Source organism: Poecilia reticulata, chromosome 6, assembly GCF_904066995.2.
Source record: "Poecilia reticulata chromosome 6, P_reticulata-male-v2, whole genome shotgun sequence".
NCBI classification, from domain to species: domain Eukaryota; kingdom Metazoa; phylum Chordata; class Actinopteri; order Cyprinodontiformes; family Poeciliidae; genus Poecilia; species Poecilia reticulata.
Window position 1 is genome coordinate 3,373,319 of NC_088835.1, and position 72,089 is coordinate 3,445,407.

Here is a 72,089-nt window from a genome sequence, read left to right on the forward strand (position 1 = left end):
GCTTTATTGTGGAAACCTTCAGAACACTTAAGACACACACTTTCACACTTGAAATTAGAAACTAGTTTACATCTTTTGGACACCGATGCTTTCAAATCTGAGTCATGCTTGTTCACAAATATGTCATGGTTTACAATACCAAACATATATCACAAGAATGCTTCTTTTAAAGTCCTGTACATGTCTGAGGTCAAGGCTTTTTGGAGTCCGTTAAAGAAAAAAGCAAAACACAGCAGACAGTACACTTCCAGTTTCATTAAGGTCTTTTTATCCAGGCAGAAACACTCGCTACAAATTCAGTAGCATGTAAAGATTATCAAATGGCATTAGAGGTAAAATGTTTCTCAGTGGAATATCCATGTACATTGAAAGCTTTTTATTTTTTTCCTCAAAGCTTGCCGTTACCAAAAGGCTGTCCACCTTCCTGATGCACCAGATATAACAACATTTTCTGTTGTACAACAGGATCCAAATTCTTTCTGTTTAGAAGAACATTCAGAGTCAGGATTTCCTGGAAAGCAACAAAATGAGTCTTTGTCTTTTTGTCTTTGCCGAGCTTCGGCCAGCACTCATTGTCAGTCAGTCTGACAGTGATGGACCTCTCTCCGATTGGGGATTCCAAAGTCCAGTTCCTGAAGGCACCACAGGCGGCCATGACGTCACTGCAGGCGTGGCCAGTACTGAGACAATTCTGCTTCACTTCCAGGAACTTGGACTGGAACTGAGATGCCAGGAGAAATCAAACCTAAAAAAAGAATAAACATTATTATGGAAAAAATGGCAAACGGTGGATTGTGATCTAATGCAACTTTCAAAAATAATCTTATAGAAATATTCATAATAGGCTCTTAAATTTAATGCAACAGAGAAAAAAAATTTAAAAAGTTCAATATTTTTGGTCACTCATTTCAAAAAGTGGAACTCATACATTAAAGCAGTGGTGTCAAGCTGCAGTCCTCGAGGACCCGCTTCTGTTAGATGGAGAAACTGTCAGTCGAGCTCTTCAGAGCTCTGCTAGTGAGCCTGGCATGCTGAAGAGGAGAGACATGTAAAGGCTGCAGGACATCAGCCCAGGAGGACCAGGGTTTGAGAACACTGCTTTAAATAGATTCATGACACAAAGTGAAATATTTCAAGACTTTATTGCTTTGTTGATTGTGGTTGAAATACTACAAACCCAAAATTCTGCCTCAAAAAATTTAAATATCACCTAAAATCAATATAAAAAGCATATTTTAAACAGTATCAGACTTCTAAGAAGTACGTTTGTTTCTAGTCACCCAGTATCAGGTCTGGGCTCCTTTTCCATGAATTACTGCATCGGTGCAGCCTGCCATGGAGGCGATCAGCCTGTGGTTCTACGGCGGTGGAATGGAAACCCAGATTTCTTTGATAGCAGCCTGGGCCATCTGTATTGGTAACTTATCCTGGATTTCATAATCCCACTTTTGTGAACCATCCCTCTGATGTAAAGCATTATTTTCACAGATGTAGAGGTGTGAACGTGAAGCTCACCTTGTAGAGTTGCCATTCTAGATGTTCTGAGTTTGAGAATAGCTCTTTCTACTATCACAGCTTTTATGTGAGTCAATCTTGGCTAAAACAGTTTTACATTTATGCTTCTAATCAACAATTAAAACATATTAACAGGTTTATTTTTAGACCAAGTATGTACCAATTTTAGCCTGGATGTATACAAATCTTTTATGCATTGATTGCATGTATGTTTAGCAAAATAATGTTCACTGGGAGTCCTTGTAACTTCACTCTGATGATTAGGTTGTTGTTCTAATAAATAAATAAAATCTCATAAAAAATGAAAACCATACAATTTATTTTCCTTTCAGTAGTACGTATGCTTACTGTGACTTCAAGACAGGTGATGAAGAGGAGGTAATAATTATATTTACTTCAGGCAGACCTAAGACCTGTGGTGGTTCCTACCTGTTGAAGATGTTGTTGACGTCACTGACTGGCTGCTGATGTGTGGCTGCATATGTGGAGGAGTATACGTCTGATAACTGCGACCGTTTACAGGGGGACTGTTGGGCAACATGCAGGAATAAGAGGTCTGGTTTGAAGCCTGGAAACAGAACATTCTGCATTAACCTGAATGTCAACATGATGTGCTTAAACATACTTAATACTCTATTGCTGGGTTGTTTTTTTACAGAAAATCTGAGATTTGGCACACAACCCTATATTCTTGGATTAGATTTGCCATTCAACACTTTCCTGTGCAGATCCGTTTGCAGGTTTTCTGCAGTTTAAGCACTTTAGACTGAACTGTGATCATCTCCAAACACTAAAAAGAGATTTAAAAGTGGAGGTCCAGCATATCAGATTGAATTTACTTCAGCTTGGTGATATTTGCTAGTAAATCCTTAAAAATGAAATATTATCAATTCATCCACTACTTTTATCAACTTTAATATCTGATATCTAACAAAACACAAAACAGCAATGGCCGTAAGAAAAGTGAGGGCCCAATGAACAACGGTTTTCACTGAACAATGTTTCCTTTTCAGTGATGTTCTGGTGCCCTCTCTGCCACAGGATCACTTTCACCCACATGGCAAAATCAAAGATTTATGATGATGGTGCACAAAAGCAAAACATAGTCCACTGATTATCATCACACATACATGGTGCCCTTCTGCTATGACATATAAGGTAATCTTACTTGCATGGGCAGGCTGGCAGCCATGCTGAAGCTTGGCATTGTTAGGCCATAGGTATTGGACAGAACCGGATCCGATCTTCCTATTATGGACCCTGAAGAAAAGGACACTAAACAGAAACAAAAAAAGGGATTGAATGACAAGTCTGGATAAGAGGACAAGCAAAAATAATCTAGCTCCAAAATTAGAACGAATCAGCATAAAATTAATGGAAGGAGAGGAAAAACTTTAGTTGCTTTGAATTAGAATTAAAGACGCAGGTAGAAGTGAAAATGATGATTAATAGTGTGATAGCAGCTCAAACAGTCCAAGTACTGGCAGCACGGCAGAGTGGAAACAATGACTCAGCACCGGTAGAAACGGGATAAAGACTGTGACGAGAGCTGAGCCGACACAGGACTTTACAGTTCTACTGTGTCGACTAGACTAATGACAATGCGGAGGAACAACTGACTTATGACTGACACTCACAATGACAACAGGTGGCCTTAAATACACACGGTAATCAAGGGACCGAGACACACCTGGGAACAATCAGGGGCTGACAGGACAACACAGAGACTCACAGGAAACAGAAGCCAAAATAAACACGGTGAAAACCCAAATCCTCACAACTTTCCTGTCTTACCCTAACCCAGGGGTGCCAAAGTCAGTCCTCGAGGGCCGACATCCTACATGTTTTAGTTCTCTCCCTGGTTTTACACACCTGCATCAAATGATGGCTCATCAGAAGGCCTAAGCAGAACATTGACTTGATGAGGAGGTTGTTACGACCACCAGGGAGAGAACTAAAACATGCAGGATGCAGGATGCAGGCCCTCAGGGACTGACTTTGGACACCCCTGCCCTAACCTAAACATTCAATATGGCAGCCAAGCAATTTAAGGAGTAGCAATAAATATATTTGAATTGTATGCTGGAAGCAAGATTCTGAAAACTGGATTTGTATTGTACAAACCAGATTGTGAAGAAGATGCATAAAATGCTGTGCTGATTATAATGGGGTGGCTGCATCTGGAAGGAACTATCAGTTGGTAGCATCTTCCACTCATCATTAGAGATATTCTCAATGCAGAAAGACACCTACAACCTTCAAGATAACCCAAACCTACCCATAGATCCACACTCATGGACTGAACTCTATTCTCCAGAATTTGAGTGGAGAGGATTTAGTGGTCTGTCTGCAGACCCCTGTTTACTAGACTGCCTTCCTCTTTATCAGAGATTACATTGTTAAAGAGTTTTCAAAAGTAGATCTCTCCTCATAACCTCAACTCAATATAAAAAGCCCACAAATTTCACCTTTAAATTGAGTTAATTTCCTGGGCTTAAGTAAAGCAAAACAGCATGAAGCAGACAATGTTTTTAGTAATTGTTGTCACTAAATAGTTTTAACTAGCAGTGCTTCCTTCACTGGCAGGTCAACTGTTCTTCAGACAAGAACTGAGTAACTAAATTCAGTTGGACAAACCAGAAATGAAGCACTTTGCTCTTGTTGTGGTTGGTGTCGGTAACAGTAGAGAGTTTGCTGTGACACACCGTTTCATTTGGTACCTGGTGCTGAAGGCTGAGCTGGAGATGAGTAAGCACTGCTGCTAAAGCTGCTATTGATGGGAATATGGCTGGAGGAGTTCAACACCTGCCGGCGTTGATTCCTTAACTTCTCCTCTCTTCTCCACTTTGCACGTCTGTTTGAAAACCAAACCTGCACATAGCACAAAAAAACTGGAATTAAACAAGGATTAGACAGGGGAAGGACTAGTTCACCATGACTAACATCCAATCCCATTTATACAAGACTCTGAAGTCAGGAGAGACCCTCTGCTTGTATCTGTTTGCTTTGAAATGAAAAAACATAGAATAAGAACCTAGAGTTGATCTTATTCCGTTATGTCTGGGAGTCTATGAGGGGAGAAGTCAGTAAACCAGTGCAAATGGAACAATAGTTCACTTTACAGAGTCTGGAGAAAATGATTCAGAATGAAAGTGAATTGTGCTTACAGACAGACAAAAATCTGATTTGCTCTCAAATTTTAGTTAACTTTCTATGGTGCAAATTTTGATGCCACTAAGAAAAAATATCTGTATTAAAATGGACTAAATGAACTGATCAAAAATAAATTTCACAAGTTGTTTTTCTAATCTACATTTGCTTGTTTGCTCATTTTCAACAAGTACCCCCACAAGTTTCTAATTTTCAATTAGGAAATGTCTTTCTGTCAAAGGTTTACTCACAAAATAAAGTAACGTTTTTTTTTTCCAGTCAGAAAAGCACCAGGAAAAAAGTCTTCAGATTAGTTTGGAAGAGCAAAAAGTTGTTTCCTTTGAAAAAGTTTCCCAAAAATCCTTTGAAGTTAGATTCCTGGGTCTCTTTGTTTTCCCTGCTTCAGGGTTGTTATTGTCCCTGGGTTGTCCAATGCAGGGCAACATAGAGCAGGGTGCAAGATTATCTTACATGATGACAACTCCATGCATTAGGCTTGATGTAAGATAGGTTGACAGCTCCTTTCTCACTGTACCTTCTCTGAGAGAAAAGAACAGTTTAACTATGCTTTGTTTTGTTGCAGTTTGTTGTAAAAGCTCTGAATCAGCCATCCATCTGGTGTCAGAGAACCTCAGGTTTTACATCTGAAATCAGAGCAATGAGAACGTCGTCTACCTTAAAATTCAATAAAGATTTGACAAATACTACAAGGTCCACGCTTTTGAATCTTATTATTCATCATTTTTATACAGTCAAACTGTTTCTTAGATGACTTCTCTACTTGTCGGTGTGAACATGCTTGTTGACGAAGAGTCGAAAGGAAATTAAAGGAAGCTCCAACTTCTGCAGCTTACCTGAATTCTTGCCTCAGGAAGATCGATTTTGTTGGCAAGTCGTTCACGTGCAAAAACATCTGGATAGTGAGTCCTTTCAAATTCTACAACCAAAAAATAAAATTATATATTTAAAAAAAGAACATATTTCAAAAGAAACTATGGAGATTAATTTTAAATCTCAAACTATATGGTATAAAACGAGAACACCTTCTGACAACTTCAGGGTCTAATCATAAAAACAATCTGCTCTGAGATTCTGAAATTAATAAAATGTAAACTTAGATACACAAAACCAAACAAAGTCCCAAACATTTTTAACTATTTATAGGATTTTAATGAAAATAAAGATTTAGTTGAGATTTTTGGAAATGAAGTTATTATTGGCAAGATCGCTATCAGTGTGAGCATATTACTAATCTAGCTATGGTCGATGTTATAGATGATTAGAAATAAATGGGTCTGTTCTGTTCTGCTGGCTGAGACAGCCGCCTGTACCGATCCTCTTCATCAGCTGATTGGAGACATGAATGGCAAAGGACTGTCTTTCATGCTGCTGCACAACTTTATGATTATGAAACATAAATTAACTATCTAAATGTATTTTTTGAAAGACTTTTAAATAATAAATTAATTTAGTTTTTTCAAGCAACCCAAAAATGTGTCTTAAGCACTTAAGCTGCGGCTAAACACACTGTTGAAGAAAGTTGATTTAGGTGAGGCTTCAAATGATCTGATCTCACTTACAGTCAGTTGAGTCAGTTTCCCATCATCGGCATGATGGCATATGGGAAAAGAAATACCACTTTCCAATATGGTATTGGAGTAAGCACTACAGGGTGGGCCGTAAGTTTCCATACATAGGAGAATGTAAAATGTAAATTTCTTTTATATTTCAGATACCCAAGAAAGATGCGTTTGACAAAAGAGCAAAGAACTGAAATTATACTGATGGTTGGATCGGTAAGCAGTCGTATGGTTGCACAAAATTTTGACAGAAAACTTCACACATGACACTGCGGTAAAACTTATTTGCAAGTTTAAAAAAACTGGAAATGTTGCAGATCAATCACGAAGTGGTCCAAGATGTGCAGCGGTTACGCAGAGTGCCACAAAAATAAAAACAGTTGTCCAATATAAACAGTTTATTTTGTCTATGTATGGAGACTTATGGCCCACCCTGTATTTTTTCAACTTTGTTTACATGTGAATGAGAAACAACAGCGCAAACCCAGTGATATTTCAGACTTTAGGTCATTTCTGCAGGATGCGTTAAAGAAATGTAGCTTTTGGTTAGCATCCCCCAAGTACCTTTCTCTAGTGCTTCTATCTGGTCCTGTGTAAATGATGTTCTGTTTCTCTGCAACTTTCTTTTCAGCTGAAGCCTCATCTGAGTCTCATCTGAGTCGTCACCGTTGGAACTGATTGAAATGTTGTTTTCCGCTGCGTCTGTCTGAGGGCAGTCTGCACCGAAAAGGCAGGGAGGAAAGAATGGAAGAAGACAGATAAAAATTGGGCTTATGGCTGGATAATCAATCAGTAAAACAGAAAAAAATGTGAGATAAGCTGTACTCTAGTCAGATCTGGTAAGATACAGGATACTTCACTTTAAACTAAAACGTAAAATATAGCTCGTTTTAAAAATGAATTAAGTAAAACATGTTCAGTTTTGCCAAAAAAAGGAAGTTCCCCCTGCTTTACTTTTTAGAAACAAAGATGTTCAATAAGATTTGATATGTTACAAAGATGATCTAAAATGCATTAACTTGCATATTTAATCAATCTCATGTCAAATAAATAATTGTTATCACACATGCCACATATTTAGATGACATAATAGCATATATACAACATTTCTTGAAAGTCAATTCAAGTTTATTTGTATGACACACCACGTTTAGTTGTGTCTTCTATCTTCTACTCCAATAAATAAATAATCTAATAAATTTAGCGAGTTTTAGATTTTCAACCTAAATGTGTGCCTTTGTGAAAGATAAACTTAGAGTATGTTGCGTTAACTTTTTATTAATTTTGTCAAACCTCCAAGAGTTTAATTTAGAGTTTTTAACTCTAAATTAAAAGTTAAAAAAAGACAGGAGTGGGAACTATTTCCCAGAGTGCATAGTGGCATGTTTCTGTGTCCTGTGTTGCACCATGAGTGAGATGGAAGTGTGGTACATTGATGTGACTCTTGTGTCAATAAGGTAAATGTTTATTTTAATGCATCTGACATTTTGCAAAGTTTGAAGATAATGTCTGGTTCATACTAAATGTTTTTGAGCAGAAATTGTGATATTTAATAAAATTTTTTATCACATCAGAAATTTTAATCACACAATTTGAACAAAAATTTAAATTATTTTTAAATTTAAAACTTACATTTTAGAAAAACTCTAATGTGTTGCCATTGCTTACCATGTATGTTTGTCTTAAGAGGGACTCATATCTCATTGAGAGCTGATGATCTTTGGGTCATTTTTTCTCTTTATCCATTTTTTTATCCACTCATCTGCTTGTAAGGCGTATGGGTCATATAATGAGTCACTAATGTCAATTTGGTAGCATAACTTATCACGCTGTGTTAAACAGTTGTATTACATGGACTGACAACATGCTTCAATTAGAGCCTAGCCCAACAGAGCGCCTGTAGTCGAACACGAAATCTATGCATCATTATACTGTTCTGTTAATATAGCAGAAAATCTCAGAGGAATGTTTCCAACATATTGTTCGATCTATGGCTCAAATAACTAAGCTAGTGGCTGGTGAGTTCATAAGAAAACACTACCCTGTTTATTACTCAAACCCAGAAATATGGATTAGCATTAACATAAATCCACCCCAGAGTAGAAATCCCAACATGGAACTTCTGAGCAGACAAGCTTGACTGCAGCTCCCTCCAGGACTCATGTTTTTTGTATTGCTAGCCTAATAATTCATTATCCCAACAGACAGGAGCTGCAAAACAGAATAAAGCTATTGCCAAGTGCCATAATCAGTGATGCAGAAGGAGATAATGAAGCAGATGCCCGTCTCCTGGACACACACCCATACCTAAACACACACACACGTGCACAAACATGTTGTTGGCTGATTGGGGAGGTAGCGTAGCTTTGTTTCACTCTTAACTCCCTGGGTGATGGAGGAGGAGCAGAAGCATATGAGCCTACTTCACATAGCAAATGGAGCCATCAGGCAAATGATCTGACAGAAATCTACAACAAATTTATTTAAACTCATGCATGACTAGACTGAATATTTGTCATTGCAAATTCAACAACACGCCCTGTGACAGACTGGCGACCTGTCCAGGGTGACCCCGCCTCTCGCCCAGAACGTTAGCTGGAGATGGGCACCAGCACCTCCTGACCCACTGAGGGACAAGGTTGTTAAGAAAATGGATGGAAATTCAACACCATTTGTTACTCTGCTCTCAGCGGAAGTTGAGTTGTAATGAACGTACTCTGTTCATGAGGTTCTAAAGACCTGCTGTCATCTGAACAAACACACCAGTAGAAGCCAGGAGGAGGGTCTTAGTGCTGTCAATTAGCCTCATACGAGTCGTTCACTCCAGCCCCCTTGCTCTCATTTGTACTTCCTGACAACAACCCTGCCATGAATGCTAATGCTAGTTAGCATAGCCACCGATGACAGCAGATAAACAGTTTTCCTGGAAAGTTGTTTCTCTGTCATTAGCATAACAAACACCACAAACAGGATTGACATGAGTAGCTTTAACATTTGGAGATGATACAAAGTGTCACCTAATTTGCAAACATTCACAGCTAAACACTTAGTGAGCACAGATCTTCCTGTCATGAGATGTGGTTGGTGGTGGTGAGAATGAATGCAGGAGACCCAGATGAAGATGACAAATGTTGCTCAAAAACAGTCCAGTCAGGCAGCACGGCAGGAACAATAGCACATAGCTAATAACCGGTAGCAACTGACAACAAGGTGACTGAATACGGGAGCAAAGGCTAACCAGGACTTTAAAACAGTGCAACTGGAGAGCTTGACGGTAGACGTACGATGTTAGACGAGGATCTGACACAGACAGAGAGAGACAACAGGTGGACTTAAATAAACTGGGAATCAATCAACAGAGGAAGACGCAGAGACTCACAGGACAGAAACTAAACACAGAAAAACCTTAAATACATAAACACTGATCATGACACTTCCTGAATGGAAAAAAGAAAGAAAGAGGAGGGCCTCATTCCTTGTTGATCTAAAATGATTAGAACATTTCCGAATTGAAAGCATAATTTGCTATATTGCAACAGGTGATGCAATATAACAAAGGAATAATTCAAACTTATTCACCCTATAAGATAGGAAATTGTGTTCATTATATCTTCACTAGAGTTTAATGCTAATATTATAATAAATAAATTATTCCAAAAATTCCCAAATGGGATTTTCTTATCGTCACAGTCAAAGTTAAGTTGTGGCTATTTTTTTTATTTTTGGGGGGCAGCGTATTAACAAATGCCTTACCTGTGTTCAGGATTGTGGTCCCAGCGTACCACCCTGAGCGTCCTCCCCAGGAGCCCTGTGCATTAAGCATCTTCAGTTTGTCAAACATTCCCTCAGTGGCCCCTGAGCCCATTGGATGCTTGTCAGTGGCCAAGTTCCTGAGCACTCGATTTATTGATGAAACCTGGGAATAAACATAAAGTCATATGAAAAAAAAATTACCGCAGTTTTTTTTCTTGAAAAAATGTGAGGTTGGTGGTAAAACTGCAGTATGTGACTTTTCTAAAAAATTATTTTACATATTGTCAAAACTCACTGTAGTGACAGTGCGGTATGAGACAGTTTGTGAAAAGTCAAACTCCTTTGCCTCCTCCCAGTGCTAACTAAAATCAACCAATCAGAGTGAGGAGGCATGTCTTAGCACTTGTCAATCATAATCACTGCTTGATGTGTTTTAGGTATTTCCCTGTTGCCACACACTGGAATTCTATATCCGGGCGATTAACAACCTTCTACAGCATTTGATGGCTGCAGAAGATTCTATGCAATCAGTTGAAACAGCAGTACTGAAACACAGACACATCTAAGACAAGCAGGGAAACGGCCTCTGAGGACCAGAGTAGACAAACAATGTCTTAGACTGAAAACTTTTTAACCTGTATGAATAATTAACTGAACTTGATGCACTGTTTGATAATAAGGATCAAATGAAATGTGTGTGTTTTCTTTTGTAAAGTGCCTCGAAATAACGTGTTGAACTGTACCAGTGTTCTAACATCAGGCCAGTTGACAGACTAAGCTCTCATTGACATAACTGATCTTACACTGGGTATATTGTCATTGGTGCAGACTCCCTCTGCCAGTAGTCGGTCTCTAATCTCCCAGGCAAAAATGGATGGACACTCTCTTTTGTACTGAGCGATCTTTCCCACCACCTCTGGAGTCGCCACCCTGGGTTTACTCCCACCTATGGCCCGAGGACGGATTGAGCCTGTCTCATAATACCGGCCCAGGATCTTACTCACACAGCCATTAGACACCTGGACAAACAGAAAGAAAACATCTTTGATCAAACAGTTGCTCTTTGCATTGGGTAAAGAAAGCAACCCTGGTGAGATATTCTCTGTTTCTACAACATGGAATAGTTTTTAGGCTGCTTCTTTATGTAGAACAGAGAGTCCCACTTTACATTTCCACAAAGCTGCTAAAGGGATCCATGAGTTTGCCTCACAGGTAATTGAGACAAAGTGCCTATCCAGGATAAAATTATACATTCATCTCTTTGTTGTTCCTTTGTGACTGTCTGTTCCAGGAGTTAGTTCCAACTCCAGATTGATTCTAGATTTTGAAAGACATATCCCAGACAACAATGTAAAGGTGGCTTTTGCCATTCAATAAATTAGTAAGTGGAGATTTCCTGGAAAGGCAAGATTTGCATTTGTCAGTTCACATCTTTGTAAAACAAACTTTTATGAAGTAGAAAGAAAAACCGTCAGAGCAGAGCTGTCAGTTAGATGTTCTACTTTACAGTAGAAATCCATCTTTTCACTGTTTCGTTCAGATTTAGAAGTTATTTGAGTAAGACAATAGTTTCACATTACATTCTCGAGCAACAATTTTGTTACAGTGAGAAACCACTTTATTAGTATACATGTACCCAAAGAGAAGCCATGGCTTGAACAGAGGCACAGCTGGTTGGATTTCTGGGATTTTTCTGCATGAAGTTTGCAGGTTCTCCCCTTAAATGTGTGGGTTCTCTCCAGGTACTCTGTCTTCTTCCCACTGTCCAAAAAACATATCTGTTAGATTACTTGGTCTCTTTAAACATTAGATGTGAGTGTGTTGTTTCTCCTGTGGTTCTCTGAGTTGTCCTGGGATGGACTGTGGCTGGTCCAGAGTGTACCTGCCTGTCACAATGGAGATAGACAAAAGCTTTCCTGCAGCCTGGATGGATGGATTCCCGCAGCACAATGTTGTTACCACTGTGTTTCACCATAGTGGTGACATGTTCAGTGTGATGAGCAGCATTATTTTTCTTTTTGGAAGTTTGGATGAAGGCAATAAAGTTCATTTTTAATGTTGTCTGAATAAGAATATCTTCTTGTCGAGCCCAAAAGAATTGCAGCTGTATCAACAGCAAAATGTGATTGTACAAAACACATTTTGATTCATCAGAGAATCTTAATTGTGTAAAAGTTTTATAGATTAATGAGTAAACTATGGTGTCCTTTTACATGACAACTGAGTAACGGTTCTAGTGGGTGATGTCGTCATATAGCGAGCAGCCCCACAGTCTGAAGACCAGCATAGCATAATCTGTACACAACACAAACACATCAGTGGAGACATGGATGTCATGTTGAACAGTCTGCTCAGTCTGGGATGTTTTTTTTTTATCCAACTCAAAAAAATCTGAAAACCTGAAAGAGATCCAGGCAGAGAAGTACAGGAGAGTGAGAGAGTCACTCTTTTGACAAAACCAGTGACTTCAGCCCCTTAGCCAATCAGTGACCAACAGTCTTCTGACGTCATATTTTCAGCCCAGCTGAGCATGCCTGGACGCTTCTGTGTCCTTTTTCTGCTTGCTATCTCATCAGGTATGATGATGATGCATCATGATACAAATTTAATGTTGGTCTAGAGAGTAAAGATGAAGAGCATCTTGTTGAGACATTAAATCCTGTTAAGTCAATGTGTGTGTTTATTAGGATATTTGGTGAATATGTGAAATTTAAAATTAGAATATTACAACAAACCAGCTAAATACATTTTGAATACAGAAATGTGGACTTTCTGTATTAAACTTATATAATACATGCTTGAAGGTTATTATTTCCAAAAGGTACTTTTTCCATCTTTCTATCAGGCCTCATCTGAACAAATATTCTAATGTATTGAAAGTGACTGTATTTTGCAGTATTTGCTCTGACAACATTGCCTCTCTTTTCCACATTTATCAACTAACCCCCTTTCTTCAGATAGATGGTCTTCAATTCAATGGTCTTTGAATGGTCAAACATTTATTAGCTGCATTATTTAGAATGGAGTTCAAGCTGCTATCAGCTTGAGCCACTCCAAATATTCAGATGGTGATCAGATCTTATCCTTTAGCAGTGTTTAACTGTGCTACTGAAACTTAAGGCAGATATGCAATAATGTGATCAAAGTATTAATAACACTTTGAAAGTTTGATGTGTATGTGAATACAGATTTTGATTCTACAGAAAACCATGACAACAGCCAACTATTGGTTGTTGTCATAGCCAATCAAGGCAAACACTGGAAATTAGTTTAACTTTACATCAATGTTTTTACATGCAATCACTGGTACATATGTTGAGCATTATTGTAAATCCAATAAAACAGCCAGGTGTAGGGATCTACTTTAACGATAACTTATGAAAAATTGCATGTAAGGTGCCAATAATATTCTGAACCCCAGACCTGAAAACAAAAGCTGGCACTTAATTTTGTTCACAAGCTATGTTATCCTCTCAGCATTCTGCATACCTGTAGTATTCTGGATATGTCACATGGCCGAGCCCCACTATGAGCAAGCTCCACTATCTTCTGCCTTGTGGAATCAGGTAAAGGCCTTCCATTTACAAACACACCTCCAAGCTGGTTTACTCCACTGTGACCTTCACACACAAACACACAGAAATAAAATGAAAGGGAAAGAAATAAAGGAAAGAGGGAAATAGACCATTTTATTAACAAGAGGAAAATATAAGGGTGAATATGGAGGAAATAGCCTGGGTGCTTAGATTTTACATTTTAACATCTAGACACCCAGTTTGTAAAGAAGTTTCAGTATGCTAACCTCATGTCTATTATTTGAATCTAAATCTATTATTCAGTTACTGAAAGATACTACAGACACACTTCATTTTGTATGTATTTGAGAGACATACAGCATAGTCATTGGCACATTTTTGTTTGTTTGTTTTTAGGAAGATGTGTTCTCCATTCCCTAGTCCTTCTTAACTGTCTGTCCAAAATAAAATACCATCAACTTATTGCTTGGCAGAATTCATACCCTATAAATTTTAACTTGAGTTTACATTAGTAAGTTTCCAGTCACCTATGTTGGAAGACACGAGATAAACCTATAGCCAAAAATTGGTATATGAATGACAACAAAATCTGGTGCATCTTTTACTTCAAATTGTATTGATTTGAAAAACACTATTTCTACTATTTTATATGCTGTTGTGTGCATATAAAATATGCACACAACACAAAAAGCTCCCACACATTTAAAAAATTATATCAGGACTCCAATTAGCACAGTTCATCAACCATGTAGGAACTCATCAGGTAAAGGAAGAAAAGATCTTCATCTCAGGTTTTTGGCAGAACTGTGCTGTGCGGTGATTGGCAGCTTCTCCCTGACTCATTGTGCTGGCTTTGCAGAGCAAATAGGAAGGCAAAGTGAGCGGTAAGGAAAAGAAACTTAGCCTGAAAGACCACAGCAAACATGTATTCATGGGAATACAACTTTGCATTAGTGCTTATCTTGCATATCTCACATTAGTGCATGAGATAAAAAGTTGCCCATCTGCTGAGGATTTTGACACCTAACTGCATAGAGGGGATAACTAAGGAATAATGATATAAAGGAGTGAGAAAACTCCAGCAGTGGGGTAGGTCAAAGCTCCCACACTGATCTTCTTCTAGATACCACACCATGGAAATGGCAGGGGTCTACAATCCAACACTAAATGGTACTCAATAGAAACAGCCCAGGTCAGCAACAGATGGACAGAACAGGTCTACACTCTGTGAGGCAGTAGTCAGGGTCCAGGTTCATGGAGTGCAGATCAGAGTCAAAATCCCAGAAACTGACAGTAGAGGCAGGGAGCAGGCAGAGGTGATGATCACGTTCAAGAAAATGGAATGCTCTAAAGCTGTGCCAAGGATTACGACAGACAATCAACCACTGAGTGGTGCAGAGCAGTTATGTCGTTTAGGCCTCTTATCTGTGACTAAACTCAGCAAAATCTTTTATGTGATCATTTGATTTGTTCCTGTTCACTTGTGTTTGCTTTAAACAGCTAGAAAAAACCTTGAACACTGTGCTGATAAAGCGTAGAAGTGTTATGTCTCAGCAGGGGGACATAGTACTGTGACGCTGTAGGTTAAGTAGATTTTCACATTTTCATTGTCTGTTGCTTTTATGAGCTCAGGGAAACATATTGCAGATTGATAAACCTCTCAGCAGTGAATTACTAAATCATACAGTCAAAGTACACATACACATACACCCACCAGCACACGCACACACGACCAGATAGGACAGTCTGATTTGGATGCAGTCCAGTACACATGCAAACCAAAAAGGGATGGAAATGGTTCAGCAGGTAAGATGCTGGATCCAGAGAGCAGGAACACTACAGTTAATGAGCTCAACAGACACTGAATGTACTTAATAGATACATTACATAGTAATGCAGCATTTTATACGAGTCACAATAAGGCCAAGTTATCACACTAAAAATAACAACAACAACAACAACAACAACAATAATAATAATAATAATAATAATAATAATAATAATAATAATAATAATAATAATAATAATAATAGATTTCATTTACAATGCCCTTTATGTCTTTGGATATTAAAGGGCAAAAACAAAGCAAGCAAGTATAATGGATAAAAATAATTAAATATTAAATAAATGAATAAATAAGGAGATTAAAACCAGTGCCTAAGAAAATGAACCCAAAATCTTGCCAAAAAGAAATGTCTCAAGGCCTTTTTTAAAACAGTCAGTGGATTGTGGTTCCCTCAGCGTGTCAGGGAGGGCATCCCATAGACGTGGAGCAGCAGAAGGGCTTATCTCCCATGGGCCTTAGTTTAGTTTGGAGTTTGTGGAGAAGCTTTGAGTGGGTGGAGTGGAGTGAGTGAATGGTGTTAGGTAAGTTAAGCCGTTTTTTATTGTTTTTCTTACTTTTTGCAATCAAAATCCCCGAGGTTGTGATACTACTTTATAAATTTGCTATATTTTTTCCCATTCAATCCCTTCCAAAATATACACGTATAAGAAAATTTTTTTTTTAAAAACAGGAAGACAGACTGAACACGAACAATATTTTTATTATTTAAAGAACTTAAATATCTCAACTAAAACTTGATATGAAGTTAGACAACAGTGTAATAGAAATAAGAAATACTGCCACCTGCAGGTGGGAGTTAGCTGTCACTTAACCCAACGTTTTGGGTTAAGTGCCAGCAAATTACATTTGCAATACATTCACAAATATGCGTTAGATAGAAAAAAATGTGGGGTTCTGTGGATTTTGCGTGAATTTGTGAAATCTGGAGTCTGGAAAACCTGAAGGACTACGTAATTATCAGACCATTCCTGTTGGTTGCTTGACTCCGTCTGTGATCAAATTTTCCATTGATTATATTTTGTGAGCACTGGCCACTGACAAGAGTAACAGTGAAACTTTAGAGCCATGCCTGTCTTAATCCCCTTTACAGTCAGGGACTTTTTAATATTCTCACTTGTGATTTCAAAAATTTTCCACTTCAGTATTTTTAAAACTTTAAAATTTAAAACTTTCTGTTGTAATAATACCTTTCCATCTATGTATTAAGATGTAACCACAGTAAGACAGACTGATTGTGCATGAGTAGTTTAAATGTCGGGTTCACAAACAAAAGTAATTATTATTGTGGCACAAGTTAAAGGCTACAAAAACTATGATCTGTTGTGGAAATTAAACTTGGATGACTGAATGGGATAAATGGTTAAGCATTGAGGAATGCTTGTTGCCCACCTCCCAACACAACCATGAGTGTTCAGAGTAACGTCATGTGGGAAGACGTACATCTTTCTCCCCATCAAACACAATTGTGATGATGCACTCATATTAATTTGAGTGCATCATCCTAATTGACATGACGCCACCTGTCAATCATTATAGGGGATTTGTCAGCAATTGACCAATCGGCAGTTGCAATTTGTCCCAAAGTATACACCCTTATCTGGAGGAACTGAACCTCTGTCAACACTGCTGGGTCCGTCATTGTGAATGTGCTGCGTTCATACAGACTTTGACAGACTAGTCATGGTCAAACATTGTCATTGGGGAACATGCAATCTCGACAACCATTACCCAGAGCATTTAGAGGGTGGAATACAATTTATTACATTTTCAAAACCCAAAAGCAGTCTGGAATAATGCAAGAAATGGATCAAGGCCTACAGTTGACCTCATGCCCAGTTGAATGAAACTGTAATCAACGGCAACTATCACATGTTCACCTGCATGAAGGTAATTGGCAGTAAACATCCCAGATTTTGTCACTATGACACTTTGATTCAATACATGAAGGTAGTTATGCTTGATTTTATGTGTGTAAATTCCAGTGGTAGCTCAATGGCAGCATGAAAATGTAATGCTGTAACTGCAGTATTTGTATTTAATTACATTTTTATCCTAATGTTTATTTTGAAGCATTTTCCATAAGGCAGATTTTCAAAAGCTTTAATTATTTAAATCATTACTGACCCGCTTTTGCACATACAAAATGAGTCCGACACAACTTTCACACTCACATCCAATGAGACTTTCTGCCAGTGATTCTTCATCTGGCTGCAGCAGACTTTAACTTTGATATCTCTGTTGTTTCTCACAAATGACATTACAGGTCTGATGTAGGACTTGTTGGAGAATTTTCCTGCCTGTTGTCTTTGCCTCAGTTTTGGCTGATACAGCAAAAATTACTCAAAAAATGTATTGGGTATCGCTTTGAGTTCCTCTACCTCTGCCATTATAATACTGTTTGTTTGTCAGAAGTTTGCTCTACTTCTGCATGGGGGCGGAGCAAGCATCATGTCAATTGTGAAACATCCTGATGGCAGCACCATGCTGTGGGGATGATTACTTCAGGGGGCATAGGGAATCTGGTCAGATGGATGGAGGTAAGGTAAATACAGGGCAACATCTGGATTGCCAGGAATTTGAGTGGGTAAAGGTTTACATTTCAGCATGAAACCAACCATGAACATATGACCAGTGACAAAGCATGTCAGGTGTTAAAAAGGCCCAGTCAATGTCCAGCCCTAAATCCAACTGGCAGGCTGTGACAGTTACACTATGTTTGATGACTGCAGATTCTCTTAATCCAGTCTGATCAAAAGTAAAACAGACAATGATAGATGAGAGACAACAATCACTCTCAGCTCCTTTTAAACGCTGCTAAAAAGTAAGATTCATAATCCTGCAAACATTAGCATAGTATCTATTATGTCTTACACAAGTCAATTATAGGAACAGTTATCTTATTATGGTAGCTCCTGTGACTGCGAATATTTTCTAACTCTCTGTCAAGCTGTCTTATATCTCTTGTGTGTTGAAAGGTCAGTAGTTCAACTGTAGAAATGTTAATCATGGTGTCATTTCTGAGAAACACACTGGGGCTCTCCTCTATTGACACTAAATTAATAGAAAGGCATATGGAGTCAATTTGGCCTCAATCCTCTGTGATACACAAACACTCACACACACAAAGCAGGCGAGCCCCTGGGAAAAGCTCAGGCTTTCCCTTCAAATCAACTCATTCACACTGCACCTGACTTCAGTTAACTCCCACTGTAACAGGATTCTGTTGTTGTCAACAGACCCGACTGAAACCATGGTCCAGGTCCTCCATGGCAACGCAGACAGGTGACTGTTTTATTGACGTCAGGAAAGCTTCATTTTAGCTGTACCTTCAACCATTTTAAGTGCTGATTTATTATGGATCCAGACTGTGATAGTTCTTTGTTTGTATTAGAGAAGAAAGAAAATACTCAGAAGTTCTGTCTAGCCCTTACAGTCATTTTGATAGGTTGGTGACTAATAGAAAGATTCCCATCTGGTGATCAGCTTATTCCATTGTTAAAGTTAGTTATAGCTGCGTTTCAACCTATTTATTTTGTTCAGCTTTAGAACAAGCAAATGTGCCTATTCTCAAACCCTATGGATCCGGAATGGGATGTCTCTTAAACTCATATGTGAGTCCAGGCAGGTGAGCAAATTTTAGCAATAATATTTATGTCTGGCGCAAAATCAATGCATCTCATTATCCCAAGAACTGCATCTTCACAGTGAAATGGGGTGGTGGCAGTGTCATGCTGTGGAAATGTTTTTCAATAGCAAGGACTGGGGAACTGGCTCAGTTCTAGAGGAAGACGGATGGTGCTAAACACAACGCTTGAGCAAAACCTGTTTCGGTCAGGTTGGATTCTGTTTTGTTTTCGTTTTGGTCTGTTTTCTTTGTTTGGGGAAGCCTGCTGCTTCCACATTTCCCCACCAGATGCCGCCTGTGAGCAGAGCCCATGGAGCAGCGAGTGGGAGAACCTGGAGACACACCTGTGGCGCATCAAGAGAACTGATTCTGTGGATATTTAAGAAGCGGCGAGCTGGCGCGTCGTTGCCTGAGTGTTTGTTTTACTAGGTAATCAAACGTTCCTGTGAGAGGCCCTCTGAGTAAGCCTCCCATAGTAACCCTGTCTGTTAGTGATGGGCAAATGAAGCCTCATGAAGCAGTGAACCTTTCCAGCTCTTTGCTTTGCAAAAAGGTTCATTACTCGATGCTTCATTCATGACTCACTAGTGACATCTGCTGGTGAAACTAACAGCCTTGTCACTCAGTTGGATCATACTTCCAAAAATTACTAAATGCAATATTGTCACAAAGTTTTCATTAAACTCATGTTCAGTAACAGGAGAATCAACGAAACCATATTTAATTGTCATATGTTTTAATTATTAAAATGATTTGTAGCCAATCTAATCCTGGTTTATGTTGAACGTCAGTGGTTGTGTTGGGTTTCCTTTTATGTCAGATTTGACAATAAAGACATTTGATGTTTTAGTGTCTTGGGAGTGCAGTGCCTGCTGGGGGATTCACTTTTTCTTGAATTTCTAATTGGCTCTGATCCCTTATATTTGGCTAGTTGTTGAATTTTAGTTCTGCAACAGGATTAAATCAGTTTCTTCTGTGAAACACTGATATATCTTTGCTGATCAGACTACAAATAATAGTGGAATTTTGCAGAAGGTGAGAAATTGGAGGTGGAGGCTTAATTATTGTCTAAGAATAATTTTATTGTGAAAATAATCTCAAAGTATTCCCAGATGTCAGAGATTTTCCTCTTGCTGGCTCCATTTCAGACAATCAAATTTACTTGTGTAGCACATTTCAGCAACAATGCAGTCCAAAGAGATTTATGTCATAAAATCACAAAAATATAATTATTAAAAAACAACATAATCTACAATTGAGAAAAGCAGTAACACATTACATTTTGATGAGTGTCATCATCAATACACATCTAATATGTTGGTCAATGTTCCTTTTATTTTGGCCACTGAAGACAAATATTCTCCTCTGATGCGCGATCAAATGGACAACAACCCATGATGCAGCACGGCTCATAGCGCTTTTATTTTGAAAACCCACACGCAAAAGGAAGCAGTCACGTGACCCATGCAACGCGAAGCATCGTTTGTTGCCAGGAACGTGGTTTTCAGCAAGACGACACAAGCCTCGAAGCAGGGCTTCATCGGACACGCCCCCTTTTTACTCGGTACAAGCCTGGATTCAGATGGTCCATCAGTACTGTCTGTGTTTGTCCTCCTTGTCAGGTTTTGCCTGAGGTTCTCCAGCAGTTCTCAAGAACGGAGTTTATGCTAACTCCTGCGAAACCCCCCATCTGCTTCCCCACGACGCCATTGGTATTACCAATCGGTTGCCTTCCCCGAGAACTCCCTTCCTAGTCCTTTGTTCTCTGTGGATTCAGCAGTATATACCTGGTCGTGCCCGAAGCCGCCCAGCTTCTCATCCTCCGGACCTTTGTCAGCCGTCAGCTCGACCTCCATACAGCCATCTTACCTGTCCGTCCTCCCATGGCCCCTTGGTTCTGTTTGCTGTCTCCGGATATCTGTCTGCTCCAACAAGTACTCACTCTGCTCTAAAGTAAGCCTCCGCCATAAGATCTGTGGCTCCTTGTTTATCAGAGCCTTACCTCTACCTCTCATCTGCAGTGGCTGTTCTGGTGGTTCCGATCCTGATTCCTGCTCCACACTCACTCCCTTTCCCTTTACAATAAACCATATTGTTGTTTTGAAATGCGCGTCTCCTGATTGTGTTCTTGCATGTGGGTTCAAAGACTGGAACTAAACATGACAGAACACTCAGGCCAACAGTTAACCCCAGCAGACGCTATTAGGAGAGCTTTGTCCGAACAACAAGAACTCATACAATCACATCATGCCGCTCTGCGTGAGCTGGGATCCCGACAAGCCGAAACTAACCGTCGCTTAACTGAACTGTCTAACTTTCTTCAAGGTGCGGCTCAACAGGATCCTAATATGCCTCCCCCATCTTCAGAGGTTCAGAGTTCATCCACTGCTGCCATATTTTCTGAGGTACGCCCCCCAGCACCCGATCAATTTTTCAGAGAGGTGAAGAAATGTAAAGGATTAATTTTACAATGTGGAATGATATTTAATCACTCACCTCAAAGTTTCCGCCATGATGACGCAAAGATGCCGTATATGTTGTCCCTGTTAACCGGACGAGCCCTGGAATGGGCTGAAGCCAAGTTTTCCTCTCCCACAAACTTTGGGTGTACATTCTCTGATTTTTTTGAAAGGGTTCAAGCAGGTTTTCTGTAGATACCGACAAGACCTCAGTTTCCAGTGATTTGTGGAATCTTAAGTAGGGTCAAAAGACCGTATCAGAATTTGCTATAGATTTCAGAATAAAGGCTGCAGCCTCCAGCTGGGACACAGCCGCACTGAAGAGTGCATTTTTCCACGCATTGAATGAACCAGTGAAAGATGAGTTAGCCACCCTAGACGAACCTGAGTCTTTAGAAGACTTCATAAGTTTAACCATCAAATTAGACAACCGCATAAGGTCACGCACCAAGGAACGAACTCGCCGCAGTTTTCATTTACAGAGTCTGCCAACTGTCTCATCTGTACAACCAGTTTCAGCAGCTACCCCCGAACCGGAACCCATGCAGCTGTCAGGTTGGATTCTGTTTTGTTTTCATTTTGGTTTGCTTTCTTTGTTTTGGGAAGCCTGCTGCTTCCACATTTCCCCCACCAGATGCTGCCTGTGAGCAGAGCCCATGGAGCAGCGAGTGGGAGAACCTGGAGACACACCTGTGGCGCATCAAGAGAACTGATTCTGTGGATATTTAAGAAGCAGCGAGTCGTTGCCTGAGTGTTTGTTTTACCTGGTAATCAAACGTTCCTGTGAGAGGCCCTCTGAGTAAGCTTCCCGTAGTAATCCTGTCTGTGTTTGTCCTCGTCAGGTTTTGCCTGAGGTTCTCAAGAACGGAGTTTATACTAACTCCTGCGAACCCCCCGCCCGTCTGCTTCTCCAAGACGCCATTGGTATTACCAATTGGTTGCCTTCCCTGAGAACTCCCTTCCTGGTCCTTTGTTCTCTGTGGATTCAGCAGTACGTACTTGGTCGTGCCCGAAGCCGCCCAGCTTCTCATCCTCCGGACCTTTGTCAGCCGTCAGCTCGCCCTCCACACAGCCATCTTACCTGTCCGTCCTCCCACGGCCCCTTGGTTCTCCTCGCCGTCTTCGGATATCTGTCTACTCCAACAAGTACTCACTCTGCTCTAAAGTAAGCCTCCGCCATAAGATCTGTGACTCCTTGTTTATCAGAGCCTTACCTCTACCTCTCATCTGCAGTGGCTGTTCTGGTGGTTCCGATCCTGATTCCTGCTCCACACTCACTCCCTTTACAATAAACCATATTGTCGTTTTGAAATACTCGTCTCCTGATTGTGTTCTTGCATGTGGGTTCAAAGACTGGAACTAAACATGACAGTTTCAGTCTGTCAGTGATTTGAGACTTGGATGGCAGTTCACCTTCCAACAGGACAATGACCCAAAGCATTCTGCTAAAGCAACACTCCAAAGGTTTGGGTGCAAATGTAATGGAAGGGTCTAATCTAATCAAAGCCCAGATTTCAATTCAATGGAGAACCTGTGGTCAGACATGAAGATTACTGTTCAACAACAGGAGCAATCTAGCTTGAATGAAGTGGAATTTGCTCTGGAATGGATTAGAATTGGGTGTGCAGTAAAACGTCAGAATGGGTCAGTCTGGTAGTTTGCATAGTAAAAGGAGATGTTAGCTGCCACTTCCAATTTGAAAAAGAGAGAAAAGATGAACGAGCAGCAAACCTGCCAAAAAGAAAAAAAATGGTGGGGCTAAATACTGAGAGAGAAAAATGAGTGCAGGACACAGATATTGTTTGTAGAGAAATAAGGGACCAAGCAGCAGGACTACAGCGGCTTGACAAGCTTCATCCCAGGTTTGGCACATGTTTGCATTTTTGCATATGTTCAGATCACAACATTAAAGGCAGGCCGCCATGCAGTGACTTGCAAAAGTATTCACTGCCCTCATTACTCCTGATTAATCTGTTGAGGCAGATTCCCATTTCTTTTTTTTTTTACTTTAATTGTTTTTATTAACTTTATTTCTCTCTTTCATACTCTTTGAGATAAACAGATTTTACTGCTGTTCATAAGCCAACACCCTCCTACTGTACTAAAGTAAACCATATTTCATTCACTTATGATATTAGCAAGTGAATTGATGGGCTGGGAAGTTGAGCCTCATAGCAGCATCAAGCTGCTCTGATTTCCTTGTGCTGAGATGGACCTGATTAAATTAGAAATAATTCTGATATTCAACAGAAAGCTGAATATTACCTAGAAACACAAAGGCAATAGCAGTACATTATGGCAATGGCAATTTATGCAGTACTGCTTTAAGCAGGATGAAGACCCAGAACTCGGGGACTATCAAGAACAACCACAAAGATAATGGCTACATTTTCCTATGTATTGGATGTAGTTTAGGTTGAAACATACATGTAATCTGAACAAATAAAAGAAACTTGAGCGGGTTGGGTAATTTTCTGGCTCTAGCTCAGGGTGCCATGTCCTCCTATAAGAACAAGGCTCCCTGGGCTGAAGCTGGGCATTGATAACATCCATATAAGAAACAAAACTCAAGAATGCACTCACTGTTTTGAATCATCGAGGCAACACCAGTCTCCCAGCTGGGTTGAGTTCTGTAATCTGTACAAACAGACAAATCATATTTTACTGGGTTAAACACATTTGTGTATAATCAAGTCCACATTCAAAATACCTTAATTATGCAGAAAAGCAAAGCAACAGGAAAGAAATGTTTCAAGATTACTAATTATAGTTTTTCATTTGTTTTTAGAAAGGAAGCTTTACTGCAGGACAGAAGTCAAACAACTGTGAAAAACCTACAATATCATATTTTCTCATGCAGTGTCACTTAAGTCACAGTTTATGAGTCTATTAAGACTATCAGATGAGCAGCTTGTCCAATTATGGGGTGTTGAACAGGATGAAGAATCGTTCAAGCAGATGGAGTGAATGATGCAAGTGAGTGACTTGATCTAATCTGCTGGGGAACCTTAAATAGAAAACAATTTGAATAAGAAGCTAAATAAAATTGCATTTCTTGAGGGATAAGGGATAAGGGTGTAAAGAAAATGGATGGATGGATGGATGGATGGATGGATGGATGGATGGATGGATGGATGGATGGATGGATGGATGGATGGATGGATGGATGGATGGACGGACGGACGGACGGACGGACGGACGGACGGACGGACGGACGGACGGACGGACGGACGGACGGACGGACGGACGGACGGACGGATGGATGGATGGACCACTGAAAAATCTCAATTCTCAAATGCTTCTGCAACCATTACATTTTAGACAATTTCATTATCACAACATTATGGGAACAGTTTGGCAATTATCCCTTCATGTTCCACCAACCAGAAAAATCAAAGAAGGAATGGAAAAGTGATATTGGTATGGAAGAACTTGTCTGACCTGCTCAGAGTCCTAACCTCAACCCAACAGAATATCTTAGGGAAAAATTGGAGTACTAACTATGAGCCAGACCTTCCTATCCAACATTAATGTCTGACTTTACAAATGCACTTCTGGAAACACCCAAGTCTTCTGGAAAGCCTCTATAAGTGATGAAACTGTCATATTAAAAACCATGGATTAAGAATGGAATGTCGCTCAAAAGTCTGGCTTTCTAGGCATGCTGATGTTTTAAAAAGTTATTGTTTCAAATGTGCTACCATAAATGTTTTTGAGATGCTGTCATGGCTGGAGTTTTTCCTGGAGTACCACTGTCAGTCGCTGGATGAATGAATCACCCCCATACCTCTACAGTTCTTATCAGAAAAACTAAATCTACTGTTTGGTTGGATGACAACACAGGATGTGGAAGCCTAAACAGAACCATTATTATTATAATGCTACTTTAAAACTGTAGATTGCAGTTGTGAGCAGCATGTCTGTTAAACAGCTGACTGCAGCTTTATGACCTGACCAGACATCCTCACTAAATTAATTGGCTCTTATGAGCTTGTTAGGCTCCCAGGACTCTGTGCAGCGTAGAGTGATAACAAGGTATCATATTCTTTATTGTAAGCACCTGAAGACCACTAGGTAATTTATCAAATGATAATTTGTATCTATACATTAGTCTTTGTAAATCAAAATATTAAATGTGATAAAAAACAATATCATAACTGATTATAATCGGGGCAGCTCATTTTGAAATCCACCTGTACAAAACAAAAACATTATGTCTTATAACTGTTCCATTAATAAAACACTGGATGGTTGCAGCTCTTTTTAAAACTTAGATGAGTGGCTGATATCAAATGAGCAATTTTAGTTTCTCTTTATAGTCCTTCTTTAACAATATGTGATCATAGAACAAGTAAATTGTTAGAACTAGATCAGTAAAGTCATGTAGCAGTTTGCATAGATTTAATCCGGGTGGATTTCAGTTAATACTACTGAACAGAATTGATGTAAGTTTCACAGCTAACAGAAACTTAAACAAGTTCAATTCCAATCTATTTTTACATTGTATTTAAAGAATGCAAACAATGAAGACTATTATCTAATTGTTTAAAAGAGCAAAATGAATTTGTGTTTTACCAAATGCATTTTATTAAGATAATATGTAGCCTACATGATGTCCTGGCAAATGCAGCTAAGACATGTGACATTCACTGGCTGTAGAATCTGGGCAGGATAGCAGGTTTGACTTGAGACTGTAAATGGACCAAACCTGTGTAGTGCTTTTCACACTGAGCACTCAAAGCCACATTCACCCAGTCACACTCAAACATGCACACATTTACATACAGATCAGTAGGCAACTTGGGGTTAAGTGCTTTGCTGAGAGGCACATCACCAAGTGGCAGAGAAAAAACTGGACCCAGACCCACAACCTTCTGACTCTACTGTGACTAACAGACTAACCATCACCACTGCAGCAACACCAAAAATGACTCAACAACAAGTTGTTCATTTTCACTATGTTGATCATTTCATTAATAACTCACATGAACAGATGAGCCCCATCTGTCTCTGCTGCAACCACTAAAAAACTAGTGAGAATATCACTGGACTGAACTAAGATCTTTGGTTAAATATGAACACAACCCTCCCCCCCCCCTCCTCACTATCCCACACCCACACACACACACACACACACACACACACACACACGCGCACACGCGCACGCACACGCACACACACACACACACACACACGCACGCACACGCACACACACAAATATTTTACTTTATTTTCAATTGACCAGAAACTCATACTGTATATTGAGTTTCACCATTGCAGATTATTCCATTTCAAAACTAATACTTCTAACTAATACTTTAAATTCAAGTAAAAAAAAAAAATCCCTTTAAAATTTATTTTTACAGTGTAATTCCAATTTATGTTATTTAAAGGTGCTTTTAAAAAATAATACCTGGCCGGGAGAAAAAAGAAAGAAAATGAATCTAAATCTTTAACACTTGCATGATGGAGAGGAATACTCAAATTGATTAAAGCGCACTTTAGTTTTCGTTCATAAAGATAAAAATACATGTTTGAAAATGTGTCAAAAATAGAGTAAAAAAGGGACGGTCATGAAAATTTGATCAAATGTGACGTCCAGACTCATAATAACTTTCAATGACAGCTATTATATTGTTTTGCCACATCGCCTAAAGTGACATCAGAAGACTTTAAAATGTGATAGTTTTAAATTGTTCTTTCCTTTTGGGATTCGTCGTCAGAAAAACAGGTTGTTGTTTGGGATTCATGCTTCAGCAGAGATGATGGGAGCACATGGCACTTTTTCATTCTGCTGCCTACAACCAGAGCCTTTTCTGATTTAGGGAGAAAAAAGTTTAGGAAGAAAAGCCTCAAAGCGTCTCTTTATCTGAGGCTTCAGTCATTAACAACATAATGAAGGCGACGGAACTCCACAGAGGAGAAGGCCGGCTGCGGGGACCTTGTTCCCGCTGGAACACGGCGCTTTTCTCCCTGTGAAAGGGGGACAAAGAGGCGCAGGAGCGGACCCGCGGCTCGGCTCGGCTCGGCTCGGTCCGGCCGGCCTTTGTGCCTCGTTAGGAGCTGCGGCTCGTTTAATGAGAGAAAGTGGCACAAAACCGCAGTGGGGAGCCTAATTTCTGCAGTTCAACTGACATAAAGGAGGTCATGGAGCACACCGATGATAAGCTTCTGTGAGCCGCGATCAGTGCGCTGAAAGGACGAGAGGAAAAAGACAACACTGCTGAGTAATAATAATAATAATAATAATAATAATAATAATAATAATAATAATAATAATAATAATAATAACTTATTTTACATTTTAAAAGTCTTCTATTGGCCCAACGCAGATAGACTTGCTACAACTGATTCATCAAAGTAATTTTATGTATTTATTTGCTATTTTTATTTGGTTATTGTATTAAATTCATTTTTCTGTCCTTATAATGAAAAACAAAATGGACATCAGGTTGTTTGATGGATTCATTCAGTCTCAGGGATGAGAAGATTATGGGATAAATCCAAGGTAGCAAGTTTCAGACTTTCTTTTACGCAAAATTAGAATAGACATTATCCAGCAAATATTCCAATGAATCAATTTGTAGTTTTCTAGCTACAAATGTCTGTGAACGTCTTTTTAATTCACCAAAGTAAAACAGCCGATTTTATTCGCGCTTTGCATAAAAACTATATTTTTAATTTGTTTCGAAATCAAACAGTAAGCAAAAAAAAAGAAACTCCTAAAAAAGACTCCTAATATTGAATAATTGCAATAACTAAGTATGACTTTCGGAAGGGCCTCTTTTCAAGTCATTAACTTTGATTACCCTTATGTCTTTAAAAAAATCAACTTTCCTGTTCATTTAATCACATCATTTAATCACACTGACGGAGATAACGGAGGTTTAAACCGACAGACCTGAGAACCTGTTTTTACAGCCCGGCTGCTGTTTCTTCATCAGCCAAACACATAAACTGTCCACCGCCTTTAGAATCCATTTATACTTGTAGACTCTTGATCACACAGTAACTTTAGAAAGTTACAGATGAACTTACTGATGTTAATAAAGACTTGTCTCATGGCAGACTGATTCTCTACCTGAAAGCCTTTAACTTCTTGGATTCCAAATGAAGTCGAGCTTAAGTGAATAACTTAGTGGATGTTTCAGTGGATCTGTAGTGAGCAGCCAGTTCTTCAAATTCAGGCTCACTGCAGTGGAGTTTGCGCTGCACAGAGAGCAAACATTGATCTTCTCAAATCGGCTGGAAGAACAGCTGGTATTTAGTATCAAAGACTCCTGAAGTGCATAAAGTTAGGGAGACATTCTGAAACAATGATCAACTTTTAGTTAAAGTATTCAGTTAAAACCTGCAAGGAGGCTTTGCGCGTTTTTATTTCCTTAAATGAAAGAAAGCTCCAGAGTTGCAAAAGTTTGCTGCGAATGTAAACGTTTCATTTCTAAACTGAGATTTACTTAGTTGTTAGGAAAACAAAATACATTTTACGAGCACATTGACAGCTAAATGTTTATGTAAGACTGAAAAAATATACATTTTCGTATTTTTTTAGTACGTTACAAAAAAATTGTCCAGCAATTTTCCTATAAAAATATTGGTGATAGTGGACAATGTCTCACGCGTTTAACGCCATTGGGTTCACGGTGCTTTAAATTACATTATTAATAAAAAGGGTTTTCAAAAATGTGCCTCTTTTCTTGAGGATTGCTTAATTTATTTGGTAATATTTGTTAGCTGAGTTGTTCATGCGCAGCTTGTCCGGTACTGTAAAGAACTCGGAGCGGAGCGGAGCAGCCGCCCGGGTTCGGTCCTGCATACTAACGGCGGTTCGCTGACTGATGGGTCCAAGGCCCGTTTCGGTAGCAGATTTCATGGCCGGTAAAACTCGGTCCGTCAGACCGGGTCTGGATGCAGCTCTTTACACCGGGATGGTTGATGACAAACGTGATTCTTCAGAAAATATTCATCAATCTTCATCAGCGTCGAGTTTTCTTCCTTTCTTTTTCATTGATTCTTTCTTTTTCTTTCTTTCCTTCTATCTTTTATTATTATTATTATTATTATTATTATTATTATTATTATTATTATTATTATTATTATTATTATTATTAATTCATGTATTTATTTATTTTTGCTATGAACAACTAAGATGAACAAATACGCAAATTTGGCTTTATTTCACGTTCCTAATGCTGATTGTAGAAGTGATGGAGGGACTCCACATAGACACAGACTAAGAACAGACGCGAAGCTTACCTTTCTGAGGCATGCTGCAGAGAAGTAAACTTTTGCTGCTCTCAGTATTTCAAAAGTTCCTTTCGTTTATTCTTTCCTCCAATTAGTTTCTCCTTGACTGGAGAGACAAGAGCAGAAAGAGACAGAGTCGGTCCTCTGAGGAGGAGGGACAAGAAAAGGGAGTGAAGGACCGAGAGCAGTGGGCGGGCTGAGGGGGCTGTACAGAGGAGCAGGATGGAGGTGGAGGGGTAGAGAACCGAGGGCCGTGTCTATGTGCACTGCAAAACAATTGAGCGGCATTTAGTTGTGTCTATTATCTTTTACCCTTTAAGTCTAATAAATTTAGCTAGTTTTAGATTTTGAACTTAAATGTGTAGATTTGTGAAAAATAAAGTTTCAGGGGTAAGTTGTGATAAATTTTTATTAATTTTGTCAAAACTCCAAGAGTTTAATACATTAGAGTTTTTAGGCTAGGATATAAAAAACTGGGGAAAAAAAAAGAAAAAAAAAGACAGGAGTTTCCAGTGTGCCATGTTTCTGTGTGTTACATTGATGTGACTCGTGTGTTAACAAGGCAAATGTTCATTTTATTGCATCTGACAGTTTGTAGTTGTTAGGTTCCAGGTGGTGGGGATTAGTGTTTCCTTTTCAGTTCTTCACCTGTCCACCAGAGGGAGCCATTGGGTCACTCTGCTGGAGAGGCGTGCCTACAGACTCTCAACTATCCGCACCTGAGGGGAATCATCATCTGGAGGAGTATATAAGCAGCAGACAGTCAACACTTCCTTGCCAGAGTGTTTGCCAGTTTTTGGTACTCTAGCTCCTCAGCGTGCTTAGCCTAAGTCTTCTTGTGTTTTGACCTGAGTTTGTTCAGGCTCTCACCCTACTCTTGTGACCTTTCCTTCAGGAACCCTTCGAGGCCCTTGGGGTTGGTTTCCTCAAGCCCACCAGTCCAGGAGAAACCTTCCGTGACGCCTCTGCTGCCGGCTCTGCTGCTCCCCTGCGGGGACACACCTGACCTGCCAACCTCCAACGCCTGGTCCTTCCCCAGCCTGCCTCCATTAGCTCTCTCCACTGTCTGGAACCCCGTTCCTCCACCCGTCATTCTCCACTGGTTTTCCAAGTAAGAACTGTACTCCCAGCCAGTGGTTATCTCCTTTTCTCACCCTCTGTGAAACCATTCTGACTTCTCTATTCCCTTGTGTGCAGACGCACCCGGACTCTGACCCGCTGACCTGTCTAGTCGAGCTTCCTTGTTTGATTTTTTTGTATTTTGCAATAAACACCCTTTACATCCATCTCTCTGAGTGTTTCTGCATGTGGGCTAAAAACATTAGACCAAGCATGACCGTAGTATTTGAGTATAATGTTTCGTTCACGCTTAACGACTTTAAGATTTTTTTTTTGAGATGGTTAATGAGATTCATTACCAGATCAGAAATTTTGTCCATGCAATTTGAAACAAAAACTTAAGTTATTCTTAAGTAAGATCATTATTATAACTTGATATTTTGAGTAAAAATAAAAAAGTATGTGCTCTTTAGCTAGGTGAGGGTGTTTTTTTTTCCTGCATTGTGAAATAATTATTTGATTAAAATTGAAATATTAAATTAAAATTCAAAATGGATGAAAATGTTTAGACAACGTTTCTCTTGTTAAAGCAACTTCATGAATTTTAATTTCTGAATTAAACCAATAAATTTTCTTGACTTAAATTGCATTTTAAGGCAGCAGGTGGACTTTCATCTTCAAGTTAAACCACTTTCAAATGTTTTAGAGTGTGCATACTTATTTAGCTGTTCTTCTTAGGAACATTTCTGGCATGTTGACTAATCTACTGAGGACCAATGGGCCTTATGTGGACCAAAGTCTGGTCCCGATATGGTGGACCCCCTTATTTAGAGTCGGGGGTTAGGTTTAGAGGTCAGGTGTGAATTAGGGCTACAAGTAGACCAGTTATGGTTAGGTTAAGGGAAAATGTCTACGTTGGACATAAATACATTTATTAAAATGAATGGATGTCAATGCAAAGTCCTTCTATGGCTAGAAATACAAACTTTTGTGAAGGTGTGTATGTACAATGTATTTATAACACCTTGTGGGGACCAAAGCCTGGGCACCATAAGAAAATTGCTGGTTTTGGGTCAGATGAACAGAGGCAATGTAAGGTGGATTCAAGTTCCTTATTAATCCTTTATGCATGACCATTGGTTTGAGGATGTAACTTAGAGCTGAGGGCAAGATTTGGCCCAAGAGAATTACTGAACACTTTCCAGACTCTGGAGGTGAATTGGGGACCACTGTCTAAGAAGATCTCAAGGGGAATGCAATGTAACCAGAAAACATGCTTGATTGTTGCTGTGCTGTTCAAGAGATGAAGTGAGTTTTCTGAGAAGAACAAGGTGAAACACCTGAAAGAAACTACATTGGTAAGGATAAAGTTTAACCCTTGGATGTGGGCATAGTAGTAATGAATTTTAAGGTGATATGGGACCAGGAATAGCAAGAGGTTGAAGGAAACCACTGGGTGGCTGATGGTGAACATTGTTTCTGGCACAAATGGAACATAGAATAAGATATTATTTTATGTCTTTCTACCAGGTAGGCCACCAGAACCTGTCTGATCAGAGGTACTTTGCTGTTCTCGCTGATATTTATGAGTTTCAACAAGACAGCAAGCCAAACTCTGGCTCAATGAATCCTAATTGTAGTTTGGATTTATTACACATTGTTGTCATTGTCTTCAGTACAGGGTGAAACTAAAAATAAAGAGAAAATATGCCATTACCTATCTTTGAATATTATGTAACCTCTGAGTAAATGCTAATGGTAACTTAACTAAATAGTAAAGGCTGTTGAATATAACTCGCATCATGTAAACAATAACTGTCTACAAAAGCATCATACTGAAACAAGTAAACAGTAAATCTGAGCCACAGCCGAGTCTGAAAAAACCGAATGAAACGGCACCATCTGCTGGTAGAAACGATTAGCTTGCGCAAAATGTATAGTATTTTTCATCTAATCTTATTAGCTCAACAGCTTATTGTTTAGCACATGCATAAGTAAAGTAATCAAAAAAGTTATATACATGTGTTGATTCATTGCATAAAGGTTAATTATTTTTTTACACTTGAGAATGTACTACTTCTCTCTTTGTAGTCTGAGTCCCATACTCAGCACTTTTTGTTCCATTGTAGTTTTTGCAATATAAAAAAATGTCTAAAAAAAGAAAACACCTTTTGACCAAAAATGAAATAAAATGCCCGAGAGGCAGAACATTCACCTGACCTTATTCTAACTATAAACCTCTACTCTCAATCTGTTGGCAAAAGAAGAACAACTTCTGTAATTGCTCTCAACAACGATAACCAATAGGTCATTTGTTTTATGAAACATGAAAGTCTTTGAGGAGCACAATATCTCCCTCCTTGTTTCGGTCCACTTTCTTGGAGTTTGTTGGAAGATATTCCAGGTGCCAGCAGCACTGGAACTTGTTGCCTGTACTTGTCTCCACTGTTTACTATAAAAATCCTTGTCTGTGATTGTCCTTGGGGTGGGAACAGCCCTACCTTCTGGGTGAGGATAGCAGGTGAAAATATGGAAGGTAAGGCCTGGCTTTTATAACTGCATCTACTTCCATCATCAAAGTACAAAAGACATCATGGCTGAGCTGAATGTTGTCTTTGACATCGCTCACGATCCACCTTGACAGATCTATTAGCCTCTCCCAAGATCCTCCCTCATGCATATGGGATGCATGAAGGAGGTTGAACACTCACAACCAGTTCTGTTCACTCAAGAACATTTGAACTGTGACAAATGGATCTTTGTGGCTCACCCCAGCTCCTTAACAGCTGCCACAAAATTTTACCAATCTTATCTGCTTTGCCAGTCCATGTATCCCAAAAAAACTGCCTAAGTGTATGGATGCAGCTGGTGATATTCAATGATGCCATTATCCCAGTGAACTCACGCAGCAGAGTAGCATTGTCCAGCATTTGCTTTTGGCTTGACCTCCTCTTGTGTGTCTGGAAACAACTGACCAGGAACCAAACACTTTCCATCCCAACATGTGTGAAGGGAGGAGACACACATAAGACCATGGGGTAAGTCGACCATGAGCTGATCTTCCACTTGATGACACTGTTTACATTTCAATTAATGTGGTTGCATACAAGGTTAATTATTTTTTAAAGTTGATGTATAGCTAAGGAATTGTGCTGTGCCTTTAAGAGGAGCTGTTTCCTTTTTCTTCTTTGTTTTTTTTTTAAGATGGTCAGGGACCGGTTTGTTCTATTGAATGAAGTCTGAATAAAAGTCTGGACAGCTAAGCTGTTTCCGCCCAGTGTGCTGCTAGCTCTCTGCCCATGATCTCCTACTTTGTGGTAACACATATTTATCCCACATCGTAGTGTTACTAGTTTGAAGAACGGGTTAAAATGGGTTTCCATGGTGGAGCAGCTACATCCTCCTAGCCAGGGGCAGATCTACTGGGCTGACATGGGGTGGCAGTTGCCATCCCAAATGAGAGCCTTGCCACCCCTGTTGCCACCCCAGCTGGTGACTATGAATTCATTAAATAGTTATGGGAAATCGAACATTAAGCGCATGAATCTCTTTTTTCCGATAACATTGAATGCAACACAATGTAACCTGACACCTACTGCTGAGTAGCGGAAAGTGCGAGAGAGAAGGACAGACCGCGAGGCAGCAGCATTGATGAATATATTACTGGACTGGACATTACCTGACTGATTGTGCGCCACACATGCGCCATTGCTGTCCATTGAGTCAGGAATATTGATGGTCAGGAAAATACCACACTTACGCACTGCATCCACTGCAATTAGTAAAAGTTAAACAAGCGACAAAAACTGAACTAATACCCTCTGTTGGTAAAACGTGGCGATATAGTGATTCTTGAGAATAGGGACAAAATGGGTTTTAATTTTCCCATAATATTTTTTGTTATTTCTCAACCTTATGTATGCAAATATGACAAATAATGTTTTGGAAATGTAAAGATGCTAAGGTGCAGGCTCCCAGTTGCAACATTTTTTTTTTTAATTACATTTTTAATCGACCTGACCTAAAACATTGTCATCATCATCTGTCAAAAACAAATAAAAAATCATTTTTAATGACCCTATAAGTGATATTTTTACAAATTTTACAGACAAATGCTTCTCAAGAAACAAAATAAATATTATTTAAAACAAAAAACAACAAAAAGTCCATCTAACGGACTTGACACTGCATGACGGAGTTGACAGAGAGCTGAAGGTGGTGACAAACTAGTGAGTAAAATGAAAAACTTGATACATGTGAAGTAATGCAATTTATGTAAAATACATTAAAATGAATTAATTGCACATTTAAGTGAGATTTGACAACAATTTCACTGAAAGAGTCAGAAAAACTCTGATGGAGTTGACATCTGACGGAGTTAACAAAAAGCCAAACTACCTCAATTTATATGATGTTATTCTGAAGGAGGCCATATTGTAGCTCATCAGGTCCATGAAATCTTTACATAGGACCAAAATTAAGCTTTTATTTCACAAAATTTCATCAAAGTTTTGTAAATTGTCAGTTATGGTGTTGACACATCATGGTTGTGACAAACAACTTGGGAATAAAAAGAAGAAAAAACTAAAGAATAACATAAGCTAACCAGAGCTAACTAGCCCTCCTAGCAAAGGAAGAGAAGGGAAGTGGTCATGGGGTCCTCAGAAGTTCTGGTGCCCCCCAATAATGCCTGATTTTTTTTTTACATTCTTTTCATTTCTGACGGTGTTGACAAAAACTAGGGACACATTTCAATGGAGTTGGAAAATATATAAACAATTATTTTTAATTCAATTTATTAATACCTTTATAATTATTTATATGACTACTTATACTTAATTGTCATAATATATAATTTTAGTATTTCTTTAATTATTTTAAACTATTATAATGTATTGAGTTCTGCTCCAGGACAAGGTATTTTACAGGCATCATCCACCGACTACAATGTTTAAAATAAAAAAATATTCAGCAAACACCTGGAAAATATACATTGTTGTGCTCACATGACCCAGGTTAGTTTAGTCAGATATTTGAAAAAATAATACTTTGTTTATATTTTATTCAAATTTTGTGCTTTATCCATAGGACCTGTTTGGTCCCTATTCTCAAGAATCACTGAGATATATATATATATATATATATATATATATATATATATATATATATATATATATCAAACTACGGCTCCTACAGCATTTAAAATAAAACGATTGACCAATATAAATAGAAATTTGCCCCTTGCATCTTGACAGAACTAACAGAAACCAAACTGTTTATAGATTTGTGTCACAGAGAATTGATCAAACACCAGTTTTCTCATCTTTATCTTAAGTCAAATTTAATAGATATATCTGATAATAAATGATGGCGCTACTAATATTTTTGTGACAGATTTCTGTTCGTCATTGGGATAAAATGGTTTTCTGGACCTAACTCAATGAATCACATAGCGACTAATAGGTATTATAATTTTCTAAGCCCTCTTCTGATACATAACATTTACTAAAATTATTATTATTATTATTATAAATATATACATATATATATTTTACATTTCATGTATTTATTTATTTATTTTTGTACAACATAAGCCCTCCGGTCACCTTGTTACCTTTGACCTTTTGCCTGTGACGCATGACCCAGTTGCCTCTCGCGCAGTGAGATAAGGCGGCTAACTGGAGCTCAACGTAGTGAACGTTCCAGATTACAGAACAGTTTTTGGTGATTTATAAAAAAACGTTTTTGGTGAATAAAGTGGAGTAGACTTGCTACTTGTCAGATGACGGAAAACGTTGAAGTATCGTTTCTGCTTCAGCTCGGAGTCGCGGTTTAAGAAGAGAGGTAATGAAATACAACAGACACTGACAGGCCTCTGCGTCTGCCTTTCTCTGAAGAACTACTGAGGGGAGGAGACAGCCAGGTGAGGAGAAACTGTTCTTATCTATCGATTCAGTATTTTCATTATACAGACATTAGGTTGTTGTTGTTGTGCTATTAGCTAGCTGCTAGCTAACGACTTTGCTAGCAAAGCTAGATAACTAAAAGCTTCTTCCCTGTGTACGAGGCACATCGCCCGTCCAAAACCGATCATCTCCATATGGATATATGTCCAATCTTCTAATTTCCTTTGCTGCATAATGTACATTTCATTTATTCTGGCGTTAGGTAAATGTATCTTGAAGGAGAATAACACTTAAACAATAGTCCAACAAGGATATTTATTTAGAATTAAAAATAACTCACCCTGAATTACCATGATAGATATAATGTATGTAATAAAAGTGTCACTAATGAAGGGAAAACAACTCAACCCAGACTTTAAGTTTAGGGTCTGGTTCACAGAGTATGAAGTTAAATTTTTTCCCCAATTTTTCAATGGAAAAAAATAATAAAAACTAACCTCAGTTAAGTAAAATAAAATTGTAATCAAAACTTTTGGAATTGTAATTTCTTTTTTAAAAAAACAAATCGTTTTGTTTAAAAAACCTTTTTATCTTGTGAACTTAAAAAGTTATTTGCCAAACATAAACTTTTATTTGCACATATCAGAAATGTTTTGTTGTGATTTTAGGCCCTGCTCAAGATGTCATGTGAGAATCACAAGCAAAACTTTGACTCCAACAAAAACTTAGAATAGCAAGAAAAGATTTCTGACATGCAAAATAAGTTTGTTTTGCAAAAAAATTTCATTTTATTAGAGAAAAATGTGTGATCTAAATGTTTAAAGTTTTTTTTAAGCAAAACTCAGTAGGCTTTTCTCGTGGTGACATGCATTAACAATTAAATATTTGCTTTTGTTTTTTTCTTTTTTCTGCAGTTCCACGTTAAAGTTTGATGCAGCTCTGCTTTCCTGAATGGACCATCTTCATCTCCACTGCAGCAAACAGGCAGATCTTTGTTTTATAGATTACTGTACACTAAAGGTTGCATTGTGCCCTTGTTTATATTTTTAATAGTGTAATTATGTAAAGACAAAATATGTCTGGTGGTCCAGCTCTGATTTACATATCTTGCTAAATTGCTGGTTTGAATATTTCAATACTTTCCTATAACAAAATAGACCTGCAGAAAGAAATTACTAATAAAATATCTTACATAGGCATAGTGTTATGCTCTATATGGAGATGTTTGTTAGCTTTGATTGTATATGTCACATTTTTGTAATTTATCATTGTTTATTAAACTCTGAAAGCTGAGAGGCTTTGTTAATATTCTGTCCTAGAATGAGGTTAGATGTGACCTTTTTTTTTTTTTTGAGCACCTGCCCCTGTAGTGGCCTCTGCACGGCCCTGGCTGCTACCATGGAAGCAGATGCTTAAACGATTCAGCTTCCATCTCTCACCTAAAGTCTCTCCTCTTAGATAAACAACTACCTGAGACTTATAGATCTAGTATAGACAAATTCCCCATCCTGTCCTGCACATTACGTTGCTTTTGTCAGTGCCTCCTTCAATGAGTGTGGGAAGTTTTGGTATCAAAGAGACGCACAGGATCCTTCGAAGAGCCGCATGAGGCTCGAGAGCCGCAGGTTCAACACCCCTGCTCTAAAGGAACGCAAAGTTTCAGTTATTTTGCAGTTTTCTAGAGGTTTGTTCCAGATTTGTGCTGCATAGAAGCTGAATGCTGCTTCTCCATGTTTGGTTCTGGTTCTGGGGATGCAGAGCAGACCAGAACCAGAAGTCTGGAGTGGTCTGGAAGGTTGATATGACTACAGGGCTGTAATATGTTTTGGTGCTAAGCCATTTCGTAATTTATAAATTTATATTTCAAGCTGTTTTTCGAAATCGTAGAAAAACAGTTGTATGTGCAATGACATCACAGTTCACTATGACCTGTGAATTTTGGAAAACTTGTATTGTTAAAATTGATGTTAAATATCCGTATGTCTAAATATAGGATGAAAATAATCTGGATTTTAACAATTCATTTTATTTCAAACATACTTTATTAATTCCAAAAGTAAATGTAGTAATTCATGATATACAATCTTCTTCTGAGTTGTTGTAAAAGCTGGTGGCCGTGGGCAGAAGGACCTCCTGTAGCGGTGTAACAGGATTGAAGCTCCATTAGACCACTGGACCTTATATGGAAATATAAGTAGTAATTTAGACACAATACAGGCATCATTGACATCAGTCTTTATGAGTGGTTACTAAAACGGGAACAGCTGGAAAAGGATCTTACAGCATTTTTAAACAGGACCACCTGACTGTCACATGCTTGTAGAAAAAGAATCATCACTGTCATGGACAGCAGATTATTGGCCCTGCAATTGCTGTTGCTGTCAGAGGTCTGTTGCATTTCTGTGCTTTTCACTCATTTATAGTTGCTGAAAGCAAAGACAGCAACCACTTGACCCCGGCTGACAAAAACACTTGTCAACACTACACAAGAGCTCCCCTTCCCTAACTCATTATAGATCTTTACTCCTCCTCTATATCTTCCCCTCTCTAACCTTTTGTTTTTTTAACTGCTTCTGTCGCCTCTACTGCACCTTTCCCCTTCCAACTATTTCTTCAGTTCTAACTTCCTGTATTTCTTACGCATCCTCCTCTTTAGGTCTCACAACTACATATCTGACGCTGGCAGTTTACAGGTAATTATAGGTAATTATCTAAATGGACAGTAATTACTTGGGGAGGGGGAGTGCATTTGCCTTCGATTTATCTTTGCTATATTTTCAATTGATGCTTTGAATTTGACTTGCTTTGGACAGTCCTTAATTTAGCAACACTGTGCTTAATAGCTGTGCTCACTCACTCTGTGACTGTCATGCACGCAGTGACCAGCTTTCAACCTTAAAATTCTTTCTTGAACAATTTATTTATGTTAAGAAAAGCACAAGTTTGGAGTGTAAAACTTGCGTTTCCATCAAACAGTTTCACCCACTAAAACACCATCACACAAAGGAGAGATTTAACTGACCACCAGCGATACTACTGTAACATCTGACGTAGTGGTGTGCGCAGACATGAGGTGCTCAAGAGGAAAAAAGGTCACAACCACAGACTGCCTTTTCAGTGTGAGATTTATTACAGACACAGATTGTACATTATGCAAAGGTCTTTAATGTCGATTTTTAATTTAAAAAAAACTAAAAACAAAAATTTATTTAAGTGCATTTTCAAATATTTTATGACTAATAAAACAGCTAAATTATTATAAATTAAAATATAAAATATGACAAACGGTGTTTAAGTTGAACTTTGAGTCAAATTTGAAATTTACTTTGCCCTTTTTCTCTCTTTTTATATTATGAGCTTCATGTATTTTTCTTGGCTACGTCATTCTGTAATTTCATCACAAAATATCATCTGCACCACATATCCTTATGTTGTAACAAAGAAAGCCACTCTGACAAATGAAAATTTGCTAGAAAATAAACTATTCTCCACTGTCTTTGTTTTTCTTTATTTCGCACCGTGAGTTAGAACCAGATGTGCGAAGTTGATAGTCGTCACCTGGCAGGGTTCACGTAATGATCTAGTACATATATCTCCCAGGCTGAGTGTCAGCAGAGGTCATCGTCAGTCCAGACTGCACACATCTGCTCCTTGCTCTATCCAGGAGCACGTCAACCTGACGTGCAGGCGTGTTCTTGGTTTGGCATCAGAACGCTGGGTTCAAGCTCGTAGGCAGCTTTGGCTGGTTAAATTACTTCAGGAATTTAATTTGTCTAGTTATATAATTACTGTGCTATTTTAAAGAGGGAGCTAGTAATAACAATTAGAGAAAAACTGCAATAAAATCACAGTAAAACTAATACATTTACAATAAAATTACAGTAAAACTAATAAAATCACAGCAAAACTGTAAGAATTACAGTAAGGCTACTGTAAAGTTACTGCAAATTTGTTACTGTAAATTGTACAGTGACTTTTTTTACAGTGTAGTTTCACATCGGTAAGGGCGCAGTAAAGGGGGAAAAGTGATGACAATTCTAGGAGCTGTCAAGGTGGGAGGTGGTGAGGATGAACGCAGAGCCAGGTTATTGATGAAAGAATGAAGAATTTAATGAAAGTGCTCCACAACAGTCCAGGTCTGGCAGCACGGCAGCTAATACCGGTAGCAACTGACAACTGAAGACTTAAACGAGACCTAAGCAAACCAGGACTTCACAGTTCTACTGGAGAGCTTCAATGTACGACATTAGACGAAGAACAGAGACAACAGGTGAGACTAAATACACATGAGGTAATCAAGGGAACGAGACACACCTGGGAGACAATCAACGGGGAAGACGCAGAGACAGGACTCAGGGAACAGGATCACACAGAAACTCTAAAATAAACACATAGAAACACGGATCATGACAGGAGCCCTCACCAACAGGGGGGCCTCCACAATTTATTTATTTATTCATAGAAATAAAATAAAAATTGGGGCCCTGTCAATTACAAAATATTGTATATTGTATGATATATATCATATTGTATTTTCGAAGATCGTTTTCAGCAGTAAAAATTTAATGTTCCCACTCCCAGACCAAAAAACACACATCCTTCAGAGAAAGGCACGGTCATCTGTAAATTCAACCTGGAGAGACTTAGACAAAAAAAAGCTGCAATTAGAAAGTTTTATTTAACATGAATTAATTAAAGTTTCTGGCACATATTATAGTTTCGGGACATATGGGTGATGTGAATTGCAGTAAGCTAGCTAGCCACCTAACTTGCTGGCTGGCTGGATGGAATAACAAGGCAGAATAAATCCATGCTTCATCTTGTTTACAGCAAACTGGTAGAGTGAACATCTCAATAGATCAGTATAGTTTCTGAAAACTCAGAGCAGAATGTCTGGCATCAGCCATGTAACAGTCAGCCACTATTTCTTTGTTTTTGTGCTGAGCTCATCATATCATCTTCACCTGTCTGGATTAGTAAATGCACTTTGTTGCTGCCATTTGATTCAGTTATTTGAAAGTATTTGAAGTAATAAAGTGGCTAGAAGATCTATAAAATTAAAATGGATTACACTGTCAAAAGTTTTAGTACCAACTACAAAGACAAATTCATACACAAGATTAAACATGTTCTTATTTTATTATATTTGTAAATTTTATACAAATTGTGATATCTTCATGAGGATTAATAGATTTATATGCAAATGTTCTTATGTTATTATGCATGCACAGTTGAATACAAATATAACGAGCGAAGAAAAGCTGAGAAAACAGTTAGGGACTGACAGTTTCTATCATAAAACTTTCTTAAATGCAGAACATGGAGAACAGCTTGCTTTTCTCACACATGATAGACCAGCTGCTCTTTAAGGTGTTGGAATGTTTTAGATGTCAACTGAAACAGTGACTTCAGGACGACCTGAGTGAATAATGAAAAAATATACTATCTGCAAGCTTTGACTTGCTAAGACTGATTAATGAAGACATCCTTGCTACGCTCAGAATTGTTTGGTGCCATTGGGTTGCTCTTTAGAGAACAGATGAGCCGTTGTGCTGTTGTTGTTGTTGTTGCTTCTTCTGTAGGTTTCCTTGATGCTTGATGACCCCCCTCTCTCAAGTATATTGATCATTCCTTGTTCTTGTCTCATGAAGAGTTCAACCAGCAGAATTTTCTCCTTGTGGATCTGTTGGCTGATATCTTTGGGGATGTCCGGGATTAGCCAGTCAACAATGTCATTCATCAGCATCACAACATTCTGGCAAAGAACAATGAAAATAATTAATGAAATCATCACGCAATGTATAAGAACAGACAAAGAGCCTGTGTAAATAGAAAAGCAGTTTTTTTGCATTCTGTGTAAAATACTCAGTCAAACTAACCTGGTCACATTCAGAAAATGTAACTTTCCACTAAACCTAAACTACACTGTAAAATCTAATTAGTTCACCTTACTTAAAAAAATATACAAACTCATTGCCTCAAGAAAAATAAGCAAAGTGAGCTTAAGATTAGAGAATAAGACAGCTTCAACTATTTTAAGCAAGCAGTACTAAATAAAGTAGTACAGCTAAAACATATGATATTTTAGTTAATAGGAAAATTATAATTAGACCAACATGTTTAACTAATCATCAAAGCAAAAGTAGAAGTCATGAATTCATTAAGTGCTCCAGGTACTATAGAAGCAATGAGCTGGATGAAGTAGATAAAAACAGGACCTAAAAACAGCTTTTTTTAAATCATGTTCAAATGTTAGAATTTGTGATCTGAAACATTTAATGTGACAAAAAAAATCAAAAACAGAAGAAATGTGTACATTTTTCACAGCACTACAAAGTCACAGCCTTTCAGTTGGGGGGTTTGGATGTTAGGACATAAATAATAATAACAGTGTGGAATCTACGACTTTATGTGCACATTTTATATCCATTAAATATTTCTACTGCTGATATTTTTCTTTTAGATTTTGTATGTTATGATCTATTTTCTTAGGTCTTTGCAAATAACAAATGTTAAAAATAAATGAGATATCATTAGCATTGTTCTGAAAAATATTTATAGCGAAGAAAAAAATCCTGCTTTTTCTTGTTACCTGAAAAACAATGACAAATGCAAGTCGTACAGCCAGCACCGCCCAGAATTCTTTAGAGATCTCATATGGTGTTAGAGACCAGGGAGGCTCTCTGTAATCCTTGTACCTGGGAGACACAAATAGTAGCAGTAAGGTATAATCAGTGCAACTTACTGTTGTTTAAAAAAGACAACGACTGTTCCTCAGTTTCTTCACCTGTCAAAGCTTTATGGGAGAGCAGTGATGAGAAAGTCACTGTTGAAAACTCAGATCAAGGCTGGACTGGAGTCTGCCTTGAACTGAGAGGTGGAGTCAGGTCTTCACAATTATTATTTTTATTAATCACCATTTACAGTGTTTGGTTAATCCGAAATGTCAATAAACCTCATACAAACCTCAAACATGAACCTTTAATAAACTAAAAGTGAGGTTTTCTGTTTTTTTGAAAATATCTATATGTGCAAAATTATTGGGAGAATAATATTGTGCAGAATGATTATGCAACTACATGACAAACACATTTTTCCATCTCACATTTTTATTTTACCAGTGAACATTTCTGAAGTGAAAAAATAACACTCAGTAACTAAAACAACCTAATTTTTTTCTATAACAGTGATCTGCCTCCCATTAATGGAGGTTGTTAATTTCCTGATGTGTTGATGAACTTTCTGTGCAGCAGCATCCACACCCTCCCAGACTTAGCTCATGAGAAAGATACATGAACAGAATGTCTGCTGTCAGGATCGACCCATATAAGATAGAGAGGGAAAACATGTACGATATGGACAAGCTGCCTCTGATCTCATACTACGATATAGATAAAGTGAGAACACCATGGAGGAGCTAAGCAGCCTGAAATCCATAGATGCATACAATCAGTGTTTCAACAGCTTTGCAAAGGATGTCAGACCTTTTCATGTGAATAACAGGTTCTGATGACTGGTAGAGTAAGTACATGTGGTAACATCCACAAGCTTGCAGATAAAAGCTACATTAGCTAAGCTAATTTAGCTAGTTCAGAAGTAAATACTACAGTACCACAAAGGTGGGTAGATTCTTCAAAAGTTGTAATCGAGTAATAGTTGTAGTAGTAACTTAATTTCAAAAGAAAAAACAGTGAAGGGAATTGGTGGATGTAAACAGTGAAGACACAAAACAAGATTGATGCTCACCTGCAAACTTCAATGGAATAGCCATAAGGCATTGGATCCATAGTTTCTTTGCCATGCTCAAAGTGACTGACATTAAAGTAGGACAGCGTATGGTTGACAAATCCATGCAAGGAGCCATCAGGGCTGTACATATACTGGTAGACCATCCGAGGAATGAAGTCTGATGTGAAGGAGATGACAAATGCCTAGCAGAGGGGTGGAAGATCAAAATTTAGTCAGACCAAGGGAATGTAATGTAACACTGGCCTATGCTACTTCAGTTACCCACAGGCTATCAAATAAACTTCCATTCGATTCAATTCAGTTTTATTTATATCATGCCAATTCACAACAAATGCCTTGAGACATTTTACAGAAAATCATTTCTATTCATCATACATACATTCCAATTCATCCTAGTTATCAAACAGTACAGTAAGCTCAATTAATAAAAAAGTAACATATTTTCCGCACTATAAGGCGCACCGGATTATAAGGGCGCACCTTCAATGAATGGCCTATTTTAAAACTTCTTTCATATATAAGGCGCACCACATTATAAGGCACATAGAACAGACGCTGCAGGAGAGGTTGGAGTTATGTTATGCATCCACTAGATGGAGGTGCACTAAAGTGAATATCAACAAAACAGTCCGACTCGGGTCGGCGAGGAGAGCCTTCTGGGCCGGGGCGTGGCCGGGCGATGGTCACCCTTCTCCGTTCGCGCACAGCATGTTCGTGGAGAACGTGGTGCTAATGACCTGCAGACGACCTGATTCTAGGTAGATAGGTCAGTCAAACTTTATTAATGTTATTCAAATGTGGTAAGTGTTAAAGAACGTGAGGATGCTGTTAAATCAGTGGTGAAACTTGTACAAGAACAGGCCTTTGGCTCAGAGATGAAGCTGTTAAAGAGAGGAGAGATTCTTTCACGTTCCAGCTCTCTGTTCCGTTTAAATCCATTTGTAGAAGATGATCCGTTACTTGTTGGTGGACGATTAAAACATTCATCTCTTAGTGAAGATTTTAGATACCCACTGATTTTGCCAAAAAACAGCCATATCACTCATTTTATTTTGTCCTACTGTCACACTCAGGTATGTCATCAAGGCAGAGGTCAAACCCAAATGCAGCTCAGAATAAATGGGTTTTAGATTATTGGCTGCAGCAGGTTAGTGGCTCAGATGATTCATAAATGTGTGCAGTGCAGGAAGCTCAGACGACCAGTGGAAGAACAGCTTATGGCTGAGCTTCCAAAGCAACGCTTGGAAGCATCTGCACCATTTACTTATCGTGACTGTTTTGGTCCTTTTGTTGTTAAAAGAAATCGTAAAGAACGCAAGAGGTATGGGTTGGTGTTCACCTGCCTCTATTCAAGAGCTGTTCACATTGAAATGTTGGTTGTTGATTTGTCCAGATTCCTTTATTAAGGACCTGCGTTGTTTCATTAGTTTGAGGGGAGCTGTTTGCCAGATATATTGTGATCCAGGAAGAAATTTTGTAGGAGCCCAAAATAAGCTAACACAGTGTGATCCTAAATATCTGAAGACTTTCCTAGCAGAGAACCAATGTGAGTTCATTTTTAATGCACCATCAGCAAGTCATGCTGGTGGTGTTTGGGAGCGTCAGATACGCACCATCCAAAATATGTTAGCCTTCACTCTCTCTCAAAACTTGATGATGCTTCATTAAGAACTTTTCTTTATGAAGCCATAGCTATAATTAATAGTTGTCCTTTAACATTAAAGGGAATAAATGACCCTGGTTCTCTTGAACCTTTAACTCCTAACCATCTGCTTCAAATGAAATCTGAGTCTGCCCTGCCTCCTGCAGGAACATTTGTGAGGGAAGATATTTATTCCTCAAAACGCTGCCGCTGTGTGCAGTTTGTGGTTGAACAGTTTTGGAGTCAGTGGAAGAGAGAATACCTCCAGAATATTTCCATTAGACAAAACTGGCATGTAATTCGGCGCAATCTGAAAGTAAATGATGTAATTGTCAAAGACGATTTTCTCCCAAGAAATAGGTGGCAGTTGGGTCGTGTTGTGGAAACAATGGTTGATGGTGATGGCTTGGTTCAAAGAGTGAAGTTGAGAACAGGAGAACAAAGATCAGGAAGGGATATGATCTTAAAGAATTCAGTGATAGAAAGACCGGTACAAAAATTAGTGGTGTTATTGGAAAGTGACTTATAAACTGAATGTACACAGATAAGCATGTTTTAAACAATCTGCCTGGTTTTAAGGGAAACTTTAAAATAATGCATGTTTTTTTGGTAATAGTTCATGCATTGTTGGTGGGAGTGTAATGGATAGTGAACCATTAAAATAAGTTGCCAAATTTGTAAACTATTGTAAATTATTTGAAGTGACTTTTCTAAACTAAGGATGTTGCAGATGTTGTTTAATGATATTTGTCTGTTTTGATTACCACTGTTGGTGGTTTGTATTTTGTTTTGTTTAATTGTATTTGCACTTTGTAATGTTTTGCAGGGTTTTTTGTTTTGTAATGTACCTCATGGGCTGCCGTAGCTAAATGAGGGCAGGCCCTAAAAAGCTGGCAAATCATTGTGCCAATGAATGACTTGAACGAACTGCCAAAGATGTCCTTGGCAAAATCAACACTTAGTGTTCCCCGGTGAAAGCAGCGAGGCACGTTTTATTTTGTTGTTTGCGTTGTAAGTTTGTTTATATTCTAATATTTGTATATCTGTTTAGTTTTCACTGTGACTACGGTGTCTATGGTAATCAATGTGATTGAGATGACTGATGGTCCACATCAAAGAAAATAAACAAAACCTTGAAATCACCCGTCGAGACCGCGCAATTAATTCAAGTGCTGGGGAGATGCTACTCCCAGATTCTATGAGTATAGACGCAGCCCTTTAAGCTGTGGGCCTCACTGGTTCCTGAATAGCTGAAGTGAAAGGCTGTTGGGGAGCCGTTTGTCCGGTCTGACCGTTATTTATACGCACCGGGGTGAGGCCCACCCAGTAGGTGGGTATGGACTAAGCTTTTTTCAGTGCTGCGCTACGCGTGAGGGATAAAGTGACAAGTAAAGGGACAAGTGCTGCGAATTAGCTGTTGCTATTGCACCATAATGCAAACATGGGACCGCTGTTTTATTCAGTTTGTCTATGTCGATGTGTGTCTGTCCCTATCAAATAAACTTTATAATAAACCCATTAGCGATGGCCTTAAAGGGCGAAGCCTATACTCATAGAATCTGGGGTTACAATACGTAACCAATGATCTTGTAGCAGGAATCTATAAGAAAAATTAACAAAGTGGAGTAGAGATTCTGCCACTCAGATTACCTTTGGCTTCACTTTTGTCTTAATTCTGTATCTATGTTCTTCCTCCTCCTTCCTAATTTTATAGTCTCTTTTCTCTACTGAAAGTTGTCACTTATAGAAACATATTTCATTTGATCATAGTTTGAACCAAAACATTTATACATACAGATAGGTGTGTTTAGTTTTACTTACATTAATGATGACAGCAACTTTTGCTACTCCTCTCAGAATGTCATACCATATACCTGCAAGCATAAAAATAAGAATTATCAGTCACTGGACACATCATTGTATGGAAGCATATTGCTGTCATGGAGGAAAACAAAGTTTAGAGCACTATCACTCTAAGCTTTAATTATAACGTAATAATTTTGCACAAGCGTAATACTTACAATCACCTCCAAAAGTATTGTAACAGCAAGGCAAATTTCTTAGTTTTTGTTGTACAGTGAAGACATTTGGGTTTAACAACAATAGATGAGCATGAGACAAGTGTTCAGAATGTCAGCTTTTATTTTCTGGGATTTACATGTAGATGTGTTACAAACAATTCAGGACATACCACCCTTTGTTTAAACCCACCCATTTTTCAAGTGAGCAAAACTATTGGAACATGTGACTGACAGGTGTTTCTTGTTGACCAGGTTTAACGTTGATTGTTCAAACATTAAATATCTCTGCTTGACCAGTCTACTTTTTGGCCTATGCTTAAAACTATTGGTTAGGTTTAAGCGTAGCCAGTAGCCATAAGCTATTGGCTATGCTAAACATAGGAAGTAGGTTATGCTTAAACAAAGCATAGTCTATTGGCCCTGGCCTATGTTGGTTTATCCTCTTTAACAAGAGGAAGCACACAAGCGTATTATAGACAGACCAGAGAGCTATCTATGGGAGAAAAGCAAGCCACTTTGAAGCTGAGAGAAAAATAAAAATCACTGAGCCATTGGACAAACAAGCACAACAACTGAAATGTTCTGCATAAGAAAGAAATGACTGGCGTACAGAGCAACAGACAGTGAACAACAGTAGCTGTAGTTTTCCTTGGCCGACCTGTTGTGACAGAAATATTGTGAGAGCTGTGAAGAAAACCCCCAACACATCAGTGGTGTCAGGGGTGAAGATATCACAATCCACTGTTCGAAGAAAACTCAGAGAGCAAAAATATAGAGGGCACACCCAAAGATACAAACCACTTATCAGTAGTAAGAATCGGAAGCCCATATTGCAATTTGCAAAAGAGTACAGAGATGAGCCAGAAACGTTGTGGAACACAATCTTATGGACTGAATAGGCCAAGATTAATCTTTACCAAAATTATGGAAAGGCCAAAGTGTGTAGAAAGAAAAGAACTGCTTTGGATCCGAAGCATACAAGTCCATCTGTGAAGCACTGTGGAGGTAAAGTCATGGCCTGGACATGCATGGCTGCTTCTGGAACAGGTTCATTAATTTTTATTGATGATGTAACTGATGATGGTAGCAGCAGAATGAATTTTAAAGTGTACAGAAACATTTTGTGTGTACATTTACAGAGAAATGCATCCCAAGTAATTGGAAGGAATTTTATCAAGCAGCAGGAGAATGGCCCAAAACACACTGCCAACAAAACAAAGGACTTCATCAGAGGAAACAAAGTGCAAGGTTTTAGACTGGCCAAGTCAATCACCTGACCTTAAACCGATAGAGAATGCATTTCACCTCCTGAAGAGGAGACTGAAGGGAGAAATCTACTGAAACAAACAAGCACTGAAAGAATCTGTGGTAAAAGCCTGGAATAGCATCACAAATGAAGAATGCAACAGTCTGATGGGTCGCAGGATTGAGCCAGTCATTGCAAGCAAGGCTTATGCCACCTAATATTAAATACTATTCACATAAAGATCATTTGTTCCTTTCCTTCTGCTCACATAAAAATGCTGTGGTGTAACATAAATGGTGAGATATCATAATTTACCTAACACATCTACATGTAAATCCCAGAAAACAAAACCTGACATTTTGAACTCTTGTCTCATGCTTATCTTTTGTTGTTGAGCCTAAATATCTTCAACAAAAACAAAATAATTTGCCTTGCTGTTCCAATACTCTAGGAGGGGTTTGTATATTGTGCAAACATGATCATATATTGTGTAAAAGTGATCTTTATATTGTATAAGCATGATATGCAGTAGTATGCTTTTAGTGCAGGTATAAAGAGGGCTAGTACAGTGGATAACACGAGTTGGTCAAGTTTTTCTTCATGCTTGGTCTAAAACATGGAGAGATACTAATGCTGCTGTGTATTGTGTAGGAAATCATTAATAGCATGTGCACTCTAAGCAGGATCCTAAACAGAATGGGACTGCACAGACGGAACAGTCAGTCTGATCCTCTACATGCTGCGTTCCTAACTGATTGTCTGGAACGAAGCTGAAGTTGGCTTCCAATTGTAGCTTCTGATTCGGGAAATGTTCTACTTTAAAATCTAAGTTTGTTAGATTTTACAGTAGAACAGATTAAAGGCGCTCAAGGTAGTGAAAATTATGTGGAATCGCTCTTTCGCCATTTCCTGAATCGGAAGCCAGTTGCAGCTTCATTCCAGACAGTCAGTTAGGAACGGCGCCACATCTAGCGGATCGGACAGACGTTTCCTTTCTGTTCAGGATCCTGGTCACAGTGTGCATACTATTAATGATTTCAAATACAATGCAAAGCAGCATCAGTATCTCTTCAGGAAAACTTGACCAACTATTGTTAGCCACTTTACTAGCCTTCTTTAGCATACATCTGGATGGATGAAATTATAACATTTATACAATATAATTATCATGTTTGTACAATATATTATGTTAGGGTTAGGGTTAGTCTGTACAATGTAATTAACACATCATAGCGTGATAGTGCGCGAAAATGTATTTTCCTTTGTGTCAGCAATATGCTTATTATTAATAATGTCATTAACCACACTGCGTTGATTGTGTTATAACTTAATCATATAATAGAAAAACGCACCAATATCTTTGGCTCTTGCTGCCACTGGTCTTCGCAACTCAGTCACAAATTTCTTAGCATCAAGCCGTATTTCGATAATGTTGTTGAGCAGAGCAAATAGAGGAGCAAGAGGGAAGGATGCTACAAATAATGTGACAAAACCAAACTGGATAACTGGAAAAGAAGAACAAAGAATAATTTTGTTATGGAAGAATCTCTCCTCTGTTTAACAGCTTGATCTCTGAGCCAAAGGCCTGTTCTTGTACAAGTTTCATAACTGATTTAACAGCATCCTCACGTTCTTTAACACTTACCACATTTGAATAACATGTGTTTCTGTGTCCAAGTCTTTTGATTCTGGCCATTACTTTAATCAATGTTAACCAGGATGAAAATCTAATGAAACGTTCCAGAAAATCTGCAGTGTCATCTGTTGTCGTCACAAATGTCTGAACAGTTTTAACCTCTGGGTCACCAACTAACAGATCAGGGCAAGATTCAAATTCCCTTTTTTTTTATCTCCCTTTGCCACAATTTTGTTCATCCAAAATAAGTCCTCTTAGGACACTATGTAAAGCACAAGTTGACTTCAAAAGTATTGGTATCAGTCCAATAGTAAGATTTAGGTTTAGTCCAATTTTTATGTAATGTTTAAGGATTATTCATCTTTATTACTTTTTTGTACGAGTGTAGCAATAATGCTAAAACCTAAAAAGGCCTTAATATTTTGATGTCAGAGTTTCCCCCAGAAAACTTGCCAAGCCTGGTGATAGGAGCGCTCAGGCAGTCCTTCAGTAGTTTTTGTGTTGAAAAATGTTTAAAAGTAAAAAAAATAAAAAATTGGAGGTTCAATTTGGAAACAATAGCATGTGAGGCCAATGGACAGACATATGAACGGTGCAACTGGTGCTGATGCCTTAATTATAAAACTAACTTAATCAATCTTTACTGTCACCGTTACTGGAGTATAAAAAACTATATAAAATAAGCAAACAACACTTAGCCTGGTGGGGGTCAAACAAAACCTTGTGGTCTGCCAGGCTTATAATACACTGGGGAAAACATGCATGTGATACATGGATGCTTTCAAATAATACTGCATGAATTAGACAACAAATGATGATACAGTAAATGTTTCTAGGTTCATTTAAGATGTTAAGATGAGTATGAGCACACATCTGTCCATGACCTCTTTGCTCAGTGTAAAGAAGCAGAACATCTGACTACCACCAGATACTTTCTGGAAGGAAGCAAGAAAAGCAGATGCAAAAATGAAGTTTTTATGTCTAGTTAAAAAACCTTACATATTAAATAAAATGATCAAGAAAGGGATATTACATCTTTTTCAATATCAAATTGGGATCAAATCCTATCCATTATGGTTAAAGTTCATCATTCTTTGTGTGTGGGGGAAAACACTCAGTTTTGCGCTTGAGTGGATGCCGACTTCACTTAAATCTGCATAATGTACTAAAATATGAATGGTAAATGGACTGAGTAAATGGGTTGGTCATACTGATCAATCAAAGCACTTTTACACCAGTGCTACATACACCCTGTCTCACTCACAAAGCAGAAACAGACAATACATTTCTGATTGAGCCACATATTGTCTCCACACCACATCCAGTAGTTCTACTGGTACCAAAGCTCATCTCTGAATTATGAATGTTAATAACATCTCTGGTTAAATGCAACCTAAATGAATCTGTCCAGATTGGCAAATGTAGACTTGAGGAGGACTCAATGTGTGATCTACAGAGTTCGAAATTAATATTATCAATATATAATATATATTATTCATTATATCTTTTGACGTCTAAACCAAGTTTAAAGCACTATAGACACAACAGAATAAGCTGGATAGGTTTAAATATACTGAACTAGAGCCACACCTTTAACTCATATCTGTCTGTCAGTCACTTACAGAAAATTATTGCATGCAAGGATTTTATGTTTGCTACTGACTCATTTCCATATATTCAGGTGTCAGTCCACCAAACGGTTCCAAGAAGTGGTCTGTCTCATATCTCCGCAGTTTCTTTTGTCTCTCTTCTTCTTGAAATGCTCCGTGTTCTGACTGAATGTATCGAATTAGCTTCTTCAGTTTGCTGAGGAATGTAAAAAAAACACACAAGTTAAGTTGAGCTCTAAAGAGTTTAGCTCTAAACTAACTTGAATTGGATGAACAACTAAAAAGGTTTAACAGTTGATTAATACTTCCTTGTTTAAAATTGTCTTTTGCAGTCACCACCCTTTTTAACAGAATCATAAAATAGATGTTGTTTTGTGCCAATTAGCCTGGTAAAACCAAACCCCTTGTCCTACGCTATTTGCTTCGTCCGGAGGGCTCTCAGCTATTGAGAAACAATTGATTCCTGAAGGCATGGACTCTGTTGAAGTTTTAAATTTTACCCATGATGTATGTAATCCACCAGTTCAATGCTATAAATCTAACTGGAAGTTGTCTGCACTCTAAACAATTATCCTCCATCCTGCAAAAGGAGAAGCACTGAGCCCAGCAAGATGGCTGTTGATGTTAACTCAATATTTTGAAGAAGACTAACACAGATTGGACGGTTTTGTTTACTTCCTCTGCTGCTATTAATAAAATTACAGGCAGACTGCAATTCTATAACAGCGCAGAAAATCAACAACATTGTTCAGAACTTGTCCTTCTGTTCTCTGATTGGCCAGGTCAAAAATTGACCGGAGAGAATCTGACTGAATAGGAGAAAGCCCAGACTGTGCTGTAAGTGAGGTATTTTTCGACCGTATCTTCACAGGAACGGAATGGCAGGCTAGTGCCAAATCCTTGTTAATGAGATCTAATAAAATAAATCCAGAAACAGAACTGTACTCACGGTATTCCAATCTCAAAAAGGTTATTTTGAATGAGCTGCTTTCCCAACATGGTAATACTCAGCTGGATACATAGCTCCATCAGACAGCTTCCATCAGAACACTGGAAACCAGGAACACAGTAAAAAATAGTTAAGCCTGAACAAAGCCCATGTTCTTAAAGACTAGGGGCCTTATGTGTGTGTTCAGAAATCAGACTGAACTGCATGAACATGATGATGAGCAGTTTATTAGCTGCTTCAGATTGCCCATAGACCATCACACATAACTGCAGAACTGCCCTCCTGTAAGCCCACCTTGCATTGGGAAACTATGGAGTGTCATGATCCGTGTTTCTATGTGTTTATTTTTGAGTTTCTGTGTGATCCTGTTCCCTATTAGTCCTGTCTCTGCGTCTTTCCCCGTTGATTGTCTCCCAGGTGTGTCTCGTTCCCGTGATTGCCCCGTGTGTATTTAGTCTCCCCTGTTGTCTGTGTTCTTCGTCGGGTCCTTGTCAATTGCTTGTCGATAGTTGTAGTCCTCGTCGATTCCTGGTCAAGAGTTTGTCTATGGTCCCTGTTGATTGTCTGTTTATTTCCTCCGTCTCCGTGCTACCAGTTTCCCTCGTGTTGTTCCCCGCTGTTCCTGTTTTTCAATAAATACTTATATTTCCCGCTACATCCTGGGTCCTGCCTGCGTTTCACTCACCGGAAACCACCGCCTCCTGACATGGAGCCTGCGTTTCCTGCTCAAGTTCTCACAACGTTGGTATTCCTCGCAAATAGTGCTTCATAACATCAAGCCCTAATAGTCAGAATTCCACTAATTTGATTTTCATGGACTCCTGTTCTACTGTTTTCTACTCTCTGGTATGTTTTCAATGTTTTTATTTTTTTATTTGGAATTTGTTTTACCTCTCCTTAGGCTGCCACCTTATCGTGGTGGAGGGGTTTGAGTGTCCCAATGAACTTAGGAGCTATGCTGTCTGTGGCTTTATGCCCCTGGTAGGGTCACCCAAGGCAGACAGGTCCTAGGTGAGGAACCAGACAAAATGCAGCCCAAAGACCCCCTATGACGGAAAACAACTTTGGATCTGGTGTTCCCTCGCCCGGACGTGGGTCACCGGGGCCCCACTCTGGAGCCAGTCCTGGAGGTGGGGCACAATTGCGAATGCCAGGTGGCCGGGTTTTTACCCACGGAGCCCGGCCGGGCTCAGCCCGAAGAGAAGAGGTGGGTCCCCCTTCCAATGGGCTCACCACCTGTAGGAGGGGCCAAAGGGGTCGGGTGCACAGTGTTATGGGCGGCAGCCGAGGGAGGGGACCCTGGCGGTCTGATCCTCGGCTGCAGAAGCTGGCTCTTGGGACGTGGAACGTCACCTCTCTGGTGGGGAAGGAACCGGAGCTAGTGTGTGAGGCTGAGAGGTTCCGGCTGGAAATAGTAGGCCTCACCTCGACGCATGGCTCTTATTCTGGAATCAGTCTCCTTGAGAGGGGCTGGACGTACTCTGGAGTTGCCCACGGTGAGAGGCACTGGGCAGGAGTGGGCATACTTGTTGCCCCCCATCTCGGCGCCTATGGTGAGGAATGCTGTCAAGCTGAAGAAGGAGTCCTATCGGGCCTTTTTGGCCTGTGGGACTCCAGAAGCAGCCGATGGGTACCGGCGGGCGAAGCGGCATGCGGCTCGGGTTGTCGCTGAGGCAAAAACTAGGGCGTGGGAGCAGTTTGGAGAGTCCATGGAGAAAGACTTCCGTACGGCTTCGAGGGTATTCTGGTCCACCATCCGACGTCTCAGGAGGGGGAAGCAGTGCAGCACCAACACTGTTTAAAGTGGGGATGGTGCGCTGCTGACCTCAACTCGGGATGTTGTGGGCCGGTGGGTGGAGTACTTCGAAGACCTCCTCAATCCCACCAACATGCCTTCTGTTGAGGAAGCTGAGCATGGGGACTCTGGTTTGGGCTCTTCAATTTCTGGGGACGAGGTCACCGAGGTGGTCAAAAAGCTCCTTGGTGGCAGGGCCCCGGGGGTGGATGAGATCCGCCCGGAGTTCCTGAAGGCTCTGGGTGTTGTAGGGTTGTGTTGGCTGATGCGACTCTGCAATATCGCATGGACATCGGGGGCAGTTCTCCTGGATTGGCAGACTGGGGTGGTGATCCCCCTGTTCAAAAAGGGGGACCGGAGGGTGTGCTCCAATTACAGGAGGGTCACACTCTTAAGCCTCCCTGGCAAGGTCTATTTGGGGGTCCTGGAGAGGAGGGTCCATCGGATAGTCGAACCTCGGATTCAGGAAGAGCAGTGTGGTTTTCGTCCTGGTCGTGGAACACTGGACCAGCTCTACACCCTCAGCAGGGTCCTGGAGGTGCATGGGAGTTCGCCCAACCAGTCTACATGTGTTTTGTGGACTTGGAGAAGGTGTTCGACCGTGTCCCTCAGGAGGCCCTGTGGGGGGTACTCCGGGAATATGGGGTACCGGGCCCTTTGATACAGGCTGTCAGGTCCCTGTATGACCGGTGTCAGAGTCTGGTCCGCATTGCCGGCAGTAATTCGGGTTCGTTTCCGGTGAGAGTTGGACTCCGCCAAGGCTGCCCTTTGTCACCGATTCTGTTCATTACTTTTATGGTCAGAATTTCTAGGCGCAGCCGAGGTGTTGAGGAGATCCGTTTTGGTGGCCTTAGGATCGCATCTCTGCTTTTTTTGGATGATGTGGTCCTATTGGCTTCATCAGAACGTGATCTGCAGCTCTCACTGGAGCGGTTCGCGGCCGAGTGTGAAGCAGCTGGGATGAGGATCAGTGCCACCAAATCCTAGGCCATGGTCTTGAGCCGGAAAAGGGTAGAGTGCCTTCTTCGGGTCAGCGGGGTCGTCCTGCCTCAAGTGGAGGAGTTTAAGTATCTGGCGATCTTGTTCACGAATGAGGGAAGAAGGGAGCGGGAGATCAAAAGGCAGATTTGGGCAGCGTCTGCCGTGAAGCGGGCGCTGTACCGGTCCGTCGTGGTGAAGAGAGAGCTGAGTCAAAAAGCGAAGCTCTCAATTTACCGGTCGATCTACGTTCCCACCCTCATCTATGGTCATGAGCTTTGGGTCATGACCGAAAGAACGAGATCACGGGTACAAGCGGCCGAAATGGGTTTCCTCCACAGGGTGGCTGGGCTCTCCCTTAGAGATAGGGTGAGAAGCTCGGAGGGACTCAGAGTAGAGCTGCTGCTCCTCCACGTCGAGAGCAGCCAGTTGAGGCTCGGGCATCTGGTCAGGATGCCTCCTGGACGCCTCCCTGGTGAGGTGTTCAGGTCCCACCGGGAGGAGGCCTCGGGGAAGACCCAGGACACGCTGGAGGGACTATGTCTCTCGGCTGGCCTGGGAACGTCTTGGGATTCCCCCAGAGGAGCTGGAAGACGTGGCTGGGGAGAGGGAAGTCTGGGCCTCCCTTCTGAAGCTGCTGCCCCCGTGACCCGACCCCGGATAAGTGGAAGAAAATGGATGGATGGATGGATGGATGGATGGATGGATGGATGGATGGATGGATGGATGGATGGATGGATGGATGGATGGATGGATGGATGGATGGATGGATGGATGGATGGATGGATGGATGGATGGATGGAATTTGTTTTAGAAAAAAACAATAATATTAATTCATAAATTTTGCTTGCAGATATAATAAAAACATGAAGTTTACCTCCTCCATTCTGTAAGACTCAAACACATATAAATATCTGCCTGGTCTGCCCACCAGTCTACAAGGAAAGTGAAATGAAGAAATAAATATTCAGCTGATGACATAAATATGATATAATGATACAATAAAAAAAGAGCATTAAAAAAATGAGAGCAGCAACCTTCCCCTGAAGAAAGCGATGTAGATGATTGGGGTAAACGCATTGACAAACTTGAGAATGAAAGTCTTAAAAATCAGCCGTTCCTCAAAATTCTTTTCCGTTTTAGGCGCCTCTGCCACAAAACAGGGACAGAGAAAACAGAAAAACAATTATTGAGAAAGATAAAGGAAAATAAAAAGGTATGTATATATGAAGCATTAATGTGACGTATGCCAAAAATAATCTTTATTCACTTTGCCATGATTTTTAACACATTTTTTATCTATATATATATATATATATATAGAAGTTACTTTCTATGTATATATTTAATATATACTGTACATAGAAGGTATATACGTACTTTATGATCTATATATCAACATATCTAGATATGCAGATATATAGAGATAAATTTATATAGATCTATCTATACTCATACATTATATGTGAGTATAGATACATATACTCATACATATACATATACTCATATATATATATATATATATATATATATATATATATATATATATATATATATATATATATATATATATATATAAATAAATAAATCTTCCCACCAGGCAGACCAAGAAGAGGAGTTGGAGACATTAGAGACTCTAAAGTTGCCAAAGCTCTAACTTTAAATAGTAGAACTAAACAGTTCTTCTACTTAAGTCTTTTCTTTACCTAGGACAGTAAGCCAGCGAGCCACAGCTCCATACACTTCATCCAGGATCAGAATGACCACTAAGTTAATGATGGCTGCAGTGGTTTTTACTGTCAGTTGTACGTGGCTTCTTGTGGTTGGACTGGAGCTCATATATAGAGCAGCTTTGGTGGAAATCCGGTAAAGGATCACACCAAACACAATGGCAAACGTAACCCCGATCTGTTCAGGAAGGGTTGCAGGAAAAGATGAAGATATGTTTCATTACATTTCACAACATTTATAGGTGACATTGTTGACAGTTGGTTATGACTTACCATCAGCAGCATCATGACAATATTAGTCATGTATGCAGGAAGGCGGTCTCTACATGTGAGCTTTTCCATCTAAAATGAAGAAATAAAAGCTTTACAATCCCAGCTGTTATAAGGATCACTGACCCCACTCATCCCAAATAAGCCCGATTTTATGTCGGTAACATTTTTCTGCAGAATGTGTTGTGACACCAGTAGATGGCAGCAGATACTGTGACTTGAAAATAATGGCAAGAATGTTTGCAGAGGTTTTTGTGAGGCCCAGATGGTTTTGGAACTGAGACGATCAGCAGAGGTTTACCTCCACAGGCCACAATGATCAAACTACAAGGATTTTTACTCCATGTTTCTATTAGTACTGGGTACTGATACAGTTATTTATTTTAATATATGATTTAATTTGAGGTTTTAACGAACAATTCAGCAACAGAACACAAGCGCACATACAGGCACAAACACACATAGGAAGACAGATATCCTTTGCTGACACTCTCAACTTACAGCATGTGTTATCTTACCTTCTGTGGGGATTTTTTTTCTTTCTTCAGGGACTTCTGCATCACTCTGAATTCATATTCAGCCCTGGGATGATCCTGTGATGGTGATCAAAATTAAAAATGATAGAAATAAATTTCATTTTAGTTCATTTTATTAGGTTTATTTGCTGGAGAAGTCACTGACTATAATATTTCTTTCAAGATGGGAAATATGTTACTTTAAGATAAACTACAGATTAACAACTTAATCAGAAACCAAAAGGTCAGAATGCCATATCATGTTGACATAAGAGTTCCTGGTATTGTAATAAACATGTAGTTATGTAAAGCATGGCAGATAAGAACTGTTCAAAATAACATGTTTCTAGAAGTCACTTTAGAGCTTTGTATTGTGGTAGCATTGGCAGCTAAGCTCCCAGACTCTTCTGTACTTTCACTATTGTGATCAGCTGCGGCGCCACCAGGAACTCTTAAGATGCAATCTGAACTTTCTCAAAAATGCATTGCAGTAAAACTTAACTCTAGGACTTGAATCCTGCTTGGGGAAAATATGACCAGAACAGTTTGTGAAGCACATGTAACCATGCTCAAATTTGGAACAGTGTGAAGGGTAAGAGAATGTGAACAGGAAATAACAGAAACAGTTCAGAAGTTAAAAGTTGCAAATCCATATAGAAAATTATAACAAATATGAAATATAGAGTAGCCACAGTCATTGTACAAACAAAGTATACCCTCTTAATTACAGGTCCCAATCTGCTCCAGAGAGTTCTGCCTCTTTGGGGAGTCAGTAGTGTATAGTCTTATGAGTTTGACATCCATGTTTTTCTCATAAACATCTACATCTTTATTAAGTCAGTAGGACTGACACAGGGCCTATTCAAAATGAGGAGCACACACTGGGTCATGTGATCTCCTTTGATTTTAGCTTATTAATGACTTTGTGACTTCTGTTGTTAATTTCAAGAGAACGCTTGTCTCGTCCTGAATCATTTTAATAACAAATGTGCTACAATGTCAGATCAAATTGTACTTGTTAAAGAGAAAGTGCCCCCAAACATTTTTTACTTGATACAATTTTAATCACAACTTTTCTCAATTTTTGCTTCATCTCTGTAATGATGTTCTAAGTTTTGTACAACTTCAGATAGTTTTTGATAACTTTCCAAGCTGGTATCAATTTTCAAAAAAATCAGCAATAATTAAACAAATATTGAATAAAATGTTAGAATTCAGAAAGGGTGTACTTTTTTATCATAACTGTGTATGTGTTTCACTGTCATTGTACATTGTATAAAGTGTAAAAAGTGAAAACTGTTGGATTGGAAAACAAGGTGATTTTAAAGAAAAATGCCTTGCAGTGGTAGCAGAAAGGTTGCGTAGTACAGAGAGACCATGACCTTGACCTAGAGAGGAAATTAGTAACCAGAAAGAAAGTTTTCCAAACCTTCAATGCTTCCTGTAAAAAAACACATAAACAGAAAAAAAACCAACAAGGACAAAAGGATTGTCAGTCAAATATAACAAGGATAATCTTAGTATACATTCACACTAATGCCGTCATTTCTTCCTATTTGGTTTAGGCATGTATAGACAAAGTAGAAGCAGTCAGTATCTTACCTGCAGCAGAAAGCTCTTTTAGTAATCCCAGTTCACAATAGAACTTCTTATCAGATATAACTGTTACAATAATGGTTGCTGTTAAAAACCTTACTGTTTTCTCAACCAAACAGTGTGAGCATTGATAAATATACATGTGTGTACTGGAGCTGCAGAAAATTGGCAAAAATTTACTGCAACAAAAAGACGCAGCTTACTGTAGTAACAGTATATTACTGACAGACTAAAGAATTCAGTGATGACCAAAGTGATAATTCAAAGACCACTCTATGAATAATTGTTTTTAGCATCACATTACTCATTGTTTTATCAAAGATGTAGCTGATGTCATCTTTCTACTAGCAGTAGAAAGTAATACTTGACTTCTGCCAGATTAGACAAAATATGGAGGACTTCATACTTTTTTGTATTTATAATGCCCTTTTCATCATGAGGTCTAGGTCTAAAAACAGAACAAACAATTATGTTAGATAAAAAAATAAGAGATTTAACCAAAGTTAAATAATAATTTACTAAAAAGGAACTTAAAACCTTTATAAAGCAGACAAGCAGACAGACAGATGGACTCACCTCTTCATCTTCAAACCCAGTGAGGTCCCACTCATAGTTTAGTCTCACCTGCCTCCTTTTCCAGTGCTCCATAAACATGGCAGCTATAAGAATATTACATGTGCAATAAGTTGGACCTCAGTAGAGTGTTAGTACATTTTTTTTTACTTTTTGATGCCTTTTACTCAGACTCGTTTTCTCACCCCACAGCGCCATAAATATGGAGAAGAAAACCGTGGCTGGGTTGTCAAACAGGTGACTGGCACGGGCAGTTCCACATGCCGTACTGAGTTTCCAGTAGCTACACACTCTGTCACACAGGGGACACATGGTGATGTTGTTCTTTGGATCACAGATCTCCATGCTGGAATTCAAACACACAGAAGAACACATTTCCTTTACTTTTTAAATATCATTTAGTTCCAAGATCTTCAAACTACTTTATCCTGATGTTAAAGGATGCAAAAACTCAAAAATTGTGCACAGCACACATATGAGACATAAAAATCATGACATGAAATACATCACATTATTTCATTTCATGAAATACATTAAATAATGCAAACCAGTGAAAAAGCCTCTTTGGAGCATCATAGTTTGGTCATAATTTGACAGTGTCACCCTAAGGCGTATTCTGTAATCATTGTTGATGGGTGGCAGGGCAGAACTGATATTTACTGGGTTTTTTTAGCACTAATTCACATCAAATGCCATCAGAGTCCTATAAAATGTTGTCCAATAAAATCATGTTTTAAATTCATCTGTCCCAGTCAAGCATCCTCCTCCAACAATAGATCGTCCATTTCAGACCAGAAGTCAACTGAAACTATAAAGACTTGCTTCACATTTGTGTCTTGGGTGTTATTTTATAGTTGATGAAGTAAAGAACATTCTAATGTCCCTCACAGTAGAACAAAAACCTGAGGTGATGCATTTAGCTGAATTGGTTCACTAGATAATTCAGTCAATGAGATGTCTTGACAAAATCTTTTCACTTTTGCTTTTGGGAGAAAAGGAAGACTCTACAGCTGGCTGCTGTACACTGTAGAAAAAAGATTGTTCTGGTATACACTGGCAAGATTCACTAAAGGATTTTGTAAACAAAAAACCCTTCATCTGTTCATCTAACTCACAAAGCTCTCTCAAAATGTGTGTACTGATGGCAAATGGAGGAGTAGTTGTCTGGCAGTCAGATGGTTCTGACTTTGTTTCCTATTAATCTGTGTCTGCATGTGAAGATAAGTGTCACCAACCAGTATAACTACAAAAAGTTCTCACCTCAGAAAGTGCCTTTCCAACCAAATAGGCCTTACAGTTTGCACATATTTAAGTCAACTTTTATGGAGGAATTTAACACATACCATCCACATGCATGTATGTAAATTATTACTTTGGCAAAAAGAGTTTGATTCTCAAAGACCAGCACCTTTCTTCAACCAATCACAAAGAAAAGGGAAGCTCTGAGTTCAGCCTGATGAGGGACTTATGGCTACAAATTATACGTTATCCCCAAATCATGTAAATTGCCATAAACTAAGCATGATCTTCATGTTGTCGTTTTATGATGAGCATACAAAGCATGGCAATGTGTGACTGTATACTATATACTAAGTCATCTGCAAGTAAAATTTTATACCATATGTTCATATTAATTATCCACTAGATACAACAAATCAGATTATTGCAAAAATATAATAAATAATATAATAAATGTAAGAATAGACTAAACTTCTCTTTAAAGTTGGGAAATATCCTGAACCTGGTTCTGTTCTGATAGTTTTTTTCTCATAACTGTGATCTGATTTAAACATCTTCTTTCCAAATCTTTTTTTTTTTTTTACAACATTCTAAAATACCAATAATAAGAGCAGAAATGTCCTGAGCCCCATTACTGTGACAGGTTTTAGAAGAAAGGAAGATCTGTTTTCCTTTCTCCTCAAAGGAAAACAGATCTTCCTTTGAGGAAAGGTCTGTTTTCTATTAGTTTATATATATATATATATATATATATATATATATATATATATATATATATATGTATACAGCACATGTAATGTATGTCTTAGTTTGCTAAAGTGGCCTGGCAGCAAGTCATTACATCCTGTAGATGATGAGGAGCAGGCATGGAGGAGGACAGATTTATCAAACCTTTTTGTCAAACTTTTTTCTTTTTTTTATCTCATCACTAACTCTGTCCAGTCACAATAGTAATAATTTTGCTGATTTTAATTCTCTTTCATTAAATTTACACAAAAAAGAGTCAATCATCTGCTCCTCAGTGCATCTCAACTCATATTATGAAATAAAGAGCTGTGGTAAAGGTGAGATTAGGGAAAATCGGAAACCAGAGGTGGTCACTAACTATCTGATGATTTTGGTTTGTTGTTAATAGGGAGATGAACAGCTAACTCAAACATAATGTTTTTATTGGCTGCTAGTAAAGACACACTGAGAAAATGGCAGCTCATCATAAATGGGTTATTTTATGCTCAACAGTCCTTCACTACTGATTGGATATTTGGCAGCTAAAAATCTGGTAATTTCATTAGGATGCCACACATAAGGTCTAAGAGGCTACAAAGCCTCTGTGGTGTAGATTTTGTTACTGAGAGAGAAAGATTATATTAAAATTACTTACATAAAATAAATTTACTTTGTTTTCTTGGAAAGAAAAAGAAAAGAAGACAGTGAGCCCTAATCTGTCTTGTACAGGAGTAAAGGAGATCATGTAACTGTTATAACTATGGAAGTAGAAGATCATGACAGCAAGAAAAATTTGCAACTTTCTTCTGTATTGTAGAAATTGTTACATTTCAAATATTCTAAATATTATAACCCCACCCCCTGCACATCACTTCAGTGTACTTTGAGACTGACCAGCTCATAGTAAAGTTACGTTCCCCTTATGTCCTGTTCACACATTTAGTGTGAACAGGACATAATCTTCAAGCTATAGTAAAAATGATGGGACATTTTTACTATAATTTTGAAGCTGTGATAACTTAGTAAAATCTTAATTAAATCAGACACAGTCTTTTTGTCTTTTGGCTTAATGCTATGAGTTGTTGATTGTATGCTGTGCTATTCAGACGATCTTCTCTTGTGAAGGTTGCCATGTGTTGGAACGATGGTATCCAAGAAAGCATTTGAATAACATGCAGAAGCAGGTTTTCCTTCTCCCTTCTCTTCTCTTCTCTTCTCTCACTCTCTTTTCCTTTTCCTCTCACACAGTCATCTAGTTGTCATACCGTTAAGAGCCCAGAAGCCACATTTTCATTTGTCTAGCTTTAAAGCTAGGCCTGCCCACACGGTCAGGTTTTTTATGGTTCTTTGTCTAAAGTAGCAGTTTCTGTCCTGGTCTGGACATCATCTCCATGTGACATCAGCCCCTCTCGCCTTGCCCTGTTTCCTCTTCCTTGACTTTCTCTCTGCTGGAGTTATGTTGGTTTGTGATGAATTGTGACTTTCTGCATTGTTGTTTTCAGACATTCTATTATTGCTAATAATGATTTAATTGAAGACTTAATTAGTCAGGGGGGTCGTCCTGCCTCAAGTGGAGGAGTTTAAGTATCTGGGGATCTTGTTCACGAATGAGGGAAGAAGGGAGCGGGAGATCGACAGGCGGATTGGGGCAGCGTCTACTGTGAAGCGGGCGCTGTACCGGTCCGTCGTGGTGAAGAGAGAGCTGAGCCAAAAAGCGAAGCTCTCGATTTACCGGTCGATCTACGTTCCCACCCTCATCTATGGTCATGAGCTTTGGGTCATGACCGAAAGAACGAGATCACGGGTACAAGCGGCCGAAATGAGTTTCCTCCGCAGGGTGGCTGGGCTCTCCCTTAGAGATAGGGTGAGAAGCTCGGTTATCCAGGAGGGACTCAGAGTAGAGCCGCTGCTCCTCCATGTCGAGAGGAGCCAGTTGAGGTGGCTCGGGCATCTGGTAAGGATGCCTCCTGGACGCCTCCCTGGTGAGGTGTTCCGGGCACGTCCCACTGGGAGGAGGCCTCGGGGAAGACCCAGGACACGCTGGAAGGATTATGTCTCTCGGCTGGCCTGGGAACGCCTTGGGATTCTCCCGGAGGAGCTGGAAGACGTGGCTGGGGAGAGGGAAGTCTGGGCCTCCCTTCTGAAGCTGCTGCCCCCGCGACCCGACCCCGGATAAGCGGAAGAAAATGGATGGATGGATGGACTTAATTAGTCAGTTAGTCTTCAAGCTATTTTTCAGTATTCCATTTGATTTAATCATAATTTGCTAACTCTTTGATTTGATCCTTTTTTTTTTTTGGCTTAGTAGTTACACATAATTGGAAAATTAAAGTAGGTACACTGTAAAACATTTGAAGGTGGTGTTGATAGTAGAGGAATAAAAAGTTTAACTTCTTTGCTCGTTGTTTTTCCTCTAGTCTCCCGAATCCAGAGTTCCGCATGTATGCAGTGGAAAACACACAGAGAACAACAATTCACCATTCAACTTCAGACATATCTAGAGTTTTATTCAGACAATTAAATGCATAAAAACAAAATAGATCAGCCTCACACCCAAAGCATCAAGAAGTCCAAACCACAAAACAGACATTAATTACCTGAGAAAAGTAGAAAAATTAACAAAATGCAAAAATAGGAGAAAATGCAAAGGCGCCATTGGGAATTGCTCGTGCGGCTGTAAACAAAGCAATTCGGCTTGCTGCTGTGAACTGGAGATTTTTATTAAGAGGTGTAATCCTAATTTTAATATATGCATTGAAGGTATATATTCTCTCCTTCTAAACCTCTAAGCAGTTTCAAATTACTTGGATGGGTTGGGAGACCTATTCAAAACCAAAGATAAAGAGAGGGCAAAGGTCACTCTGAAAACAGGATGTTCTCATGCCAGTTACACCTGGAGTCTTCTCCCAGTTCCTCCCTTTCTATGCATTTGAACAAAGACCCTAGTTGTCAGAAAGAGATTTATTTTTCACCCAGACCTTGCTTGTTTCCTGCTTTAATCCTAAATTGACATGGAGATTTCAAGCGGGTAGAACACAGTTGTGACTTTGGATGTAAGAATTGACACAATTATCTTCTTAAAAACTATTTTACAATAGGCCTGAAATATTTATTACTGAAACATTAGTTTCCTAATCGTTTTGATTATAAAAACCTAACATTCATCCAAATTAATATGAGTTAGACACTAACTAGTACTGTTAATATAAAGCTACAAATTAGACTATTCTCAATCAGAACATGCTGTTAATAACTAAAAGAAATATCCTAATGAATTAGATTATAATTGTAAAAGCATTATGTCTTACTATCATCATTAGCCAGCAAATCCATAATATTCCAAACACTAGTTTAGTTTTTCTCAAGATTTCCTCATAGAAAACACCAAAAAATTTGACCTAGTACGTTTGTGATTTTATGTAAGTTAAGAAAATCCGTCGTTATTTTAAATTGAATCATTATCCAAATTTACCTAAATTAAAATCTACTCAAAATATTCATGCTCTAGCTAATATTTCACATGCACCAAGGTTAACTGTTGCTAAAATTAATATAATCAAACTTATGCCCCCAACAGTAGTTTAATTTGAAAACCAAAGCCCACCTCCTGCCCTGAAAATGCTACTTAGGTCAACAGGACAATTGTAATGGTTTTAACTCAGAAATTAAAGTTCATGAAGTTGATTTAACAACATGAGACAAGCTGTAAACATTATTTTAAGCTCATTAATCTTAAATTGTGAGTTTTAACTTAATGTTGCAATTTAAACCAAACAATTATTTCACAATATGCAAGAAAAAGCTGCCCTGTTAGACAGCACACACTTCTTTTATTTTTACTCAATATCAAGTTAAAATACTATAATATTAAAATAATATACTTATTTTACTTTAAGCAATTTAAATTCTTGTTTCAAATTACATGAACAAAATTTCTGATTTGATAATGAACTTTATTAAACATCACAATGATTTCTGCTCAAATCATTTAGTACAAACAGGACAGAATCCTCAAACTTCACACACTGTCATCAAGGAACAAGAGTCAGATCAATATAACACACTTCCATCTCACTCACGGTGCAACACAAGATACAAAATTATGCCGCTAAGCACTCTGGGAAGTAGTTCCCACTCCTGTCTTTTTCTTCTTTCGCTAACCTAAAAACTCTAATTTATTAAACTCTTTGAAGATGTGAAAAATTAATAAAAACTTTAACACAACTTATTGTAAGTTTATCTTTCACAAACACACATTTTTCAAACACTTAGTACATTTATTTGACTAAAGAGTAGAAGATAATATAGATACAACTAAATGCAGCTCAAATGTTTTACAGTGTGTTGATTTTTACTATAATGTTGAGTTATTTTGTTAAGAAATTCTCAGACCAATTGGAATGAAGTGTGTGTGATCATTTTGATGTCTGTGTGAGGAGTATCTGCTCATCTGGTAGAGGTGAATTCATTCTGGCATGAGACTTGCACGTTTGGATAAGCATTCCATTCAACTATAGAAACTCTAACTTTATTAATAATTTCATTAATAAGGAATTATTAATTACAATTATAAATATTTACACAAGCTAAAGATTGATTCCGAACAACTAGCACTAACTTGACACTTAAACCAGTTTGGTGGTGGTAAAGCAGCAGGGCAGGTGGCAGCCATGCCTCAGCTCTAATGAAGAGGAAGTCATTAAAGGGTTTGAAATCATCATTCTGAATGTTATTTTTCAAGACATCAGCAGCAACTTCCTTCCACCACATTCATGATCAAAGTGTCTCCCATACCATACTATATGTGACCTTCTAACACATATCCCTTCATTGTGTAATTCTTTATCAACACATTTAGAGTGTGTCTGAGCTTACCTTGGTATATTGTCATCAACTGTTGCACATCCATAGAGAAACACAATGACCCCCACTAGTGATGCAGGAATAAGCATCTGGGTATACAGGCCCAACCAGGCAAAGTAAAGGCCAATCTTCTCACCAAAATATTTCCTACATGACAGAAAGGAGAAACAATTACAGTATATTTAGTGACTTTTTACATATTTATGTATTTGCTCATTAAAAATCTAAAAGTGGGCGTTGCATTACAACAGCTGAACACAAGCCTCACTGGGCCATGTTCTGTTTCCATAGTAATCAAACTTCAATAACAACAACCAAAAAAGCCAATATATGTGAATTATTAGATTTTCCTGCTTACTTTGAACCCCACCCAGTCAAATGGAATTAGAGTTGGTAACAAATGTGCTTTTTATTCTTTCACTGCAGTGAAACGCTCCAGGTCAAGCTTTGTATCTGATGTTACAGGAAAAACTTATCTTGAAAGAAAATTTCAACATAATAATAGTCAAGTTTATTTGTACAGTACATTTCAGCAACATCATCATTTATGATGTTTCGAAAGCAACTCTAATTGCTTTTAGAATTTGTTTTTAATATGAGGATTTATGGTATAAAATAAAGATCAGAGAAAAACATAATGATGACATTCTGTGATAATTTTATGAAAATGTAGTTGGATCTATAATGTGCAGCTATAAAATACTTATGTTGCAGGAATCAGGAAGATGATGTTTTAAAATCAGTCGTAATTAGCTTCCAGTTTCCAAAACAGAGACAATTTAAAACTAGCAAAAGTCAAAGAAAACAACACTGACAGACTTTTCTCCAACATGCTGATGGAATAGAAAGAAGTAACAAAATCCTCAAGGACTTTTATTTAAATTGCCATCACAATGACATGTCAATATATACAACCTAAATTGAAAACATTAGACTCTTAACTCATTGTGTTTGTTCATCTTAATGTGAAGGGTGGCATTATTTTGTAAATGTTGCCACCCACAATAAAACCATAACCAACTCTACTCGGGGTATTTTGAGTTATTTACAGATTTTGAAAGTGTGGATTCTAAGTGTAGTGGTATAGAAATACACCTAATTCCACACAGGTGGTTGTCAGGTGAGAAGTTCCGGTTGTTAAGGTGGGCGTGGTTTATAAGGAGCTGGAGTTCATTCAGGATGTGTCTTTGTTCTCCCACTGTGTGGTTCACGTCCTGTGGACTCTGGCAACGGAAAGTAACAAATCGCTGGCTGGTGCATGTTGCGCTAATGTTCTGGTGGTAAAGCGCCACTGCGCTGCGCTGCGCTCCTTCTCTTCCTCCTTCTGCGAGTGTGTTTGGATCGGCAGGTAAGAAATTAACGCTCATCTAAGCTCCAGTTTGTTAGTTTTATTTAAAATGGTGGCTAATAAATTTTTCCTAGGTTCCCCCACAGTTGGGCCGTTGCTGCTCTGTTCTGCTCAGATCTACTCTGCTTTGCTCTGAGTTCGTTTCCCGGACTTTCACACAATCGGTTTTAAAGTTGGACTGCAGCGGCATTATCCGCCTCCATGAAGCGGGTTTGGGGTGAAGCATCGGCGCCCATTTCACCTCCTGCTGTGGCGAGACAAGCGGGCCACGCCTGGTCCTGATGTTTTCATTTGCATTGTCTATTGTTGATTTTTCTATTTCTTTACTCATTTTGTTTACGGCCCTTTTTGTTCTTTATTTAGTTGGGCTGATATTGTTTTTCTTATTGGGTTTAAGATTGTTATATTGGTTAACTGCTTCTCTTTTGTTGTTTTTGCAGTTGCTGAGGTCTGGTGTTGGTGTTGGTGTGGTGACGGTGTCTTCCTCTTCTGCGTGCTGTGATTCTTGAGTTTGGGTTGTCTCACTGTGTCTGGTGTGTTAAAGGTTTTTTTTGATTTGCTGTGTTTGGCGGATGCCAACCCTATAGCGCCCCCTCTGGCCGGTAACCTCAGCTACTGCACTTCTATTTTCTTTGATTTTTCTTGATTTCTTTTGTTTCATTCTTAAAAGAAACTGGTTTTAAAAATATATTTTTTTAAAGAATTAAATGGTTTTTTTATACATTTGAAACTGTCTCAGAAGTTTTAAATTAAATGCATAACAGAACCTGTGTGCCTTAAACCAAAGGAAATATTCCCTGGGTGAAATTCCCAGGGTGGCGTTGTTGGGCAACCTATTAAAGCTAAAAGTTCACCAAATCAGTTTCCACCTAGTGTCGCCACATAAGCTTTACAATGATGGACAACACATGGAAATCAAAAATGTTATTTTTTACAACTGCTCTGTGCACTAATAACGTTTTAGGTCTACTACTAATTAAGAAGCATTGTTTGGCAAAAACATTTTCTTTAAGCCAGTAGGTAGTTCAACGTAAATAATTTTATTTTAGGTGTTAAGATGCAGTTAGTCAGCATGGGGCACAGCGCTGCTCACTGCCTCGTTAGCGTCACATCGCACTCAGCACAGCCACAGATCTAGATCTACATGTCAGTCACATGCTATGTGTCCTAATAGTGTTGAAAGATAAAAGTTCTGCAACTGACCCTGAGAATCTATCCACCGATATCTTCAGATTTCAACATGGCTCCTCTCTTAACCCTTTAAATAACATTTTTACTAGTGTTGCACTGAGAAGTGGTTCCTATAATGACCTTAGCAAATGTCCAGTTTCACCAGGTGTTTGCTAATTTCTGCTGGCTAGTCTGAAGGAGCTGAGTAGGGGAGGGGCAGAGAGGGGGCTGTTCTGTGAGACAGAAGCTTGGAAGCTTTGAAACTGCAGCTCCTAGGAGGAGCTTCATTGTTGAAGGTGCTGCCTGGTTGGCCCAAGCGTTTTGCACAGCTGAATGGTTGCCATGGCAGATGAAAGGATTTCCCTGACAGGAATGAAAAGAATCGAGGAAAAACTCCAGATATGTTTTGATAAGGGAATAACATAACATAGTGTAAAGCTCAAAGTGGATTTTACATAATTCTGCCCCTTCAACTATTGAAGTAAACAAAGTAATAACCCATGGATGGTTTCAAGCTGACTTGTGTCACATTGACTGATGAGCTGAAATTGTTAAAAAAAAAACCTAGCATATGTTATGTTTGCCATAAAACATAACATATGTTTTGTGGCAAAAATGTTATTCTACATTGTCAGATGGTCCAAATGGAAGAGATGCTGTTCAACAAAGATAAAGTGAACAACTGATTTTAAATACGTCTTTCCTCTTTTTTTAGAGTTGTTTCCTTTACCCTTATAATCTAAAATATCTTTGACCAATGACTTTGTTTGTATTCAATTCCAGTGCGGTAGCTAAAAACCTGAAAAACAAAATGTTTGCTTACCGAACAAGTCCAATGGGCTGGTACTTATAAAAGACACTGTAGTTTGCCCACTCCTCGTACAAAAGCTGTTGAGATATTACAAGAATTAGTTGTTATTGTAAAATATTTGTCAGGCTTTTCTCTCATTGTTTTTTTGTCACAAATTTATCACTGTCTTCTCCATTATGGTTCATTGTTTTTATATTATCTGTGGAGAAAATAACCACTACAGACTCCTGAGCAACTAAGTCTAATTTATTCAGTGGGAGACTCGAACTTTAGTTTTTATGAGAAAAGGTGGTTGACACATTTTTTTATTTTGATCCATCCGATAAACACTTTCTTATGTAAATTGGTTTATCTAAAATTTTGTGCCAAATTAGACTAAATAAAAGTGCTGCTCTTTGAAGTCGAAGCCTGGAATCTGCAGCTCCCACAACGAGCTGCTTCTCGAAGTGGCGTTTGGGTCACCCAGACGCTTTGCCCAGCTGTATGGTTGCCATGGGAGATGAAATGATTTCTCAAATATGCATGAAAGGCAACATTCCATGTAGGTTTTTGATGAGGGAATAAAGTAAAGCTAAAAAAAAGTCAATGTTACATAATACTGCCCTGTTAGGTGTAGTTGGCTGAGCATTAGCCTCTCGCTCTCTCTTTCTACAGATCTGCCCAAGTCTCCCTCTCTTGCTCTGTGTCAGATGCTTAGTTACTCCTCTGCCTTCTCTAACTGCTGCTGTGCAGAAATGATGTTTGGTTATCACTGCTAAGTGGTCAATAGAGATGTTTTTATGCAGCACATGATATTTGATGCCCTTCTGAAAACCTACGGTAATCTAATGTTGAAGATATTGTAACATTCTTACCTTTCTGTCATTGGGTTCTGCACTCTCCTCCTCAATGGCTCCCTAAGAAAACATGGCATAGTTAGTTCACTGACTTCAAGCAGCAAAGCAGT

At 38.8% G+C, this 72,089-nt stretch overlaps 2 protein-coding genes across 3 annotated transcripts in view; both read right to left on the reverse strand.

The window, feature by feature from the left end:
• Window positions 1–607: 607 nt before the first annotated feature.
• On the reverse strand, window positions 608–29,844 carry LOC103465784 (paired box protein Pax-6-like). Its single transcript, XM_008410940.3, has 11 exons — window positions 29,721–29,844; window positions 24,048–24,101; window positions 13,488–13,618; window positions 10,802–11,017; window positions 9,999–10,161; window positions 6,810–6,962; window positions 5,520–5,602; window positions 4,236–4,386; window positions 2,684–2,790; window positions 1,945–2,083; window positions 608–745 (listed from the first exon to the last, which is right to left on the reverse strand). Exons 1-11 carry the CDS (start codon window positions 29,731–29,733, stop codon window positions 660–662), a joined length of 1,296 nt encoding a protein of 431 aa, XP_008409162.1. The 5' UTR covers window positions 29,734–29,844; the 3' UTR covers window positions 608–659.
• Window positions 29,845–41,796: 11,952 nt separating this feature from the next.
• ano1b (anoctamin 1, calcium activated chloride channel b) overlaps window positions 41,797–72,089 on the reverse strand; it is a 59,163-nt gene continuing 28,870 nt past the window's right edge. The window contains exons 8-25 of one of the 2 annotated variants that reach the window (XM_008410941.2): window positions 71,998–72,039; window positions 71,156–71,220; window positions 67,827–67,961; window positions 61,172–61,332; window positions 60,990–61,072; window positions 60,247–60,258; window positions 58,821–58,895; window positions 58,306–58,374; window positions 58,009–58,210; window positions 57,340–57,451; window positions 57,180–57,237; window positions 53,530–53,630; window positions 52,634–52,776; window positions 50,687–50,839; window positions 47,889–47,941; window positions 44,423–44,607; window positions 43,269–43,374; window positions 41,797–42,431 (exon numbers count right to left, since the gene is read on the reverse strand). In XM_008410941.2, coding sequence (XP_008409163.2) covers window positions 42,174–42,431; window positions 43,269–43,374; window positions 44,423–44,607; window positions 47,889–47,941; window positions 50,687–50,839; window positions 52,634–52,776; window positions 53,530–53,630; window positions 57,180–57,237; window positions 57,340–57,451; window positions 58,009–58,210; window positions 58,306–58,374; window positions 58,821–58,895; window positions 60,247–60,258; window positions 60,990–61,072; window positions 61,172–61,332; window positions 67,827–67,961; window positions 71,156–71,220; window positions 71,998–72,039 — 2,013 coding nt within the window. In that variant the 3' untranslated portion in view covers window positions 41,797–42,173. The remainder of the gene's footprint in view (window positions 42,432–43,268; window positions 43,375–44,422; window positions 44,608–47,888; window positions 47,942–50,686; window positions 50,840–52,633; window positions 52,777–53,529; window positions 53,631–57,179; window positions 57,238–57,339; window positions 57,452–58,008; window positions 58,211–58,305; window positions 58,375–58,820; window positions 58,896–60,246; window positions 60,259–60,989; window positions 61,073–61,171; window positions 61,333–67,826; window positions 67,962–71,155; window positions 71,221–71,997; window positions 72,040–72,089) is intronic. The other variant, XM_008410942.2, reaches the window with a different exon arrangement.

Coding starts and splice junctions, on each gene's coding strand:
- LOC103465784 (XM_008410940.3), bottom strand. Junction 4,387..5,519: donor TTCCTGAGGCAAGAATTCAG/GTAAGCTGCAGA, acceptor TGCTATGTGCAG/GTTTGGTTTTCAAACAGACG. Junction 2,791..4,235: donor AGCTCAGCCTTCAGCACCAG/GTACCAAATGAA, acceptor GTTTCTGTTTAG/TGTCCTTTTCTTCAGGGTCC.